The sequence below is a fragment of the Schistocerca piceifrons genome, chromosome 3 (genome assembly GCF_021461385.2).
Source record: "Schistocerca piceifrons isolate TAMUIC-IGC-003096 chromosome 3, iqSchPice1.1, whole genome shotgun sequence".
Lineage (NCBI taxonomy): Eukaryota > Metazoa > Arthropoda > Insecta > Orthoptera > Acrididae > Schistocerca > Schistocerca piceifrons.
Genome location: NC_060140.1, coordinates 470,313,209 through 470,385,297, shown reverse-complemented (window position 1 = coordinate 470,385,297; position 72,089 = coordinate 470,313,209).

Sequence of the window (72,089 nt, the reverse complement as noted above, 5' to 3'; positions counted from 1 at the left end):
AGGGCAGCTGGTACGTGCGCCCTTGCCCGGCCCTCACTTGGCCCCAGCGGTGACAAGCCGGGTAGCCGGCGTGCTAACTAGTTCATGCCAAGGCTGCCCGACCTTCCATAACCATCTACTGTAGTCGGTGGACGACGACGTTCATCGTCTGCTGCCGTATATCATTTGAAAAGTTGCTGGTTTACGAGAACAATGATCACGTGCATGTGGCTACAGGTTTTTCCCCTTATTAGGACAGGCAACAGCGCTACTTATTTTAAAATGGTGAGAGGTTAAAAGCTGTAATTCGGTTCGGTGCGCATCGTAAGCCGAATACTGTATAGGAAGTAATAAATCAGCCCATCATGAGATTTTCAGTAAGATCCAACTTCTGTGTAGGTGAATGGATAAATTGTACAAACGCACAACGAAAATTTTCAAAGCTGTGACGCGCAGTTCTGTTTGAGAAAAGTGAAGCTGGACAGCGTACTTCCGAGAAATGAATGGTATCCAAACAGCACTCAACACACAGGATATCGCACGTATCACCAGTATATACAAAGATTAGATATTTAAACCAAATTTCCTACAATTTACACTATTCAGAAGAGCGATCATCATATTCGGCTGTCTTTTCGAAAATTTTATGTGTGATGGTTAACAATAGTACTGTAACTATTCTCATTTTCAATACCTCTTTTCATCCTGAAAAAATATAGGGTACATACAAACGTTACGAGTAAACATCCCTCTTTGTACACTAAAATTTATCCAATTTTTTTCATTGTGTTTACCCGTTTATGAAACAACAATGGACATCCACATTAAACCTGCCACATGGCAAAGCAATTAAATATAATCTTAGGTACATAAATGCCAAGACAATGACTAATTAATGGAAGTCTATAGTCAATAAGACATTCCGAGTGGATTAACTGCGCCGCCTCGTAGGAGACTGTAAGTAAATTTTTATTGCCTTGTTAATTATTTTCCTGTTACGGTTATGTTTAATGTCACTTTACGTTTTATTTTCAGGCGCGCCTTTTGCCTTATGAAATAATTTTAATTAATGACTACGTAGAATGCATTTTGATTATTGAATTCATGAACTGATTTCTCTTTTATCCTAACATCAATGCTCTCATCTAGCCTCAATCATTTGTATGAATACATATATAACGCTGATAGTTTTCTTACAATATTTTAATGGTATGTGTAGCTTGTATGAGATGAGCTTTAATCGTGTGATTATCTTTTTATTTCTGATTTTTTTATGTATTCCTCGACCTTGTGTTGATTTAGCTATAGCCTGCTGAACTCAGTTTTTCGCATATCTGAAGATGGCAACAGCCGGCACCGGTAACTTTGAATTGGGTGACTTATGTGATCAAGATGGACCTCCACAAAGAAAAGAATCATATGATGATTGATTTTGGGGGGGGGGGGGGGGGGGGGGACCAAACGGCGAGGTCACCGGTCCCGTCGGATTAAGGAAGGAAGTCGGCCGTGCCCTTTCAAAGGAACCATCCCGGCATTTGCCTGAATCGATTTAGGGAAATCACGGAAAATATAAAACACAATGGCCGGACGGGAGGTTGAACCGTCGTCCTCCAGAATACAAGTCCAGTGTGCTAACCACTGCGGCACCTCACTCGGTGAATCATACGACTGCTTTCCGCACGGCATAATCACCGCTACGAAGTTTAAACATTAATTCTTAAAATGCTGAGTTCGCACGACGAAGTAAGAATGACTTTTTCCCACATAAAACTTGTACAATGAGCAAGATGGAATGTTTGAAAAATAGGTCTTACGCCGAAGCATTCTGAGAATGGTTCTTTTCTCATTTTATCCGTGTATGTAACAAAAACGGGGTCCACCGACGTAAGTATTGTTCTCCACGTACTGCTATGTTGCTTGCACAATTGAGACTTAAACGTAGACATTATTTAGGGGTTGACATTTACAAAAAGTGCGTAGTTCAGCGCACTATGTGTTTTCAAATCTTCAAATTCATTGTCACGATCTAGGTGATAACGCATCATTATTGATTTGACACCGTCAGTGTCGGCGCAAATATGCAATCGTGAATCGAGAACCACAACTTCCGTTAAGTCCGAAGAGGAAATGTCCGTCTGCAACAAACTGTGATGTTCCAGTATAACAACGTAGATGTAGGCTGAATACAAACAAAGAACTGAACGAAGTCCGTGAATATGCAGTCGTTGGTTTGTGAAAGCATTTGATGGCGCCGTTTCATCACATCATACGACTGCAGCTGTGTAAGTATATTTGCACAGCGGGTTTGTGTGTTTCGGTTTGCCTATATTTATCCCAGCTGTTTGCTATGAATCATATGCCCGTATTGGCTTCACGCGTCCAACAAAATCAGGTTTTGCTTCTCAGGAAACGAAACGTATTGCTCTGCTCACTTACTGTTTACTGCAATTCCGGAGACAGACGGAGCAAGTACATGCGAGAACACGCGCACCACAAGCTAATCAGCTCAGGCGTCCAAGTTCCTGGCAAGAATAATAACCACGCAGAAGAATGGAGAACAATACTGAAAAGCCGATAGATGATAACCAGTTTGCCTTTAGGAAGTTCGAAAGTGGCTGTTCTGACACTGCGCTTAATAATGGCGGAAAGATTTTAGAAAAATGAAGACTTTCGAAAGATTTACAGAGTTAGAAAAAGTAAAACGTTTCAAATTCTCAGAAAAAATGATACACACTATATGTGAAGACAAGTAAAACACAGTACTTACAAGAGCCAAGAGGAAACCGGGAGGACGACGGTTCAAACCCGCGGCCGGCCATCCTCATTTAGGTTTTCCGTGATTTCTCGAAATCTCTTCAGGAAAATTCCGGGATGATTATTTTGAAAGGGCACGGCCTACTTCCTCCCCAATCCATCGCTAATCTGAAGGGGCTGATGACCTCGCTGTTTCGGCCCCTCCCACAAATCAACCAACCATGACGAAACTATAGTCTAAGAACAGAAGAACAATAAACAGACTGATTAAATAGGCAGAGATGCATTCTTTCTCAGTTATAGCTGAAGCTGTACACTGAAGAGGCAATGGCGGATATAAAAGGAAAGTACAGGAATGAAGTTTCAATTAAGGATGAATGGTAATCATAGCTGATGACGGCCGCATGCTTCTGAATCACGTATTCGTGTGGCCTGCGGTTCTCAGCCGTATTTTATAACAACATGCATCAAGAAACTAACAGCCGAACCCAAAAACGTCAAATAACGTAAAGAGCTACTTAAAAGTATATTTTTCTTGATCAATAACAACCAAAAACACTTACAGAAAGAGTAATTTTATGAAGTGGTTCATTTTTACTTGTCCTTGGATAATCCGGCCATCAAGTGAGTAAAGTTTGCCTTTTACGTCAGGGGCAGAGTGGTGTATATAGCAACCACAGGAGGGTCAATAGAAATTGCTGGGTTAATAGAAGTTACAGGGGGAAAGTTCTATGGTGTAACTTTCAATGCTGACAACTCATGAGCGTGCACATCTAGCACTCATCAGCAGCTATGGTATAAATGTCAAACCGAAGTAACATGGAATCGTGAATGCGCATTACAGAGACGATTGTCTTCATGTGTGATACATATTTGTAGCAAATAATGTGCAGTTAAATTAAGGCTCTTGTAATACAATACAATGAGCAAAAGAAAAATTAATCAAAACATTTAGTAAACATCCGTAGCCACAATACTCGTAAGGTGGCCAAGGTGCTCACCGGAATAATTAGTTACTTCCAAAAATGATGCATAATGCAAGAGATAAAACTAACTTCTAAACCCTTTTACATACAAAACTGTCATCCGTCATTCCATACCTTCGTGATAATTTTGAATTAATGAAGTTCTATTATTTAAAACTGTCTCTTTTCTGTTAGAGTTCGACTGCAAACGGTCTGCCGCAGCCGCTTGGTATTCACTCAGATAGGAGGCCACGAAGGCACCTAGAAAATGCATACGGAAACCAGAAAAACAAAGAAGGAACACTGTTGCAGTGGCACTGTCCTCATTACCCGCATACCTACGGAAAATTGGTCATTATAGCCGTTACAAAAAAAGCATGTAGTTAAAGGCAAGTTGAAAAAATGAGTGAGAGGGAGACAGAGGGATATTCATATATACCCATCAAAAAAACTTTTGCATAAACCCAGTTCCCAGAACTCCTGAAGATAGACGTTGTCTGTGGATATTGTACCACAGACACAGTCCCTTTGACTACTGTTCAGAAATGTCGCTAAACCCGCCCAAAGGTGTAAACAACCATGCATGAGCAGCGCCTATTAGACGGAGGGGGTCCAACAACCGATCTGTTCCAGTCATTCCACCAGGAAAGAGGTACACGGCTCGTGTTGTCTGTAATTCAACCATGCCTAGACGGTCAACACACCGGTTTGATCGCGTCCGCATTGTTACTTTGTGCCAGGAAGGGCTATCAACAAGGGAAGTGTCCAGACGTCTCGGAGTGAACCAAAGCGATTTTGTTCGGACATGGAAAAGATACAGAGAGACAGGAACTGTCGCTGACATGACTCGCTCAGGCCGCCCAAGAGCTACTACTGCAGTGGATGACCGCTACCTACGGATTATGGCTCGGAGGAACCCCGACAGCAACGCCAACGTATTGAATAATGCTTTTCGTACAGACAGAGGACGTCGTGTTACGACTCAAACTGTGCACAATAGGTTGCATGATGCGCAACTTCACTCGGACGTCTATGGCGAGGTCCATCTTTGCAACCACGACACCATGCAGTGCGGTGCGGATGGTCCCAACAACATGCCGAATGGTCTGCTCAGGGTTGGCATCACGTTCTCTTCACCTATGAGTGTCGCAACCAGACAATCGTCGGAGACGTGGTTGGAGGCAACTCGGTCAGGCTGAACGCCTTAGACACATTGTGAGCGGGTGCAGCAAGGTGGAAGTTTCCTGCTGTTTTGGGGTGACATTATGTGGGGTCGACGAACGCCATTGGTGGTCATGGAAGGCGCCCGTAACAGCTGTACGACTCGTGAATGCCATCCTCCGACCGATAGTGCAAGCATATTGGCGAGGCATTCGTCTTCATGGACGACAATTTGCGCCCCCATCGTGCACATCTTGCATCTTATGGATGACTTCCTTCAGGATAACGACAACGCTCGACTGGAGTGGCTAGCATGTTCTCCAGACATGAACCCTATCGAATATTCCTGGGATAGACTGAAAAGGGCTGTTTATGGACGACATGGCCCACCAACCTCTCTGAGGGATCCACGCTGAATCGCCGTTGAGGAGTGAGACAATATGGACCAACAGTGCCTTGATGAACTTGTGGCTAGTATGCCACGATGAATACAGGAATGCATCAATGCAACAGGACGTGCTACTGGGTACTATAGGTACCGGTGTGTACAACAATCTGGACCACCACCTCTGAAGGTCTCGCTGTATGGTGGTATAACATGCCATGTATGGTTTTCACGAACAATAAAAAGAGCGGAAATGATGTTTATATTGATCTCTATTCCAATTTTCTGTACAGGTTTCGGAACCGACGTTTTTTGGTGTGTGTACGTGTGATAAACCCCTTTCTTTCGAAAATTTCTCCCCTTCATACCTCCTCTGTGTTACCACGGATGACGTATCACTGATCACAGTTGTACTAAGATTGCAGTACACGTGAGGTACCTGTTTGCTTCCAGCGCCCTGAGTGGAATGCGTAAGTTCTAATAAATGTTCACCCTGCAGTCTTCTCTAGTTGTTGTCCCCTCCGTCGTGATTCCTTATCAAAATGCGTGTGAATTCCTAAGGGACCGAACTGCTGAAGTCATCGGTCCCTAGACTTACACGCTACCGTAAACTATGCTAAGAACACACACACCCATGCCCGTGGGCTCGAACCTGCGGCGGGAGGGGCCCCTCAATTCGTGACATGACGCATCAAACCGCGCGGCGATTCCTTATCTTAAGGGTGTAAGTAAGTCTTAGCGAGGAACTGATATTATGTGAAAAATTAATTTTCCAATTAGTTTGTTTATATGGGATGCCACTAGCTTTTTACTGACGAAGCACGAGACACTGCACAATTACATTACATTTTAGTGTCACAAATAATTTCCATTCTTCAACAAAATAATGAGCTGCGTATTTCCGTAATTGTAGCTCTCACATTTACAAACTAGACATTACCAAATTAAGTCTTCTTTGATACCGCGGCAGACAACATGTCTGTCGTCCGACACTGCCGAACCAGGTCTGATCTTACAGCCGAACCACTTCTCCCGCCATCCAAGTTAGGAACGATCTGAAGATCACCAAAGTGGTTTGCCTGTTTTCGTTTAGCAGTTGTTTATTATTCTAAAACTAAACTCCGCCCGCACAGGCCACGAAGGCCCAACGCCGTGTCATCCTCACCCAAAGGCGTCACTGGATGCGGATATGGACGGGCATGTGGTCAGCACACCGCTCTCCCGGCCGTATGTCAGTTTACGAGACCGGAGCCGCTACTTCTCAATCAAGTAGCTCCTCAGTTTGCATCAGAAGGGCTGAGTTCACCCCCCTTGCCAGCAGCGCTCGGCAGACCGTATGGTTACCCATCCAAGTGCTGGCCCAGCCCGACAGCGCTTAACTTCGGTGATCTGACGGGACCCGGTGTTACCACTACGGCAAGACCGTTGGCTTGTTTATTATTCTGCTTGTTATTAATACTTGTGAAGTAATTAGTTTGTCTAATATTAATAACAGGAATTATCATTTTGGCGCGCAACTTTCGAACGCTGCAGCCAGTCTGTGAGGAGGACCGGAATGTAGGCGGTCTTTCTCACGATACCCTTACCGAATAAACCATCTGTCATCGGTATCTCACATAACATTACGTCATCTTGCCACTGCTGCTTTCTCAACTGCTCTAAAAGAGCCTGTAGCGCAATATGATGGCTGCAAAGCCAGAAATATTATAAGTTCTAGTATAGTATCTCTTTTTCACTTTAAAATATTTGGTGCTAAACCTAGATTCAAAATATGTTGAGTAGTAAGCAGTCAATAACCACGGTCTGATGAAATGAAATTTGAAGTGATCTTTTGGTGGCCACTTCCCTTCCCCTCATCGTCCCTCCCAGCACCACTACCACTTTCTATGCGGCATGAAATGCCGGCTTACAAAGTCAGTATTGACTCTTATGCAGAAAAGTTCGACGATCAATGGTCTAATGAGAACATAGAATGAGAATAAACCAAAGAAAGACGAAAGTAATGAGGAGTTGCAGAAATGAGATCCGCGACAATCAGAAATTGGTATCAAGAAGTAGAAGAATTGAAAGAATTCTCCTGTCTTGAAAGGCAAAAGAATTCTACTAGTATCAAACACAGGAATTAACCCGAGGAAGAAATATCTCATCTGATTCATGACCGGTGGGGAAACCTGAAGAGAAAAAGTAGCTGAGGTGTGCGGCAATAGAATGATATTAAAAATTATGTGGACTGGTAAGAACTGCGGAGGCTCTCCAAATTATCATCGTGGAAAACATCGACTACACGAATGGACAGGATGGAAGAACCTGTATTGAAGACACGAATATCTTCCACGGCACTAACTACACTGAGGTGACAAAAATAATGGGATAGGAATTTGCACATGCATAGCGGTAGTATCGCGTACACAAGGTATAATAGGGCAGTGCATTGATGGAGCTGTCATTTTTGCTCAGGTAAGTTGTGTGAAAGGTTTCCCCACATGATTATGGCCGCACGACAGGAATTAACAGACTTTGAACGCGGAATGGTTGTTGGAGCTAGACGCACGGGACATCATATTCCGGTAATCGTTAAGGAATCCTATATTCCGAAATCAGCAGTGTCAGGAGTGTGCCGAGAACACCAAATTTCAGGCATTATCTCTCACCACGCATAAGACAGAGCCCGACGGCCTTCGCTTAATGATCGAGAGCGCTTGCGTAGACGTAGAGTTGTCAGTGATAATAGACAAAAAACATTGCTTGAGATAATCGCAGAAATCAGTGTGGGACGTACGACCAATGTATCCCTTATGACAGTGCAGCAAAATTTGGTGTTAAGGGGCTATGGCAACAGACGACCGACGCGAGTGCCTTTGTTAATAGCACGACATGCCTGCATCGCCTCTCCTGGGTTCGTGACCATATCGGTTGTGCCGTAGACGATTGGAAAACCGTGATCTGGTCAGATGAGTCCCGATTTCAATTGGTAAGACCTGATGGTAAGGTCCGAGTGTGGCAAGACCCACGAAGTCGTGGACCCAAGTTGTCAACAAGGTACTGTGGGATCTGTTGGCTGTGGGCAGTGTTTTTACATATATTGGACTGGGTGTTCCGGTCCAACTGAACCGATCATTGACTGGAAACAGTTATGTTCGGCTACTTGGAGACCACTTGCATCCATTCACGGATTTAATTTCCCATGACAATGTGATATGTCATAGGGCTACAATTGTTCGCGACTAATTTGAAGGATATAGTGGACAATTCGAGCAAATGGTCTTGCGATCCACATCGCCAGATATGTATCCCGTCGAACATTTATGGAACAAATCGAGACGTCAGTTGATGCGCAAAATCCTGCGCCGGCAACTCTTTCGCAATTATGGGCAGCAGGGGACTTCCAATGATTTGTCGAGTCCATGACACGTCGAGCTGATGCACTACGCTAGGAAAAAGGAAGTTGGACAAGATATTAGGAGGTATCCCATAACTTTTGTCATGTCAATGTAATAAATCCTACAAATAACTGATGCATTTTTAGTGTCACCTATAAAATTTATTTCTTATGACATCACGTGTCTCGAAACTGAACAACTCATTTGTGTCAAAAACGGGAATTATAGAGTCTAGCCCCCGCCCTGGAAAAATTTCTATGCACGCCCACTGCTCTGAGATGATGAGGTAGGCACAAGAGAAGAAACCGTAGCGCGCCGCATCAAACCAGACTGAAGACTGGTGACCCAAACAGTTCTGGTTTTTTTTTTTACTTATTGTTATTACTACAATGATTATATCTCGTGTTCTCCTTAGCTCACAGATTTACATTAAACACATGATCCTGCTCTGCACTGCATTGCAGGAGCGCAACGGGCGGCGGACCATGACGTCAGCTGGCGAACACATCAGCAGCGGGCGCAGAGCAGGGGCCGAGTGATCGGAATTGCAAGCGGCAGCCTCTGGCCCACGGCTGACTTCCTATTTCAGCGGGTCCGCGTCGACGTGAGATAAGCTCGCCCTAATTGCTACCTTGGTCGTGTAGCCGCTGGGAAAAGCCACGCAGAACTCTGCTGCACGGCTTCATTAGCTCAGAGTCCACCCACCGCCTTTGCCGTCCTCCGGTACACGCGGGACCCGGCACTCTGTTTACATTATGAACATGCTTGAGTCTCATTAACTCGTTCCGGGAGCTAGAATTGCCCTCCTCGTAAGCCTACAGCCGTTGGTGCAATTCTAATTAAAATCTTAAGTCCCAATTACTCCTCTCACAGGCTATTTCGGGAACAACCTGAAGTAATTCTCAATATGGTGCGATATTAAAGTGTAAACGAAATTAAAGATCTGGAAGAAAAACGTGCGGTGTCTGCGTCACATTCAGACGTCTGCAGAAGTAACTTTATACTCATTATCGTCATCTAAAGTCGTAACTGGAATAATTTACGATCTGCAAGTGCTAACAGACAACGAACTTATTCACTATGAATAACATCTCTAAAATAGCTGTCAGTTCAGGGCAGATAGTAATTAACATTAACTTCCAGCTTCTCTGGAGTACACAGCACGGTCACTGACCAAACTTGTAGCTAACCAAATACGTACTGAATACAAAACCACTCAATCGCTGGCCAACGGAAACAGCAGCATCAAATAACCTCAATGGAATTCTGAGCAGTTACTAAAACGACCGGCATAAATATGTCCGGAACACAGTCATCCCGACAAATTCCACACGAAAAGCGTGATATTGTTATGACAAAGAAAGAAGGAGTTAGCTGAAGATACTGTTCGTCCTGAATGGTAATACTTTACAGTTACAAAAGCATATCTACGTCAGGAATGGGCAAACATTGTCTAGATGAAGCCGGACTGTCGTTGATTACAATGCATCTACATCCAACGATCATCATGTCGCGGGCGCAGACGCTGCTCTGAGAAATTACGCATATATTAATACGTAGCTCTTTATAGTTTTGTTTCACTTTTTCTCGTAGTTATTCATGAAACAGACCGGCGTCCATATCTACCTCAATAATAATAATAATAATAACAATAATAATAATAATAATAATAATAATAAGCTATGTTCACTGTCCCATCTATATCACGGAAGATTCAGAACACAACTGCAGGAGGCTACGATTCTTAATTTCTGAATACCGGAAACACAGTAAGGCTATACAAAGCAAACAGTAGTTCTTGCAAATTTTGCAGGAAATTATACGAGCAAGCTACAAAGTTACCGTCAGTAGTTTGGCAGACGTTTTCTGGAACTGTAAATGCATTGGAATTTTATCTACAAAGAGAAAAAAGGTGTAGGTGTCAAAAATCTGAAAGTTGGTTTAAACATGCAGGTGCTTTGCACGGGATGGGTCCTATTGGAAGTAGCACGGCCATCCCTTCCTCCGATCTCTACGCTAACTTACAGAGCCACTGACAAACAGTTCAATGTGGACCTCGAACCACGGTGTAACTTAGAATTTTGTTATAATGTTTCATTTATTTAAAAATTAAAGGGAAAAACAAAACATACTGAAGAACGTGGATCAGTTATTTCCAAAGATTCTCGGGCTCTGCAGAACTGTGAAACTAACCTTGTTGCATTATGGTGTTCTAACTAGCTATGGTTTCGGAAAGTAATCACTTGACTTAAATTCAGACATATAATACGCATGTACTGAAATGATCGTATGGCTTTATTGGCCGTAGCTTTGCGTGAACACTCTGCTCTGTGACACTACGAAATATGCTAAGTTTTTTTTGCGATCTACGGATAAATTATAGTTTCATGACTAAGTCATTATCTGAATGTTAGGAATAAACTACGCCGCATGTGTTCTTGGTCCTTATCCCCTTTATCCCTTAATTTTCTCGACCTGTGCTACTCGAACAAAAAAATATTCTCGTTTTAGGACACTTTGGTTCCAATGGCTCTGAGCACTATGGGACTCAACTTCTGAGGTCATCAGTCCCCTAGAAAAGGGAACCTCCCCATCGCACCCCCCTCAGATTTAGTTATAAGTTGGCACAGTGGATAGGCCTTGAAAAACTGAACACAGATCAATCGAGAAAACACGAAGAAATTGTGTGGAACTATGAAAAAATAAGCAAAATATACAAACTGAGTAGTCCATGCTGAGCATATGTAACATTAAGGATAGTACTACATCAGTATCGCCGTGGTCCTGTGGTTAGCGTGAGCAGCTGTGGAACCTGAGGTCCTTGGTTCGAATCTTCCCCCGAGTGAAAATTTTAATTTTTTATTTTCAGACAATTATCAAAGTTCAGGTACACACACACACACACACACACACACACACACACACACACACACACACAAAATCAACTTCGTTCTCCAAAATTCCAGGACATGTTCAGATTTGCTTGGACATATGCAGGATTTGACGGTCTACACACGGAAAAATTTGAAAACGTTAAAAACATATGTTTTGACAGAGCACAGGGAAACCTGTGCGACTGTTGCATTCATTTGTTGCAGTTTATGTGACAAACTCTTATGTTTTCATCACTTTTTTGGGAGTGATTATCACATCCACAAGAAAACCTAAATCGGGCAAGGTAGAAGAATCTTTTTACCTATTCGCCAAGTGTACAAGTTAGGTGGGTCGACAACATATTCCTGTCATGTGACGCACATGCCGTCACCAGTGTCGTATAGAATATATCAGACGTGTTTTCCCGTGGAGGAATCGTTTGACCTATGACCTTACGATCAAATGTTTTCGGTTCCCATTGGAGAGGCACATCCTTTCGTCTACTAATCGCACGGTTTTGCGGTGCGGTCGCAAAACACAGACACTAAACTTATTACAGTGAACAAAGACGTCAATGAACGAACGGACAGATCATAACTGCGAAAATAAAGAAATTAAATTTTTCACTCGAGCGAGGACTTGAACCAAGGACCTCTCGTTCCACTGCTGCTCACGCTAACCACGGGACCAAGGCGCTCCTGGTCTCACACTCTCCTTGATGTTGCATATGTTGCACATAAACTACTCAGTTTGTATATTTTGCTTATTTTTTCATAGTTCCACACAACTTCTTCCTGTTTTCTCGATTGATCTGCGTTCAGTTTTTCAAGGCCTATCCACTGTGCCAACTTATAACTAAATCTGAGGGGGGTGCGATGGGGAGGTTCCCTTGTTAGAACTACTTAAACCTAACTAACCTAAGGACTTCACACACATCCATGCCCGAGGCAGGATTCGAACCTGCGACCGCAGCAGTCGCGCGGTTCCGGACTGAGCGCCTAGAACCGCTAGACCACCGCGGCCGGCAACGACGAACAGATCCAGGTGAAAACGATTTCTGCTTTCTACGAAAAATATCAACATTACGAGTAACAATGTAACAAATTTCTCATTGGCACTCAATAGTAAGTGAAATGGCTCATAGATGAAGACGAAACATCCTGCACCATCCTCTGGAACAAGACTTTGACATTTCAAAGCACTTTAAGTATTCTGAAACAGTGAAGTGTGTATTTGGAAACAGCTCATTGATCACAATATTTCATTCCGTAATTTACTTCTTCGCTGCAAAATTATCTGTAGTTATCTATTTAGAGCACGGTAAAGAGATAATGTGAGATAAGCCTCCTGTAAATTACTGATACCCTCTTTGTAATGTAGCTCACGCAAACAAATACACAAGTCTATTGACGTTCTGCTTATGTAAATCGGTATGCTGATGTATCTTTCGGTAAAATTTCTTGGGCAGAATATACTAGAAGATTTGTTAAACACAAGTTATCCGCACTGAAATTATCTCATGCGTCAGAACATAGGTTAAATCCAAGTATCAAAACGGTAAAACAGTTCCTGTAAATTAACGCAAGCAGTCTCTCTCTCAGTGTGCAACTTGTCCTACTTCCCCCCTCCCCAGACATCTCTCACTGGGACACAGTTCCACGGCATATCTCGTTTTCGTTGGCTTTGCACAGATGCTTTATTACCTTTTCCCTATCAAACTAAACACTGGTAATAGCTTAACTGTAGTCACAACCCATCGTCTTTAAAAATTTGTCAGAAAATGACAGTGAGTCAAGAACAGTTAAAATAATGACTAGATAAAGATGCTGACAAGTGCTAGCACATATGGCGTATATTTTGATTTCTTTAAGGAAATGTACCCATACCCGTATGGGTTGACACTTGGATTGTAATGGTCTGGATTACCTTCTACATATGACGTTTAATTTATGTTAACCTATGGTTACCGCCGGATATACCTTTGTCTAGATGGAAGGCAAGTAGCGAAAGAATAAGCTCGTAAGAAGATTTATTATTGAGTGTGATAATGAGAAGCTCTCCTTCCTACTGTCCTTTCACAGTTTTAAGAAAAACCTGTACTTCCCTTGTGCATCCAACAGTGATCTTTCAAAGAGCGAAAGCTATGAACAGTCAGAGAAAACAGTTTTTTAAATATAAATAGTAACGTTGAAAATGTCCGGACAGATAAGGAAAGGATTATCCCTTACCAGTGACTCAGATTCTACAGAAATGACCACACTACAGGTTTTTATAGCATTACTCGACATGTCTCACGCTTTTCCTTACACATCCATGCGGCCGAAGTGCCGAGCCCGTCCCTAAAAACATTTCTAACGTTAAAGAGACTATTCTAGTTGCAACTAGAGCGGTTAACATCGTTTCTGGGATAGGAGCAATCATGGATTCCTTTAAGCCAATGGCCTATGAGGTGGCCCGGTGTCTCACGGGAACCGCGTGTGTCGGGGGGGAATCCCGTCACGCCCGCAGCGATGAATCATCGCAGCGATGACCTTGTTCCGTTCCCACTGCGGCGCGGGTGCGTGCCTTGTTTACACCCGGTCTCCGATAACAAGCTGGCGCTCCCAGCCTCCACTTCCGTTCATGCTTCTTGTCGCATCGAAACTAACTACTACTTCCGGTGCCAGCGCTGGTTTCAAAGTCACTTATTCACGAACGGGAAATATATGCATGACGGTTTCCACAAGATAAAGGAAATATTTAGTAGAATCAGCATTGGCAATACGACTTCTAGCGAAACATAAGAAAGGTGGGAAACAGTGATCATTTATAACTTTCGTTCTCTTCGTCTGGCATGTCTTAAACAGCCCTTGATAGAACGGTGAAGATAATTGTGCTAGGTGACTTATCGCAGTATGACGCCGACCGGTACAATGATGGGAAGGTACTGACATCGAATATCTACAGTGGGTGGACAAAAATAGGGAAAGGCGGAAAATACAACACATTAACATGCCTCCCTTGGCATTTAAAACAGGTTCCAGTCGTCTCAGAATAGATAATACAGGTCTTGTATGGTTTCATTAGAATCTCATAGCATTTTTCTCGCAAGCAGCGTGAAGTTCAGATAACGATGATGTGACTGTGGCAGCCAGGGGAAATGCGAAAATTCATCCCCGCGCTCATAAAACCAGTCCTGGACGATGAGATCTATGTAAACAGGTACCCTGTCCTCTTGGAACACAGCACTGATCAAGCAAATGGTCACATAATCCTTGCCAGTAACGCGAACTTGCAAATAACCGCAGGGTCTTTGGAATACCACGATGTAGTTGCCCAACTCATCACCGAACCTCCGTCATTTTTCACTCTCGGGACGTAAACTTGACTAGTAGTTGGAAACAGTGCGGAACAAGATTCATCCGACCTTTGCTCAATAGCCCGGGGTTTACGGTTTCGGCACCAAGTTTTCACGTTATGAGCATTTGCATCACGATGCGTAGGTTTGGAATTCCAGCTCGCCCTGTAATTGCCTGCTTCCGGAGCTCCCTTTCTGTTGTTTCGGTGCTGACAGGGTTTGTGAGAACGACGTTCACTTTTGCAATGACTTTTATAGCTATCTTCATCTTATTTTTCCTCAGAATCCTCTTCAATAATAGTCTGTCACGATCGCTCAAGACACGCTTTCGTCCGCGTTGTGATGATCAAGATGATGATGATTTATGGCGGAGGACGCTAAACAGCTAGGTCATCAGCGCCCTTGCATTAACGTTATACCGAAGATGATTTTCATACTCTATGGCAGCAGATCAATAAACTGGAAAACTACGTTTGGTCCCACCACAGGAAATGTAAAGCAACCCTAAGAAGGTGAGGTTCAGAAAAGCCCGTAATAAAACCCCAGCGAGACACAGCAGGATAACTAAATGAAATCATGGAGAAAATACCTATAAAGATGCTGTTAAAAAGGGACAAATAAGCGTGGCCGGATGACGACTTAGAAATAATACGTCACCCAGCCACTCTGTGACACATTAAGATCGCACACCAAGTATTTTGGGAAGAACTCCGGACACCACACAAAATTTTAAGACACGAACAACTCTCGCCTTGTTATCAGTTAAAATAGAGAGAAGATCCTGTGGGAGACCCAGTTCAACCCTCAGATCGTCATATAAAACACACTCGCCGGCCTTGTGGGCGTGCCGTTCTAGGCGCTTCAGTCTGGAACCTGTGACCGCGGCCGCTACGGTCGCAGGTTCGAATCCTGCCTCGGGCATGGATGTGTGTAATGTCCTTAGGTTAGTTAGGTTTAAGCAGTTCTAAGTTCTAAGGGACTGATGACCACAGGTGTTAAGTCCCGTAGTGCTCAGAGCCATTTTAAAAAACACTCAGTTAAAAAAATGTCGTACTGACAGCTATGTCCCGCATCTCTGACATACCGGGTGCTGCTCTCGACGTAAGTGGAAGCTATGTGTCAATTACAATGTCCCACTCTAAGCCGAGTAAGGGCTACTTCTTCACACCGTCGCAAGCGGAAAGAGGTGATCCATGATCGCACTGAAGTCCTGATAGAATGTAGTTTATTGTTCCTCACTTCCAGCCACTGGGACTCCTACCAACATATGGCCTTCCTGGCCACAAATGAAGTGACAGCCCACAGACGGACTGAACAGCGGACAGGAGGAGGACGGTAGCAAGCCCCCTTAGCAGCAGCGAGTTCGTTTCCCTGGATGCCTATGTGCCCTGGAACCCAGCGAAAATGACTTCCTTGTTTTGCCTGTGTAAGAGGAGGAGAGCGTCCTGTACCTGTTGCACCATCCGATCTGCTGGGTACATCTGTCCAACAGCGAGAAGGGCACTTTGAGAATCAGAGCAGATGATAAATTTGTCACGACGCCTTCTCATCTGCTCCATTGCCCTCGGCATAGCATACAGTTCTGCGTAATAAACTGAAAACTGCTCTGGCAGCCCTATCCTGAGGACAATGCGGGGAACACGGCAGAACAACCGAAAACATCTCTCCGCGTTGTAACTTCGCGGATGATGTTCTTCCGTTTTCCCTGCTTGCAATAGAAATCTTCGATACGGTGCCTGTTGAACACCAAACACTTCGGCTACGTTGGTTACAGAAGCACTCACCACATGAGCAGCAACAATTTGTCCAATTTCGAATACAGTTAGCTCCGCCATAACGCACTCAACTTCTGACGACGACTGAGCCTTGCAACACTGAGGATATTGCACAGGTGCAGTTCATGATGAAATACACAGCGCAGCCTGTAGGACTGGCTAGTATCTTCAATTATGTTCAAGCATGCGTTTCTCGGGGTGTTTACATATATTTATGCAACTCCTGGAAGTTACAATGTGGGCGGAAACTTTACTGCTCTGTTATAACTCAAGGCAGATAGCTGCACGTTTTTCATCCCCAGAAGACACGGCGGTTTCGTTATTAATTAGCTACAGCAACAAGACGGAAAAAAACAATGCCTTTCGCTAGACCAGTGATAACTTTCCTTATTTCGGAGCATATTTGTTCGATATCTCCCAAGTCATTGCATTCAGTCCGATTTTTATTCGTGGATATGAATGAAGGGTCTCGAATTTTAGTAAGCTTTCAATTACTCTTTGACTATTATTATTATTATTATTATTATTATACAAATCAAACTAAGGAATACATTTGTGTTCAATGTAAAGGAGGCAATTAGTAACAGATTAAAAGCAGTACGAGTTTTTGACTCGAACAATGGTCACGTCGAATTTCACTTGCCTAAGTAGAAGGCAAGTCTTCCAACGATCACTGCTTTGGGAACTGAAAACAGCAGCACATGTTCGTAAAAGTTTAGTCCGCCACATGGTTTTGAAACGTAACTCCCAACCACACATCGAAGTCTTTTGAGTAACTTTTATGTGCACCAACCATATCTGTATTCGGAGCGTTTCTGATGAAGGGATCTAATTATGTATTGCGATATATTATCCTCCTTTCCAGTCTGGATGAAGCTTAACTAATTAGCGTGTCCGTTGGGAACTGTACTAGCCAGCCAATGTTTTCACTCCAGAAGGATAAATATTGCTTTCGATGAAATTAGTAAATATGGCATCAATACAATGACAATCAACACTTTATCAACAGTTGGTGGCAATGGTAACAGGGAACGGGGAGGGTGGGAGAGGAGCGGCGGCGCCGGTGACGAAAACGACACGTAAGGCAAGCAGCCAGCCTAGTTTCGTTTCACTAATGCGTCTGCGCTTTCCTGCTGCTGCTGTTGTTGTTGTTGTTTCGGCCTATTACGTAGCTCTGTTGAGTTTTATTTGGGTAGCCGACTCCTGTCGGAATTACAAAACATTGCCAATGCTAAAAAATTTAAATAAACAAAGGAAGACGCACTTTTGCTCTAAAGAAGAAAATCGATGTAGTAAGTTAGACAAGTTCTACGGCTGTTTTGACTGTGATACCTTTAATTATACATGAAACAGCGACAGCTTTCAGTGGCTGCCGATTTCTGGAACTCGTAACACTCAACTACTCATAAGTAAAGAGTTTTGAGTGACCTTTAGTTTAATTTTTTTCCTACTAACTTCGGCCGTCATTTTGCCTTAGAGTAATGTGTGTATGTGTTTCATTAGTATAAGCATTAAGTAAACGTTCCCTCCGCCCTGCTACTTTAGATAAAAAACAAGAAATAATTAATCTACGAATATTACTTGTTTCTTCTCAGGAAGGGAAACTAGTAACACGAAAGTAAAGTTTCGTTATAGTCATACGTCCTCAACACTGCATTTAGAAGAAGAATAGACGAGTTTGGGTCCCTTCCAAACAATATGCACATTTCTCTGATTAATTTCTGTACCGTCTAAATCATTGAACTATTTTAACCACCGCAGAGTGTCAGCTTACTCCTTCAGTGGACCGTGCATATAAATTACATTGCTGGACAGTTTCGGCCTTAAGCCATTATCAAATGTCTGCAGTGTAATACCAAAAGTAGGTAAGACTTGAAAGTGGATAACGTTACGCTTGAGTTGTTCATACTTCTTACATGATATTAGTAATGTGTCCGTCACATTTAAAAAATGTCTGTTGCTGCATATTATGTGGACACACACACACACACACACACACACACACACACACACACACACACACACACACACAAGTCGAATGTTACAGTCTTGTTCATACCAATCAGCTTACAACAACAACTTTCACAACACGTCATGTAGGCAAAAATCTTACTAACAGGTAGATCACTGGCCCTTGCACAATCGTTTAGGAACATACCGTGTACTTTCCCGCACTCACACATGCACAAAACTTTTACAAATCGTGGGAAACATGTATCAACCAAAGAGAATGCTGACAGCTGTCATTTTGCAGAGACGAAGTTATCGCCAGATCGAACTGCAGTCACGTGATCAGTCTTACCTACATGTCGTTAATTTGTAGTAAGCTTCTTACTCGATGGCCTTTGACAATTATAATCATAACAGGCACAATTAAACGTTCGTTACTGCTGCAATGACGTTACTTGGTCTTATTACATCTTTTAAAAATGGCCTCAGTTTTATGTACCATTGCTTAAATTGCCTGTATGCTTGTCATTACACAAATAAACTGACAGTGGTTACATGGTTTCATCATTTAGACGATGCACTGAGGCTGTGGACCCGTACATGAAGAAATTAATTTCCGTACGTTCGGTAAAGAGAGGAAGGGAGAGAGAGGTAGAAGAGGGTTGGGGGGGGGGGGGGTTGGAGCAGGTACTGAATCAAAGAAAATTTCAGTAAGGGCTGAAATGCGAGCGGCAGACAGCTGTACTCACATAGTCGTCCGAAGCTGTGGCTCAGCCTCTTCTTCAGCTTCTGGACGCGACTCAGTGCGCCGCCCTTCTTTTCTCTCATCGTAACTCCTGAAACAGATGACCTCGCTTTTAGTATCACTTACACAAAGAAAACAAAAAGAGTAAAAAAGCTGTGCGCCCTGGTCAGGATATTCTGCGGCGCGTACTGCGCCCTAGAGGGGTTTCCATTCAGCAGAATCTACAGATGTTTTCGATGGTACGCCTCGGCTATTATTAAGTCATAGCAGTATACCGCGCAGCTTTATGATCCCATATAATAAAAAATAAATAAAAAAATCGACCCCCTGGTAAAACTCCAAGTTTTGATTTCCTTGGAATGAAATTTTTTTTAACATAAAACAGAAGGAAGAACATGATTTAACAGCTGTTAGGCTCAGTGCTGGTAATAATTTTCAGAAGATTATGACCATTCGAAAAGCTAATTTGTTTTCACGGGTACTGCCTAGGGAAAGGCTGTAAGAAACGGGTTCGAAAGATACTTTATCATGTGTCAAATCTGAATAACTCTCACAAAAGGTGTATAATATATTTTTTTAACAGCAGTCACTCTCTGATATAATCAATTTGCAATTGGTGTAGCATATCCCATAATGACATTACAATCTCACAAATTTGCATACCTTGGAAAGTTCTCACAGGACTGAGATTAAGACGTAACAAGTGAAAAATTAAAAAAGGCTCACTCAACATTAAATGTACTTATTTCTATTAGCAGCAATTAACATTGAGGCTAAACAGGTATTCGTAACAATAGCGTGAGGTACAAAATCGCAATCTGACATTTCAGTTACTTAGGATATTTTCCACTCACAATGAACTCCTTGAGTGCGAGGTCGCAAGTTCGATCTTTAGTAAGGCCCATTTGAAAGAGAGATGTTTCAATTATTACAGGATAAATGACTCGCCATGTGCATCAGAAGGGCGACAGAAAATAAATGTCCGGGACATGCCGAGATCAATCTTCTATGGGATATATACGTATTATACTTCACAAAATGGAAATCATCGACATTCAAGAAATGTTCAAACAAACGATTAACTCATGGACGCCGAATGAAAAATGGCGCGCCTCAGTGATCACAAAAGGTTCGCACCATCAAGATCTAAGGCGAACTCCTTAGGAATTGCAAACCGTGGAGGACATATTGCGCGCCACATAGATTACAGTGAGTTCACGGGAAGCAGTATATGGTTGCGTACCTTCGTACAGTGCTACAGAACTGGAAGACGTAGGATTATGAAATTTCAAACAAAGCGTCAACCAGACGATGCACAGCAAACTGCGGAATCGTCGGGAAAATTTATAGATGAAATAAAAAATTGTATTCCATTGTTCAATAAGGAATTTGTTTTTAACTCCGACCAATCTAGATTTAGGAGGAATGCATATGAAAAAAATCCTGGAAATTTCAGATACCAAAAGAGTTGTACCAATATCAACTACCGTCAATGCCTTAACGCATTCGTATTCAATTATGACGATTGTTAATCTGGATGGTAAATAAGATATTTATTGTGCTGCGAGATGTTGGCGTGCTCTGACCCCTACGATTCTTTCCCGTGTGTGAGATCTTGCAAGGGCAGTAGGGAATATATACGTCACACGAAGCAAGAGTGGGAAAATTGGCGTAAAAGAACAACTGTGGTATGATCACTCCTTTTGACCAATAGCTAATCAAAATAGCTCGCTTTTGCTTGATTCCTTTAGTACAACCTGGAGCCAATGGGCAAATTCAGCCTCTGAATGTTTTTTCTGTGCTTATAAAACAAATTGGTCAGTAACGTTGGGCCTTCTTGGCCTGTACGGGCGGAGTTTGGTTTAGTATAAATCATTTTATTGCACTATCTATAGCTACGCCTTGAAGGACAGAAAGTTTCACCGTAAGTTCCACGACAGACTGCTTCGCATTCGGTTGCCTGTCATCACATTCCATTAGTTCTCATCAGCCCGTCACACCGATAAGATTCCATATGCATTCTTAGGAGTGGATACATGGCTGAATGTCCTACACCGTTTGTAACCTCAATGAATTCGCTTTCGATCTTGATGGTGCGAAACTTTGTGATCACTGTGGCGCGTCATGTTTCATTCGGTGCTCATTGTGCAGGTTAATTGTTTTGAACAGTTTTTGAATGTCAATGATGTCCATTTTTGGAAGTGTAACTTCTACATCCCATAGGAGATTGATCTCTGCACGTCCCGGACACTCACTTTCTGCCGCCCTCTCGATGCACATTGTGAGCCATTAGCAGCTAATATTTTTTCCTGTCATAACTGTTAATAAAACACTTTCAAATGAGTATTACTAAAGACTGAACTTGCGATCTCGCACTCAAGGGGTTTCTTGTCTGCATAATATTCAGAGAACCACGTAATTGAAGCGAAAGTATCACATAACTTATTAGAATAAAAGGGAGGAGTGATTAACATCTTTCTGACAAAAAGAATTTTATGCAGTAATAGTTAGGTCCTGGATGAAGGTAGGAAACAGTCCCTTCTATTCAGACATTCGCCTGCAACGGGTCCACTAGCGCAACTTCTGCGCCACGGAACTTTATTTCTTTTTCTTGTGAGAAGAGTACCAACGTACACAATACATGCTATAATGATCTAATCCGTATCATGATCTCTCACGGCCGTTTCTTTAGCACCATTTGGCTGTTCGCTTTCCAAACTAGTGAAATATTACCGCGTGGCACCATCTCTGATGACACTAGGCATCTAACGAACTCCCCGTTACAACTGTAGTATTATGAACCGTACATATAAATTACGCGAAATGAGATCCACGAGGATTCCGTTTTCAGTGATGCTTTTCTAAATGCTTCCGTTTTGCTCGGGCACTTGCCTGAATGCGCGTGAGAAGATTACCCTGAATCTCAATACGACAAGAGCAGCCTTTCTTTTGAAGTGGACTGAAAATTATTCAGTCTCTTTCTGATGATTCTTTAGTTTATCTTTACATAGGATATCGAAGGTGTTTCCCTCTTTTTTTTACGCTACAGCTGAGAGAGAGAAGAGGGAAGGCAATAACGGTGCTTGTTTGATACACAATCTGTTCAAACGAAACGAAATCGAAAGGAAACATCAGAAAGAGTGAAACGAATAACCGTAAGAGCACTAGGGCAGACACTTAATCGCTACTGCTGATGCTCCTCCGAGAGCTCCAGTCGATGAAATGGCACCACACAAGCGCGGCGAGAAAGGCTGTGGCTGAGGCAACTTGCCGACTGCAGCCAATCCATTACGTCACCTGCACTCCCTTGGGCTGCTGCTTTCGTCCCGCCCACAATACGGGCGGCATCTTCTTGCGGACACTTTTCCCACTTTCCTCATCCCACGAAATCGTCGTCGCAATTTCCTGACGACGGCACGGCTACAAAATAACGTCCACGAGAAGGCAGTTGCAGTTACTCAAAGCAACTGTGACTTATTGTCACATCGCCTGTGGTTTCTACTCCCTTTCTCCACCTACCACATCGTTTATAAAGGCATCAAAAATAATCCCTTGCTTAAGATCTTCCGGTTTAGTCGACTGACGGGGATATTGCGTCTCTTGTTTCTCCCACCTTTCTGCATACACTGAACTGTGCTGCGTGGCGCTTGGTAACTGCTAACTGGAACTTACAAGTTCCCAGATCTATTACCTGCGATTACTTCACATCTTCCTCGAGCACACTTCATCCGACCTCATTAATCCAACCACAGCGTCTTTCTAAGAGTAACCCAGTTACCATATGGCAAATTTACATATTAGATCACTTGCATTAACACGTGTCGGGTGAAGTTCTCGAATGTGCAAAATCAAAACATTTGTACAATTTGTTGCGATACTGCGACGGTACATAATGACGCACTGAAAACGGTTACAGTGTTTGGAAATTTATTTTCAATAATCACGCCACAATAAACTAAGAAAATAGTAATAGTGGGTGATGACTTTATTATTCACAATAAATTTGGAACCATAGTCAAGGGCACTTCTCGCATGCCGCGCGGGATTAGCCGAGCGGTCTGCGGCGCTGCAGTCATGGACTGTGCGGCTGGTCCCGGCGGAGGTTCGAGTCCTCCCTCAGGCATGGGCGTGTGTGTGTTTGTCCTTCGGATAATTTAGTTTAATTAGTGTGTAAGCTTAGGGACTGATGACCTTAGCAGTTATGTCCCATAAGATTTCACACACTTTTCACTTCTCGCATGGATGACCGAAATTTTACCAACCAATTCCTTAAAACGAGAGAGACAGGAACTTTGAACATAAATGATTTCATCTATATCTACATCATACTTGCGGAAGCCACCTAATGGTGCGTGGCAGAGGGTACTTCTAGTACCAGTAACTGATTCCCCTTAACCTTTTCCACTGGGACGAATAACTGTCGGTTAACCCCTGTAATGGCTCTAATTTCTCGAATTTTATCGTCGTGGTCATTACGTGGTATGCATGTGGAAGGAAGTAATATGTCGCCGACTCTTCCTGGAAAGTGCGGTTACCGAATTTCAATAATAAACCTCTCCGTGCTGCACAACGCCTCCTGCCAATGGAGTTTCTAGAGCATCTCGATAACGGTCTCGCGCCGACTAAACGATCCCGTGACGAAACGTGCCGCTCTTTGTTGGATGCTCTCTACCTCTTCTCTAAGTCCTAACTGGTAAGGATTTCAGAGTGATGAACAAAACTCATGTTTTATAGTCCCGAGGCAAATTGGGACGATGTTGGGAGTTGTGCTCGTAAGTACTATCTTTCTTCTGTGACTGCAAAACAATAGCCAATATTACTCATGTTGAATAAAGCCTCGTAACCCACATAATAGTAAAATATTAGTAACAAATTAAAATTTGGCACCGAGAGATCCGCCTTTCGTGTCCATTGCCTTCCACTTTGATCCACTATTCATCGCCGAATGATTGGAAGTTTAGAGCTCCATCTGTAACTTTTCATTTCTTATCAAACTCCTCAAAAGTTTCTCGTCGGGCCATCCAAGTACTGTCCAAACAAGAAAGGATAGGAGTGAATTTTACTTCTTCACAGCCGCAGGGCTGTTTCAAACACGGAATTTCTCAATCTTACGCTCTTACACACTTATTATCAAACATAAGCCAGGGGTATAATAAAAAGCGATAAACATTTGTGGCGAGCTGATGCTATGTGGCTGGCCGGGATTCAAACCCAGATCTGATGCACTGCAGCTAAGTCATCAGATTAAGCCTCACAGACTTCAGCATGGCGACCGCAAATTCTTGTGCAGTTTGGAAATCGAGAGTATCATTGGCATGCAGAACCGCTGAATTTGTTTGCTTTGGGTTATTTCATTACGACGAAAATTTTTGAAGAAGTTTTACCACTCCAAAGAATTGCCGTTTTTTCACATGGAGACAAAGAAGAGAATGGAGCTATGTGGGTCGCCCATAAAGTAATGTAGACTACCACATTTCTGTCTCCACCAACAACAATGGTACGAATGGGAAACATTGAGTATGCATTATTTGAAGTTTCCCGAGCGCACGCCCAAATTTTCCGTTTCCTCCGACAGATAAAGTGTCTGCATTAATGTTCCAGAATAGCGTCGGTAACTGATGTAAGCCGAGGGCCACGAGCAAGACAGGCCGCGGCGCGTACGTCACAGCACGTGACACTGCAGGTCTTTTACGAGTGCCAGCAGTCGTCTCCGGCGCGGAGCGATTAACTATTTCAGACGAGTTTAATAATTCTTGACTGCGCGTTTAAGTGTATAAGCTCTCGATAGCACACGACAGAGTTAAGACCTTTAGTGGATGCCTTTTCAATTGCATATTGATTTCCCTTGAGCCCTGTAAGGACCCGAGCGTTCGCGAAGTGTGGCGGACAAGACGACTAGTGTGACGTCACAAGTTCGTTCCAGGACCCGTATTTCTCGTGGGCCCCAGTTGCAAGCAGCGTGCCGTCATTGAATTTCTCATTGCGGAGTAAGAAACTGCTCGGAACACTCAAAAACGTATGTTTGCAGTTTATGGAGCACCTGCCATCGACAGAGGTACTGTTAGTTGCTGGGCGAAGAGGGTGAGGCCATTACGAGAAGGCGATTCGGCAGAGCAAGATTTGCAGCGTTCGAGGAGGCCATCCACGGCCGTCACAAGTGACATGTAGCTTGCTGAAGTGCTCAGTCGCGAGAACCGATGTTTACCGACTCGACAGTTGGCGCTGAAGCTGTCAGTCAGCAAAGGAAGTGTGGATGCTTCGTGACCAGAACAAGGAGTGTTACTACAGGACATATTCGCCCTTGTGTCTCGCTGGAGGAAGGCCATAGAACGGGAAGGAGATTACGTGGGAAAAGACGGAGTGTACCAGAAACACCATTCTTTCTTGTGTGTACGTTTCACTTTGTTAAATAAATAATTGCTGAGCAAAAAAACGAAGTGGTGCACACATTCGGGTTGACAAACGACAATGCGATCATGCAGGATAGTGTGCATCATAGTTTGGTCCTACGCTAAGTGAAAATATAATTTTGTTATAGGACAGAGAGACACGGACGGGTCACAGTAATCGCTTACAGTAAAATGCATAAAAAATGTCAGCAAAAAAAAAAAAACTCCAGTTATGCGAAAAGTGGCGTTGGCACGTACGAGAGTGTCCAACACAGCTGGAAGCTGTAGGCGATTCTTTCGGTAAGTTCCCGTAAGCCAAGAAGCCGGCGGGCGGAAGTGCAGGTGCAGTATGACGCAGTCGGTGGCAGCAACCTGTTACTCGCCGCAGGGGCAGCCTAACATGGAGGCCACAGCGCCCACCACTTTCTCCGTCACATCGTGAGGTAAACCGCCGACCGCCGCCGCGCAGACCGGCTCCACCTCCCACCCACGGAGCCCTGCCCATTGTGACCGTAAGCATTACAATCGCCTCTTTCAAGCAGTTGTCGTAGCCACACGTTCGAATTTTTTTTATTCGGACTACCTGTTAAGTATTTTCTAGTTTTATTGAAAAAAAAAAAACAACTAGCGACAATCACACTTTTCACAGCAGTGAAAATGTTTGCACTGCTCCCCCCTCCTCCCGCTTTGAAATGGGCCAAACACTGCTGACGTTAACCTCCACGTTTACTAGTTTGTATCCAGGTCAATGTTGTCATTTTATACGGCATTTCATGTCTATAATATCCATCCGCACAGTCATATTCGCTTTTAATGACGTTCACTGATGACTGATCCACTCCAGTGAGCACTAGTGGAAATACTATCCCGGTCTAAAACAAGTTAATGGTTCAAATGGCTCTGAGCACTAAGCGACTTAACTGCTGAGGTCATCAGTCGCCTAGAACTTAGAACTAATTAAACCTAACTAACCTAAGGACATCACACACATCCATGCCCGAGGCAGGATTCGAACCTGCGACCGTAGCGGTCGCTCGGCTCCAGATCTGTAGCGCCTAGAACCGCACGGCCACTCCGGCCGGCTAAAACAAGTTACCTGTAGACTTATGGGTCCCACTTACATCCAATTATTATTGTCAAACAGTAAATACACTGGTCGGCCGTGGTGGCCGACCGGTTCTAGGCGCTTCTGTCTGGAACCGCGCGACCGCTCCGGTCGCAGGTTCGAATCCTGTCTCGGGCATGGATGTGTGTGATGTCCTTAGGTTAGTTAGGTTTAAGCAGTTCTAAGTTGTAGGGGACTGATGACCTCAGATGTTAAGTCCCATAGTGCTCAGAGCCAGCCAGTCAATACACTGACGGTCTGATAGCGCGTACTGACATACCTTCAATACTAGAAATACTGGAGAGCATTATTGGTGGCTCCAAAAATATTCTCCGTATTTTCAATAAGTACTGAGCGTGTAAGGTAGAGCATTAGCGGTTTTACAATATTTCCCACTCAGATGTTGATTGAGCTTCACGAACGACTCGGAGTTAGTGTGCACTGTTTACGTTTTCAGTTCGCTTTGTGCATAACATCCCTCAGCTCTATTTTTCAAGTAGCCTTTTAGCACAAGATAGTTTTACTAGGATCATGCAATGATAGTCTTAGAAAATGGTAGTAGTAGCGAATACGGTCTTAAACCCATAAATCAGATATCAGCAATAGTCGTTATATTTACCACTTCAGTGTGTTCAGTGAAAGACTTATTACGGCATTGCTTTCTTTATCAATCTGAAAACATAGAACGTCTTGCCATATACCGGTTGTCTCTCCTATGCATTGTCAAGCGCGTGTTCTTCGGTGTTCCGCCAGATAGTTGCAGTTTCGTTTTTGTAACGTGTAGCCATGGTCAGCTCAGACAAATACTCGTACTGCTCATCATGTTTTTCATACGACGCCCAGCGTCGACGAAGAGCATCGGTTTGTTTCTCATCACAAACAAAATGATTTTTAAAGTGGAATTTTACGTGTCCATCGATAGAGCGGTTTCATATTAGTCTAGTGCGTTATTTGTTTCATCGGCATGTATTAACAGAAACAGTAACATATGGAGAATATTCAGCACTCCAGCAGTGATTTACCAGCGCTTCTGCAGGGCTGTAGGAGTCAGCGCGGACCACGGCGGTGCTGTCGCTGCTGCAGTAGAGGTTATTCTTCGTGTTTTACTGTCCCTGTTAACACATAACGATAAAACGAATATTGTAATAGACTAATATGGAACCGCTCTGTCGAATGCGCACGTAAAATTCCACTTTAAAAGTTGTTTTGTCTGTAAGTGGTAACAAAACGACGCTTTCCACCACGCTGGGCGTTGCGTGAAAGCCGTAACGAGCAGCAGTTGTTTGGGCTGATTACAGCTACAAGTTGCAAAAACGAAATTGCCGAAATATCAAAGAAACTGCGGCTGACGACTCTTAGGGGAGAGACCCTGTACATGCAATAACTGCAAGGTATGAGTCAGTCTCACCACGTTCTCACAAAAAAGTGATTACAGGCAACCAGACTATCCATAGGATCTCCTGGCAATGACACATCAAACTAAATAGCAGAGACAGTTCTTTTTGGAGTCGATTAACAAGAAACACTGGACTGTCAACTATCAGACTCCTTCAACTGAATATCGAAAGCATTAAGGACTGGATATTCAGTTGTAAAGACAAACTTAAGTTTCTTGTGTGTCAATAACTACATATGTAATTTATGATGTGTCTGTATTAGCCATACGCTAAATAATAAATTACGTTAATTACCTGAATATATCGTTGCAGAGCAGATATAATTACTTAACATGCTTCAATAACATTTCTACTAATTACGTTTGCTGATATTACGGCACTAAACCTCAACCATGGAATGATCTGCCTGTTTCCAAAAATATGGAAGTTATACCTAATCTCTCGAAGACTGCGATTGCCTCTTACATTAACGTATTATGCTTCTCTACCGTACATAGCATCAAGATTAATAATTTGTCGTCAGATGCAGGACTCATCCGAAAATAGTTTATGAATTTTTTCAGGTCCGTGGTGGTTTTAGTCAAAAAATCGCTCTTTTTTCATCCATTCTCGGACTCATTTGCTGTTTTTCGTTGTTTCCTGCTGGTTATTAGTTCTAGGTATTTAATAATTGCGGCACACACTGTAAGCAGGCTGTTTAGGTTTTTATGTTGGGAACGCCACGTAACGCTCTGTATGAAAATCACTGACTGTGCTGTGTGCAGTCTGTGGCTGGTTGGCATTGTTGGAATATTCGCTATTGTAGTGTTGCGCAATTGGATGTGAACAGCGAGTAACGCGGTCCGCCCCCGGTAGCTGAGTGGTCAGCGCGACGGACTGTCAATCCTAAGGGCCGGGTTCGATTCCCGGCTAGGTCGGAGATTTTCTCCGCTCAGGGACTGGGTGTTGTGTTGTCCTAATCATCACCATTTCATCCCCATCGACGCGCAAGTCGCCGAAGTGGCGTCAAATCGAAAGACTTGCACCAGGCGAACGGTCTATCCGACGGGAGGCCCTAGCCACACGACACTTCACTTCAGCGAGTAACGCTGGGCAGTTGGAGGTGAGCCGCCAGCAGTGGTGGATGTGGAGAGAGAGATGACAGAGTTTTAAACATTATTAACGTAAATACATTGTTCTACATCAATATCTTTCATTTGCTAACTATACCTATCAGTAGTTAGTGCCTTCAGTATTAGAATCTTTTATTTCGCTGGCAGTATTGGCGCTCGCTGTATTGCAGTAGTTCCAGTAAAGAAGATTTTTGTGAGGTAAGTGATTCATGAAAGGTATAGGTTATTATTAGTCAAGGCCATTCTTTTGTAGGGATTTTTGATAGATTGCGTTGCGCTAAAAAAATATTGTGTGTCACTTTAGTGATGATCAGATTAAGTAAAGGGAGAACTGTCTTGAGTACGTTCAGTTTTACTCAGCTGTTTGAAAATCAAATAATGTAAGAGGTTTTCCAGCACTGTCATTTTTAATTTTTTCTAAGGGGACGTTTCAACCCATTCTTTTGGGGGCTGTTCGACATCTTAAACTAGAAATATCGCGTTGTAAACTAAGGCTGTTATTTATAGTGTGAGGGTCGCTTCAGTATACTGAGGGATTGAAAAACTAGTATTGTCAATAAATACTGAACGTGTGCAGGCCCCTTTATCGATGCAGCTACCCCACTAACGGTTTGCTGACGCCTACTTAAAATTAAAAATATGTTGGTATGTGGCGAGAATAGCATTCAAGTGTGATCATAGAACACTCGAAATGGGTATACTGTAAGTAGCAGATAAATAACTTGAAAACATAGTCGCTGTTCTCTCTCTGCTATGAATGACGAGACAATTGTGGCTATTTTATCACCGCTCCAAGACCACTAAAATGAAATTATTATGAACCTTTAGCAGTGATCGTTTGTGACGACGTTCTCACTGGATGTTTCACACGCAGTTCGTTATTCTGCGTAGGGTGCATAGCTGTTTAGACATATGGCGAATGACTAGTTGGGTCGTCGGGAGAGTTGATTCGCAGGAGGGTGAAAGTTGTACGATATCGTTTCACACGGACCTGTTATGCCCGACCATCTGCTTGGCAGGACACCATACTCAAAGAATAGGAGAGAACGGCTGCCAAGTCCGTGGAAGTTCAACGAATGGAATGCAAGTGAGGTGGCAATACTTAAACGCCTATAAGAGCTTTACAGTGCAATGAGCGACAACACGAAACAGGCTGGTCCTCGTCCTTGCAAATCGCAGGAAGACGCTGTTAGTCTGACGACTCTATACAACATCTAGACAGTAACCTCTTGAGCTATTTACGTACCGAGCACAGACAGCATTTTACTGAAGAACATTAAAGTACTGTGAGGATGGCTCCTTACGTGAAAGTTTTACTGCTTTACGCTTTTGCGCTCACGTGTTTCGGTTGTGTTTCCCGCTTAACGCGAGCGGTCGCCTTAAACCACTTTGGTTATCCGTGCACGACTCACGGCCAGATCCTATCTCCCACATGTCGTTCCTGTGCTCGTACACACATTATGTACTTCTCGTACAGGAAAGACATTTTAATTGGAAGTCGTTGCCTGGCATCCGCGGATAAATACGACATTGCAGTGTGTGTGTTAATAAGAACGATGGATTGCTCTTTCGGAGCTGTAAGCATGTCCGAAGGAACATTGCATCATACTTCTTAACAAAAAAGCCACTGCAATATCGTATTTATCCGCCGACATCGGGCAAGCAACTTTCAATTAAAATGCCTCTACTGCAGGTTATAGACACATGGTTGATGACATATGGCAGTTTGGGTGTGGCCGCAAGTACCTGATAACGGCTGCATTCGCCGCAGTGCCTATTTCTTCGTACATATCCGAAGGCTGGTTCAAATGGCTCTGAGCACTATGGGACTCAACTGCTGAGGTCATTAGTCCCCTAGAACTTAGAACTAGTTAAACCTAACTAACCTAAGGACATCACAAACATCCATGCCCGAGGCAGGATTCGAACCTGCGACCGTAGCGGTCTTGCGGTTCCAGGCTGCAGCGCCTTTAACCGTACGGCCACTTCGGCCGGCATATCCGAAGGAACATGCACTATTCTTAACAAGGCACTGTTCTTGACAACACAGGCACTACTATACCGAGAAGCAAACGAGGTTTGCTTCAGTTGAAGATTTGTGTGAGTAATCACAAGCTGCCAGTACTATAAAGAACACGTCGTTTGAAAGTACTGCAGTACTGTGATGAACGTACCCGTATTGTAAATAAGACACCGATACTGTAGTTGCTCTTCTCTACATTTGCAGTCTCCGTAGCTGAGTAGCATTTCTATTTCTCTTCGCTCGTGTACTATGTACTCAACAAATCTTCAACTGAAGACGGCTGACTGAGTGATCGGCGTGCATTTTACTGTCAACTTCAGCAAGTGGACGACTTGCGTTATCCTGGGTACCTACACTGCGTGCTATTACAGATAGGGCCGCTTCTACCAGAAGGCAAGACAGAGCGGCCGCCTTTTGCGGCAAAATTTTAGGAGCAGCAATGAGCGGAAAAAATTAATTTAAAATCAAACAGCGAAAAATTGAGCAAATGAGGAGAAGAATGAAAAACAGGAAAAAATTAAAACACCGAAATGTTTGTTTTCAAAAGCATACGAAACAGTTACTTAATAAGTCTTTCGTTACTTTGACGAAAGCACAACACACTGCTCTCCCTACCTGAAAACTAAAGCAGCCGCTACTGAGTAAGAAACGGAAATCGATTAGACCACTGCGCCACCTGGGCGGCTAAGAACTCTCAATAGAAAAGGGATACATGGCGTCATTTACTTATTTAATCGCGACATAGAGGATGCTGAAAAGATGAGATTTATTCCTAATTCTAAAAATATTGCAAATAAATCAGGAACGAAATAACACGATCATCTTGTGTCTTTCATCAGTATAGCATAATTTCTAAATTAAAGGAAAAAAAATATTCACACCAGAAAATAGTTCCATACCTTTATTAGTCCATTTTATTGTAATTATATGAACTAACTAATATATTGATGTCAAACTTGGTTGCACTGGTGTGTTCGGTTGTGTTCTAGTTTAAAATGTTCAGCTCATTCTTCCTACTTCAGCTATTTTGAGAAATTTCATAAACTGAAGAAAAAAGTACGAAATTGAGGACACTTGTCCCCTAAAAACAAATATAGATCACGGTCGCACACAAATACAAACATAATAGACTACAAGCAATGCAATCATGAACTTTACAGCTATTAATTAAGGGGTGATAGGAGCAGTTTTAAAGATGTAAAGCAGTACAGAGAAATCGTGGTTGGCCAATCGCTGGACTAATAAAGGTTGAACCAGCCGCTCAGGAAAACATTAAAACTTCCACACTAAAAATTTAGTGTGGATCCGGACAATATGACAAAATTTTAAATCGCACACCACACTCGCCTCGTCGTCCACTGAAATTGAGGGCACGGCCTCACTTAAAGTCTGTTGCTGCTGTCTCGTCAGAATATTACACGCACTCCGTTAAAGTATGTACCGAAACGTCGTATCGAGCCGTGACCCCCTCCGCAACACGACAAGTCACATCCTTGTGCCCCGAGCCCACACGCTCGCTTTTGGCTATCTGTGACGAGACTGGAGCTATCGTTAATACGGGAAGGACACTGGAGTTACTCGTACTTCTCTCGGAGCAGACGCTGCAGCGGTGCCGCCTTGGTGGTATTTTAAAAGGCGAGCCACGTGGCGGCGCGCCGCCCACACTCGACTGACATTCCGAGCTGCGTGGGGCGACCGGCACGGCCCGTTACACACGCACAAAACCGGTGGGGGAGGGGAGCAGGCACCAAGCGCCGAACACAGACCATGCATGCATGCTGTCGCATCCTCGCCGCTGTTCCTCTTGACAGTTCTGTCAGCAAATAAACGAGCAGGCATTGGACCCGTACCTACAGCGTGTACAAGTTGACGTGCCCAAACAACTGCCGAAGTGTCTGCAGTTTCCCTGCAATCGAACATTGCAGTAAATGCGGCAATTAACGTAAACGGGCCCGGCAACCGGAGCGTTTTCAATTGCGTCAATTACCTGCAAACAACACCAGATGAGTCAGGTCGATGAAAACTGCCGCGCTACAGTTCTGTGCCGAAAAGCTAGAGAACGTCACCTGACTTCCGTAGTGTCTGCCCATAACATTCTGTGGTCCTGCAACTTATTTTTAAAAAACTCTGTAAAACTTAGAGGCATTCATTATTATTCTTTATTCAGATAACACAAAGTATCATTTGTGGAATACTAATTGCTTTCTACTCCGAGGGTGTAGAGTTCCAAAATAAACATTTCGCTCAGCTGTGGAGTAGCGATCCCAGCGACAGACAACGACAGTGTCAGTGTCTGTCACGTACAAACCAATCTCGGTACTGAGGAATCAGTGATCAATACTTATCTCGTAGTACTACATGGCATTATTATTTCAAGCAATGATCACTTTGTGGTTTGCGAATAAACCGTTTGCGAGAGAGCTCTGATACTCAGCTGTTTTACAAATTCTAGATGTGCAGACATCTGAACATTTAACTTACTGACTCTAGCTGCATGCTTCGTTCTGCATGACCGGTTATTTAGTAGCATGTAGCACGAAGTTGATGTCTATTATCCTGAGTCTGTGTAGTGTTCAACTGCTGGATGTCGGAGACTGTTTTGATTTGAATCTTCGTCGTTTTAGGTTGCCATTTAATTGTTTTTAGTCGATGGCCGTGTTCTTCAGTAGATCAAATCCTTTAGTACCTTCATTGATATCCATAAAATAAATTTACTTTTGCAGTTGTTTTCTTGTATCAGTTTTCACTTTTATCTACAACTGTAAGGAAATTGATCTAGGTGCATCAAGGAATTTTTTTTTCTCAATTCCAAAAGATGGAAAAGGGTGGAAAGACTACCTAACGAATGGTGGTAGATGACACCACGAAACCTGCTGGAGCAACATGGATGCGTGCAACGGAAGACAGTAATGAGTGGAAAAGTCGGGAGGAGTCCGACAGGGGACGTCAAATGGTTGATGATTACGTCTATAGACCAGGGAGGATCTGATGGAAAAGCGTAAAGCATTCGTGCGTTTTCTGTCGTACTAGAGAGAACAACTGTGTGCACGATCTGAGCGATGGCGCGAATAGCTTTTCTCGCATTTATCTCTGTCTACCTTTACATTTACATACAGACTCCGCAAGGCAAAATACGACGCATGGCTGAGAGTACTCTGTACCACTGCTAGTCATTCCTGTTCCTGTTCCACTCGCAAATGGAGTCATGGAAAAACGACTATCTATACGATTCCGTAGGAGCTCCGATTTGTTAGCTTACCTTCGCGAGATGTACGCTGGTGGCAACAGAATCGTTCTGTAATCAATCGCAAACGTTGTTGTTGTTGTGGTCTTCAGTCCTGAGACTGGTTTGATGCAGCTCTCCATGCTACTCTATCCTGTGCAAGCTTTTTCATCTCCCAGTACCTACTGCAACCTACATCCTTCTGAATCTGCTTAGTGTATTCATCTCTTGGTCTCCCTCTACGATTTTTACCCTCCACGCTGCCCTCCAATACTAAATTGGTGATCCCTTGATGCCTCAGAACATGTCCTACCAACCGATCCCTTCTTCTGGTTAAGTTGTGCCACAAACTTCTCTTCTCCCCAATCCTATTCAATACTTCCTCATTAGTTATGTGATCTACCCATCTAATCTTCAGCATTCTTCTGTAGCACCACATTTCGAAAGCTTCTATTCTCTTCTTGTCCAAACTATTTATCGTCCATGTTTCACTTCCATACATGGCTACACTCCATACGAATACTTTCAGAAATGACTTCCTGACACTTAAATCAATACAGGATGTTAACAAATTTCTCTTCTTCAGAAACGCTTTCCTTGCCATTGCCAGCCTACATTTTATATCCTCTCTACTTCGACCATCATCAGTTATTTTGCTCCCCAAATAGCAAAACTCCTTTACTACTTTAAGTGCCTCATTTCCTAATCTAATTCCCTCCGCATCACCCGACTTAATTAGACTACATTCCATTATCCTTGTTTTGCTTTTGTTGATGTTCATCTTATATCCTCCTTTCAAGACACTGTCCATTCCATTCAACTGCTCTTCCAAGTCCTTTGCTGTCTCTGACAGAATTACAATGTCATCAGCGAACCTCAAAGTTTTTATTTCTTCTCCATGGATTTTAATACCTACTCCGAATTTTTCTTTTGTTTCCTTTACTGCTTGCTCAATATACAGATTGAACAACATAGGGGACAGGCTACAACCCTGTCTTACTCCCTTTCCAACCACTGCTTCCCTTTCATGTCCCTCGACTCTTATAACTGCCATCTGGTTTCTGTACAAATTGTAAATAGCCTTTCGCTCCCTGTATTTTACCCCTGCCACCTTTAGAATTTGAAAGAGAGTATTCCAGTCAACATTGTCAAAAGCTTTCTCTAAGTCTACAAATGCTAGAAACGTAGGTTTGCCTTTCCTTAATCTTTCTTCTAAGACACAATCGCAAATACCGGTACGCTAAACTTTGTCCATAGTGTTTCGAGTCACGGATTCCAATTTGAGTGCGCGGAGCATTTCCGCAGTTCTCGCTTGTTAATCGAATATAACAACAAATCTACCAGGACGTCTCTGAATTGCTTCGATGTGTTCCTTTAATCCGATCTGGTGGGGATCTCAAACGATCAAGCGGTGCTCAAGAATGGAACGCGCTAGTGTTCTATACGCTGTCTACTTGAGCTACACTTTCCTTGAATTATCCCCATAATCCATAGTCGACCATTCGCCTTTCCTGCAGCCGAAATTATGTGCTCGTTCCAATCAAGCCGACTTGCAACTTTACCCCTAGACGCGGTGTTTTCAGCACGGCACCGTATTCGGCATGACTCCGTATCCCTGTCGGTACCCTTCAGAGCACCACTAACATTGTATTCGAACATATAGGATTCTTTTTCCTACTCCTCTGCATTAACTCACTTTTTTCACATTTTCACCAAGCTGCCATTCATCATATCTAACAGAAATTACATCCAAGTCATCCTGTATCCTACAATAACTTAACGAAGAGAGCAGTCGTGCGTTGCTGCTCACCCTATCCGACAGATTGGTTAAGTATATAGGGAACAGGAGCGGGCTTGTAACATGTTCCTGTATCCCACCTGACTGTACCTTTTTCTCTGATAAACACTCGACTTACAGTACAACGTACTGGATTCTATTACTTAAAAAGTCTCTGAGCTACTCACATAGGCTCGGGGGGATATCGTGCGTGAGAAGAACAAGCCGAGTTTTGTATAAGCCACGAGCGATGCTTTCTAAATCCGTGCTGATTTGTGGGCAGAAGCTTTTCTGTCTGACGGAAATTTATTATATTCTAACTTCGAATATGCTCAAGAATTCTGCTGCAAATCGACGTTGCGGATACTGGTCTTTAATTTTTCGAGTCCGTCCTTTTATCCTTCTTATATACACCTCCGCTTTTTTCAAGACTTTGCTCTGTGTGAGAGATTCGCAATAAATTCAAGTTAATTAAGAGGCTAATGACTTCGAGTACCCTCTGTAAAAAACGAACATTAACACCAGAAGGAAAGATCACCTTAACAGTATTTCACATTTCCGTGCTCAGTACTATTTAAAATGCAGACCTCTCGTCCTATAGAGGAAACAGCTAGGAATTCCATTATATATTCGTTTTAAAACAGCTTTTCCCCTTGAGGAACACTGTACAACTCATACGAATGGACTTTTCTACTGACATCTGCATTTAGCTCTTGCGTTAGTTGGAAGACAATTGAAGTCGTTTGTAAGACCAAAGTTTGTGCTGTTCATTCTGGTCGGAAACTTTCAAGGTAACTGCAATCTGATCCTTAGTTTATGTTGTAGAATATTAATTTTTAAGGAAATGCTGCTGCATGTCTTTACGTATCGTCCTCACAGTCCACCACAAATTGATAATTGTTGATTTTTTTGTAAGTTTTATGCAATCCATTAACGATATCTACAAGAACTTAATTTCAACTGTACAGAAAATTCTAAAACTGAATTCTTTAAAACCAAAGAAGAGTAAGTACATGGTTTTGTTGAACGATTGAAAAGAAAATCAGAGGAAGCTAAACCAAACAACGACTTAAAGAACGCCACTGGAGTAAACAATGATATAGTGTATAATAAACGCGACGACATCCGTAATGAAATTCTGGTAATCGCATCTCAGTTTAAGAAACTTAAGTACTGTAGGGGAACGGAATTTATTTGCAGAAAGTTAATCCGTGATGGGAAACATTTATTTTGATTTTCTTCCTAACAGTTCCTTAAGACCAATGGCGGTTGCCATCGACGAGGGCGGTAAAGAAATGGGGTGACGAAAATCAAGTCCCTCGCCGCAATGGGAGAAAGCTTGACGCGTATTGAGCTGCAAGCTTTGAATGCCAATGGCAGAAAAAGAAAGAAGTCTAACGGCCCGTCGCAGTGGAGGTTAAATAGGCATATAATTTGCGTACAGAGACAGCATCAACGCTGTCTCAGAAGAGCCCTTAAGGTAAAACAGCAGGATCGCCATACTAAAATCAGCGTACTCGACGAAGCAGCGTCGAGGCGACAATAATAAAACATTAGCTTCGATTAACAGGTCACGTGGTCCTTAGGCCAGAGACTTGTTTTCCTTAGCAAATCGTGTATTTTCAATTTATGGAGACGCAACGCTTTAGTAGAGCACAGCGTAAAGGATGCACTGAAATGCAAGATGCAGAAATGCTTTATTATTGTTGAACACTGGAACACTACAGCATCTGAAACTATCGCATCGACTTGTTTATGAAGGCCAACGACACTTCCAATAGCCACGTCGAAATCATGAAGTGGATAAGCGACATGCAACAAAGAAGCGAGCAACCTCAGCAAGCAGTGGTTGATGTACAAGTTAGTCAACATTGTGGATGACTTAGCGGCACGAGAAAAGGCGTACATAGCCCCAGAGAACCGACAAACAACGTGCTCCTGTGGTTCGCAAGAGAAAACAACATACTCGTTAACGAGTGGTAGAACAGGGCAGAGTAGCCTGAAGAGTTCCAACAAAATCCATCTGCGGACTGAAAACAAGAACAGCAGCAGCCGCCCATGATGGTGGTGGTGGTGATGATGACGATGAATTACTGGGGCGCTATTTTAGATTCGATAAGAAATTATTCAGATTGTGAAGGGAGACGAAAATTTAATAGTCATGGGTGACTGGAATTCGAGTGTAGGAAAAGGGAGAGAAGGAAACATAGTCGGTGAATATGGATTGGGGGACAGAAATGAAAGAGGAAGCCGCCTGGTAGAATTTTGCACAGAGCACAACATAATCATAACTAACAGTTGGTTTAAGAATCATGAAAGAAGGTTGTATACATGGAAGAACCCTGGAGATACTAAAAGGTATCAGATAGATTATATAATGGTAAGACAGAGATTTAGGAACCAGGTTTTAAATTGTAAGACATTTCCAGGGGCAGATGTGGACTCTGACCACTATCTATTGGTTATGACCTGTAGATTAAAACTGAAGAAACTGCAAAAAGGTGGGAATTTAAGGAGATGGGACCTGGATAAACTAAAAGAACCAGAGGTTGTACAGAGATTCAGGGAGAGCATAAGGGAGCAATTGACAGGAATGGGGGAAATAAATACAGTAGAAGAAGAATGGGTAGCTTTGAGGGATGAAGTAGTGAAGGCAGCAGAGGATCAAGTAGGTAAAAAGACGAGGGCTAGTAGAAATCCTTGGGTAACAGAAGAAATATTGAATTTAATTGATGAAAGGAGAAAATATAAAAATGCAGTAAGTGAAACAGGCAAAAAGGAATACAAACGTCTCAAAAATGAGATCGACAGGAAGTGCAAAATGGCTAAGCAGGGATGGCTAGAGGACAAATGTAAGGATGTAGAGGCTTATCTCACTAGGGGTAAGATAGATACCGCCTACAGGAAAATTAAAGAGACCTTTGGAGAGAAGAGAACGACTTGTATGAATATCAAGAGCTCAGATGGAAACCCAGTTCTAAGCAAAGAAGGGAAAGCAGAAAGGTGGAAGGAGTATATAGAGGGTCTATACAAGGGCGATGTACTTGAGAACAATATTATGGAAATGGAAGAGGATGTAGATGAAGATGAAATGGGAGATACGATACTGCGTGAAGAGTTTGACAGAGCACTGAAAGACCTGAGTCGAAACAAGGCCCCCGGAGTAGACAATATTCCATTGGAACTACTGACGGCCGTGGGAGAGCCAGTCCTGACAAAACTCTACCATCTGGTGAGCAAGATGTATGAAACAGGCGAAATACCCTCAGACTTCAAGAAGAATATAATAATTCCAATCCCAAAGAAAGCAGGTGTTGACAGATGTGAAAATTACCGAACTATCAGCTTAATAAGTCACAGCTGCAAAATACTAACACGAATTCTTTACAGACGAATGGAAAAACTAGTAGAAGCCAACCTCGGGGAAGATCAGTTTGGATTCCGTAGAAACACTGGAACATGTGAGGCAATACTGACCTTACGACTTATCTTAGAAGAAAGATTAAGGAAAGGCAAACCTACGTTTCTAGCATTTGTAGACTTAGAGAAAGCTTTTGACAATGTTGACTGGAATACTCTCTTTCAAATTCTAAAGGTGGCAGGGGTAAAATACAGGGAGCGAAAGGCTATTTACAATTTGTACAGAAACCAGATGGCAGTTATAAGAGTCGAGGGACATGAAAGGGAAGCAGTGGTTGGAAAGGGAGTAAGACAGGGTTGTAGCCTCTCCCCGATGTTGTTCAATCTGTATATTGAGCAAGCAGTAAAGGAAACAAAAGAAAAATTCGGAGTAGGTATTAAAATTCATGGAGAAGAAATAAAAACTTTGAGGTTCGCCGATGATGTAATTCTGTCGGAGACAGCAAAGGACTTGGAAGAGCAGTTGAATGGAATGGACAGTGTCTTGAAAGGAGGATATAAGATGAACATCAACAAAAGCAAAACGAGGATAATGGAATGTAGTCTAATTAAGTCGGGTGATGCAGAGGGAATTAGATTAGGAAATGAGGCACTTAAAGTAGTAAAGGAGTTTTGCTATTTGGGGAGCAAAATAACTGATGATGGTCGAAGTAGAGAGGATATAAAATGTAGGCTGGCAATGGCAAGGAAAGCGTTTCTGAAGAAGAGAAATTTGTTAACATCCAGTATTGATTTAAGTGTCAGGAAGTCATTTCTGAAAGTATTCGTATGGAGTGTAGCCATGTATGGAAGTGAAACATGGACGATAAATAGTTTGGAAAAGAAGAGAATAGAAGCTTTCGAAATGTGGTGCTACAGAAGAATGCTGAAGATTAGATGGGTAGATCACATAACTAATGAGGAAGTATTGAATAGGATTGGGGAGAAGAGAAGTTTGTGGCACAACTTGACCAGAAGAAGGGATCGGTTGGTAGGACATGTTCTGAGGCATCAAGGGATCACCAATTTAGTATTGGAGGGCAGCGTGGAGGGTAAAAATCGTAGGGGGAGACCAAGAGATGAATACACTAAGCAGATTCAGAAGGATGTAGGTTGCAGTAGGTACTGGGAGATGAAGAAGCTTGCACAGGATAGAGTAGCATGGAGAGCTGCATCAAACCAGTCTCAGGACTGAAGACCACAACAACAACAAGGAAGTGGAAGGAAAATGTGCTGGTTACGTGAGAAAATGAATACAGTATTTGTGTGAAGTAACATGGGAGTCTGTGGCCCAAGTCCGTGAACGGGCTACTGGGTTGATTGCAGATAGATTGCAGCCTTTCTTCGCGGCATTAGGAGGGGGAGGGAGGCGGACCCATCACCCCACCCGCCGTTTACCTCCTTGAAAGATCCCCGGTACTTATTTGATAATAAAGGGCTGAATGGTCCTAGGGCCGTCCTTTAGGAACTGGAAAATATTTCCGCTCCACATCCGGCACGAACCCGGTACCTCCAGGACCGGAAAGTAGAGCTCTACCTTCTAGACGACCATGGCCATAGACTTGGCAGTATCAGAGAATAATAAATTCAGTAAGACTGGACTGGACCTCAAACCTTGCTTTGCCCGATATACAAGCTACCAAAGAAGTTTCAACAACTGACGTTCATGGGCGCATGAAAAATTCGAGACACAAAATGGAATTCACAGTAATGAGAAAGTGCAAATAGACGAACTGAATATCATTTGAAGTATTGTGTAAAGTGAGAAACCGATATGCCACAGGGAACATAACTGCAAGTGGGTCGGCGTCTTGGTTTAGTCCCATACTGTCTTTAACGAAAGGGACGATGCTGCATAAGAACACGGCACATTGCGACGCTCTCTGTAGTTTGTAAACTCCCTAAACGCTTGAAAAGTGTAGCTCACGCTACAATTTGACTCTCAGAACTCCTTACTAACAGAGCACCTACCCACCAGGTAATCCGCAATCCTTCATAGTTACACAAGACACGCAATCACGAGCAAGGACCTGTAAGCGTCACTTCGTTGCAAGGCAAGGCTTGATTATACACGGTTAGCGGATCGCAAGCTAAACTAGGAGCTCCTCGCTCATCAAGCACACAACCCTGACTTTTCGTCTTGTTAACAATGGTTCAAATGGCTCTGAGTACTATGGGACTTAACTTCTGAGGTCATCAGTGCCCTAGGACTTTAGAACTACTTAAACCTAACTAACCTAAGAACATCACACACATCCATGCCCGAGGCAGGATTCGAACCTGCGACCGTAGCGGCCGCGCGGTTCCAGACTGAAGAGCCTAGAACCGCTCGGCCACTCCGGCCGGCTCGTCTTGTTATTTCCAGGTTTTAGGGAAACTGAGAATTATTTGGGAGAGTGGTATGGAGTGATGGAGATATGAAAGTGGCAATAAAGCACTGGTGAGTCATAAAGCCAAATCCAATTGTTTAACGAAGTATAAAATCCTGATCATCAGACATGATAGATTATGATAATTATTAAAAAGTTGAACTCCTCCGCTTAGTATTAAAATATTTTACGTCATAGTTCGGCCGACCCCGTTTAAGTCGACGAACGAAACGAGGATGACACGATATGATTACAGCATTATGTGCAATGAACCAGAAAGACTCAGCCTTAGCCTTATCGGACCATCTATCTTATCGAAAAGAAACGCAGGTAGTTGCTTTTTAATCTGGATGTCTGAGTCACAGAGCGCATAAGATGAAAGGAAGCCATACTGTTGCCAAACAGTTAAGCTGACCAGAAGGTGTGCTGAAGCAACAATTAGTAAAAAATTATACTTACTGAAGATCACATGTACTCTCCCTGCTTATCCTATCTGAGACACGGAGAGTCGCAATATTATAAAGGAGCTCGAGTACATATTAACGTGTTTTTTATTGCTAAAGTAATTCCATTGCCAATTACGTCGACTACATGACTTGGATGTTGAGAAGACATATCACAACGATTAATCGTCGAAGAGAAAAGGAACATGCCAATATTTCTGGAGATAGCGAGTTAGCGATAGTATCGCGATTCAGCTAAGATACACCTAGGACTTCAGCAATGTTACACGTGAAATAAAATCACTCATAGGCATTATTCAATGCATCGACCACAATGATAAACTACAAAGAACGGATTCGACATTCCTGAAAACTGTTGGCTGTTTTAGGACTAGACGAGTTATCACTGTAAAATGCAGAGAGAAAAACGTTTCACGAAGTTAGAAATACGTACAATATATTTTTAATGCGAATGAAGGGTGCAAAGAAAAGGGTGATTTCTATCATCCATTCTGGTGTCCAGTAGTTCGCTTCTCTCACGGGTTGTTAACTTTTTATACCTTTTGAGTGTTAAGAAAGTGATATTTTCTAGTACCTAAGCTTATCACTAGTATTCGCTGCCTTTTCTGCTGCTTCGAAGATGACGGGAAAGTATACAACAAGGAAGTAATTGTGCAACGTGACATTGGGACAAAATACATAAAATGACTTCGTATTACCGTATGAAAATATGCAATTCGTATAGCAAAAGTAGCTGGTGATTATGCTGTAAAATTAAATTTGACACTGGTCACTAATTGGCACCTTTCCTATCAAAATACGAATTAGGCTGACTATTAATTTTCTTTTGCAGTAAATAACAGTAATGAAAGAATGTAGTCTGCTGTAACTGCAGTGTTAATAGTGGTGGAGACGGGAGATGATATGGAAGACCCTCTGACATCTGAAGACGGCCTTTTTTATGACGAAAAATGCAAACAAAGCCAGGTTTAATTTCCCACAACCAACGATGGATTAAAGTCACAATACGTTTTACTTTCGTTTCACGTGGCAGTGCCAAGATATGTGGAGCTTGAATGAAAAAAAAAAAAATGTTCAAGTGGCTCTGAGCACTATGGGACTTAACATCTGAGGTCATCAGTCCATAGAACTTGGGAGAACTACTTAAACCTAAGTAATCTAAGGACATCACACACATCCATGCCCGAGGCAGGATTCAAACCTGCTACCGTAGCGGTCGTGCGGTTCCAGACTGAAGCGCCTAGACCCGCTCGGCCACACCGGCCGGCAGCTTGAATACAAGTGGGTGCGAATTGGGTATGAACAAAGCGCATGCTGTCGGACCTACTCGTTACCAATTCATTTCCAAGGACGTGAATTCTTAACATTGTCGGGATTCGAACGGAATACTTTCGGATAGAATGCCAGTCAGTAACGAATACTTGGTGACTACAGCCACGAAGCCGAGCGTTGTAATTAGCTCCGGTCCCCTTGTCCTACTTTCCTACGATAAAGACCTGCGTCATTCCTTTGCATGGGAAGAATTACACATTTTTTATGGGACGAAGGGGAGGGGATTGGGGCTGTGATGTACAGTTAACAACAAAGTCAAGTTCTGCTGTTGTCCACAAACGCTAGAAATTAAATGCAATAGCTCACTTTCTTGTCCCATCGTCAGTTGAAGACTGATGTAGGAAGCGCATTCTGAAGTTAGTCACTGACCTCTCGTTTCAGAGAATCGTTACGGTAAAGGAAAGAAAATTGTTTCACTTTGAAAAGTTGCTGATGATACCCGGTAACTCTCTGCTTACTCTAAACTAACAAGCAAAAATGATGTAATACAGGAAGCCGAATAACAGCGGAATTCAAGGCATAGAGAGCTTAATTAACATGCGTGTGGCAACACTGTACGGAAGAGAACTGTAATGCGACAGGCACGCGAGACGACTTCGAACAGTAGACTCAATCGAAATGGTTCAGAGAGGGCAATACTCAGAAACATACTTTAAATCTTAGCAACTTCCGTCTCGCCTCTGGCACCAAAGAGATAGCATGCTCTAATCTGTCTCTGGAAAATACTTTCAAACGGATGTTTCACATTACGCTTGCTTTTACGATGTTTCCTCCTCGTACAACTGCGAACATCGAAGTCGCAACTGCGTCACAGAGTCGTTTCTCACATCCTATGGACAATGCGATGAAGGAAGAATGACAACGTAGAATACAGAAACCCACTCTGAACTATACAGAAATCAACATGTGCACTTCTAATAACTTTTCTGTCTTCTTGTGTAGTTGTGTAAATCGTAATTAATACGGAATTGCTTTTTACTTATGGCGACAAATACCAGTACGGAATTAATATATCCAAGAGAATAAATTATTTATTGGCATTAATGTAGTACCCCATAAAATCTTTCGGTGGGATTAATAGGAGGGGAAGTCTGCAGAACACGCTACCACTTTTGTCTTCTGATAAAGATGAGACGAGACCCTTTAAAGTTTCATTTTACCAATGTGCGACTCAATTTTAATCTGTTCCCCCTTCTGATAAACATCGAGATTTAGGAATGTCACACACTGTGTTTCATTAAGTTAAGATTTAATAATTTACTCCAGTTACAAGAATGTGCAGGTATTTGCATACACTGATCAGGCAGAACACTATGACCATCTACCATGCAGCCGGTACACCCACATTTGGCACGGGTAACAGCCGCGACGCTTCGTGGCATGGAAGCAATGAGGACTTGGTAGGTCGCTGGAGGGAGTTGGCACCACATCTGCACACAGAAGTCATCTAATTCCCGTAAATCCAGAGGAGGGGGCAATGAGCTCTGACGCCAGGTTCAATCACATCCCAGATATGTTCGATAAGGTTTAGATCTGGCAAGTTGCGTGGCCAGCACATCAATTGGAACTCGCCACTGTGTTCCTCGAAACACTCCATCACGCTTCTGACCTTCTGACATGGTGCATTATCTTGTTGAAAAATGCCAATGAAATCAGGAAACACTTCGTCATGAAGGGGTGTACGTGGTCTGCAACCAGTGTGCGGTACTCTTTGCACGAGCTCCAATGGACCCACCGTTAGGAGTGTTCGGTGCACTGTGTGTTCAGACACACTTGTGCTCTGGCCAGCATTCAAGGCTGACGTTAGTACCCCCATACTTCGACCCCATTCCTGTTTTACCAGTCTGTCTAATCTACGACGTCAGACACCTGTAATCATGGGTGGCCGCCCAACCCCACGTCGTCTGGACGCGGTTTCACCTTCGTTTCCCTCGAGTTGAAGACACCACACCACTCCTCGTACACCCGACAAGGCGTACAGCTTCCGAAGTACTCATACCGAGCCTCTAGGTCATCACAATCTGCCCTCGGTCAAACTCAGGTAGTTCGCCAGCCTTCCCCATTCTACACACGGACAGCACGCTCACTGATACTATATTCACCGTACCTGTGTCTGACTAGCAGTCATTCCTCGCCAGATGACGCTGCTGTCGCCTTGGTGGTTTTATATCGATAGTACGTCGGTGGTCATCTAGTCCTGGCTGATCAGTGAGTAAGTATCGGTTACGATTTAGTTTGAGACACTGATTACAGTGCTTTCCGCGTAGTAAAACCTACATCGTTTGATAACTCCTTTAACGTCAATGGTTGATCGTCTATACCGGTACACAAAATTTCGCTAACTGCTGAGTCTCGCAGGTTCCATATCGCTTTAGTTCGCTGCGCAGAAATGTGTGGTTTGATCTTCTCAACTGGTAGAACGCTTGTGAAGCAGGGTATAGGGAGGTGAGCGAGGCCTGGATCACGTCTACATCCTGCATTAAAGGTCACTGGACTGGCAAACAGGCCGGTGCAGGTCTGGCTCATACGTAATTTCGAGTCGGTTTTTCACACTTGTCTAAGCAAATCCACGGCCAGTACAGCATTCTCTACCCTCCCCACCGCTAACTACCAATCACCGCAGAAAGTTAAAATACAAATACCTAGTGAAACAAGTTTAAACGATTCATAGAAAGAATATGCACTCAGAATTTAAACCAAAAGAACTTTAAATGGGCGACTGTTCATCGTTAGCGCAACACGCCACAAGCGGGATGATGGTGACGATTATGGTGGATATGTCCTGAGGCATCAAGGGATCACAAATTTAGCATTGGACGGCAGCGCGGAGGGTAAAAATCGTAGAGGGAGACCAAGAGATCAATACACTAAGCAGATTCAGAAGGATGTAGGTTGCAGTAGGTACTGGGAGATGAAGGAGCTTGCACAGGATAGATTAGCATGGAGAGCTGCATCATCAAATCAGTCTCAGGACTGAAGACCACAACAACAACAACAACAGGATGATAATGGCGATAAATAAAAAGAAGAAGTAGATGAAAAACCTCAAGGTAAGGTGAGTGTGTTTTCAATATGTCAGACAAAATATCATAACAGAAGTATTTACGAGATGTAGTCATAAAGCAGAGTGCTAGAGGGAGCAAAACAAATGGTGAACATCAGTAATGAAGTGGAGTATCGTGCGGTACTGCGTTTTCTTCATCTGAATTGCCTCAACGCTGCAACAGCCCATGCTGAGTTGGTGTAAGTGTAGGCAGCCCTGTACCATAATATAGCACTGTGACAGAATGGTGCTTGCGACTGGATGGTGCAGGCACTTCCTGTGTGATCGAACAAAAGAAGAAGAACAGAGTGGAGGAAATTCCCTTCAGTGAAGAACCTGAAATCGCTGGAGAAGTGGAGATCCCTGGCAAGGGTGCCCATACGATAGTTTGTAGCGGGGGACGAGGTGGGTCAAACGTGGGGGTATGGAGTATTTTTAATATTTTGGAAGAAGGATGCCGATAAAAAAGTTAGGGTAGGCAGCGCAGCGCGGCCCCCTTGCCCCCGGGCATGGGCGCCATTAACCCCTGGTGCTCCAAGAGAGGTAGGTCACAATCGAGGCGATAGCTTACAAATGAAAATTAGTTATAGATCAGCTTTCAACATCGTCACGAGATTTTGAACTTGACAAAGGTCGTCGCAGGCTGGGTCTCGCAACTGCTCACGAAGACTTAAAAAGCCCGCTCAACCATGGCAGCAGCGGAAATGCTGCAGGTATGATAGTTAGGCCTATATATACTTCTTTAGCCGCTTAGTCACCATGAATGAGTGATGGGTGTAGAGGAGCAACGTAAGCAGTGAAAACATGTGGATTCGCCACTGTCGAAAAAGGCGAAAACCTTATCATCATCGGGTAAGGTGATGCTGCGTGCTTTTTTGATTGCCGTGGTGATGTGGCAAAAGACAATGCTGGTAAGAAGCAAAATTAGCAAATCATCACAGAACATACTGCCGAAGTCTACTGAGGCGACTGCAGGAAGATGTCAAGATGAAGTGTAGCGGGAAGCTGTCCATGAACGTATTTTCGCTCCAGGTCAACGTCCCGGTTCATTCCACAGAGTATACTGACACTCGTGGTGTGCGTTCTGGCTACCACACTTTACCTTAGCGCCCCATCCCCTGCGAACGTTTTCTCTCGAAAACATTGCGCTGCAGGCATTTGCAGATTAGTGAAGAGACAATCTGTGAAGTGGAACGTTTCGTTAGTGGCCAAGACGCAGACTTCTACAACCAAGGTCTCTGCCACAACATCCACAGATGGGAAAAATGTGTCGCATTGAATGGGTAGAGACGGTCTAGCACTATCACCACGTTTCCTGGTTGCAGTTTGATTGTTTCGAGGGGACAACTGAACCCTTGTGACTCGCCAGGGTAGTCTGTGGTACGCTGCTAAACTGCCGACTGAAGCACACGCGCGCGAGGGAGCGGGATCAGTGGCCTCGGCGGCGGCTGGTTGACGCCTCGGCGGGCATTCGGGGCCTGCTTCTCTGTCCCTCTATTAGCGCCGCGACATTCTCTGGCGGCTCGCCGGACGTCTCTGAGCGGGCAGGGCAGCTCATTAAACACGCGCTGCCGGCTGCCGCACGTGTCGCCCGCGCCTCTGGCTTCCTAATCCACACCGAAAGGATCGCTACGCATCAGTGGCACAGCGTCCACAGGCAGGTCATTTGTGCCCTCTTTTTCATTCGCCCACGAGAAGAACACGGCAAGTACCATAACCCGATATCCCAGAAACTTTTCTCAGTGGAAGAGTAACCAAAATAAGCGAACACGAGTTTCGGCTTATCACAGGTACTCGACCGTTTCTAAGAAAATGACGTTTAACGTTTTCGAGGTGCTCCATGTGCATTTTAGCGAGTACAGCCCAACCGAAGCGGTGGCACAGTGGCTGTCGTCGCGGCTTCACAGTTATGCATTCCGTGTTCGAAAAGCGATTATTATTGTTATTTTGGTTTTTTATTTATGTATCCTGTGTGCACAGAGCTTTACTATTCGAATAATGTTTCCTTTGCGTCCACTAGCTGTATGTCTGATGAATAAATTACAAAAAATAAATGAATGAGAAAATTACTTGAATTTTTTTCGGCGAATTTCCAATACTGTATTTTGATTTGTATCAATTGCAAGCGCTCTTTTTCTGTAAAGTGATCTGTTATGGGTGATGTGCCCGATATCATTGACAACGCGTGAAATCTTCGCAATGTGAAAGACATAGTTTTCGCAATGAGATTCATATGACGACATATCACTGTAGTGAACCTGCTTTCACGTGATGTTCGTGGTTTTCGAAATTTCTATGTTTCAAACGATTTTATGATCAGTATAATCCAACAGAATGCACGAAATCTTCCTGAAGAATAGACAAAATAAAATACAAGACTTAACATAAAATTGATATACGAATGAAATATAATAATATGGGAATTTAAAAAAATGGAAACCTTGACAAACACCACACAGGCAAACGCAGTCGTAATTTTACAATTAATGTACCGCCCTTGTATCCCCTAACCTTATAAACATTCGTGTAATAACCTTCTACAGTCACCTCTATACGTAAGAGGCAATGTCCTAACTGACTCCTAATCGCCCAGTTCAAACCGCTAAAGAGGGAAACCTAAAATTTGGAAAAGGTGTAGATCTTATACTGTAGGCGTTGTTTAAGAAAGGATTTTTCGAAATTTTAACCCTAAGGGGGGTGAAATATGGGATGAAAGGCTTTTTGAAAGTATGTCGTTATTACGAGAATTCTTAAGTTGGAACTACGAAAACTGGTATTTGACTTCTCTGTCAGAAAATAAAAAATAAGTGTTCCAGCATTTTTGGAAATTCAATCACTAAGGGGATAAAATAGTAGGAGAAAGTCTTTTTGAACATAAATAATTACTAAAGAACTATTAAAAGTTTTTAAGGCTACATCTATGACGATTGGTGTTTGACCTCTCGGTTACGTGTTTTAGTGTTTCTGGAACTTGAACCCCTTAGGGAGCGCATTAGGGGATGACACTTTTTAAGAAAATATTTCTTTACATTCGAAAAACTTTAAAGCTAAATTTATGAATGAAAATATCTCCAAAACAACGCAAAAGATATGATTACCAAAAAACTTGGACTCTAGCTATCAAATTCGTTTTTTTTGGACGAACATTCGGAAAATACCATGCTTATATAACTCAATTAGCTTGACAAGCTTAGCAGTTGTTGCAATTAGTGAACAACATAAAAATCGATTAAATAAAAACAAAATAAAAGAATCTCTGCAGGCCGTACATTCTACGCGAGCGAAGCGCGGGCACTAAGCTACATGCTAGATAAATGAAGAACAAAATAAAATGTAATAAATAAAAACAATAATCACGTTTTGAACACGGGATGCAAATGCGAAATGACGCAAAGCTAGCCACTGCGTCATCATTTCGTACTGACATTACAGCGCGCTGTTAAGTCCTGTAAATGAAGTCAAAAATTCTGTCGTTTCTTTTTCAGAAACGGGCGATTATCTATGGGTAAGGAGACATACGTGTTCGTTTATTTTGACTGCTGTTCCATTGAGCGAGATTTCTGAGAAATAGGCTTATGACACTTGCCGTGTTCTCCTCGTCAGCTTCAAATGAGTCTAACCAGAAAGAAGGAATAATCGGTTTTCTGCCTCTGCCAGTAATATTTTTCCATTTATTGATTTATTCAATCCATTCCTACGCGTTTAGATCACGTTTTTCCCATGACCAGTAATTTTTGTTGCATGTTTATGAAAACAAAAAGTTACGAAAATAATCTAAAATTACAACTAGAAAATGTAGAAACCGTGTTTAGCTTAATTTTAACGCCGTCGCTTTTAGTGAGAAAATGGGATAGGAGTGGTGGGGGGCACAAGAGACAGCGACATCCATTGTTGTTGTTATCGCTCTGTCCTTTTTGGCTGCATTTGTTAATTATGGAAATGGCAGTTTTGTATGCATGACGAAGAAGCGCTCGAAGCTAAATTTTCCCGTATTTCCAGGTGGAGTCGCCACATTATTTTGCAATTTGTATCTTAACATCACGAGGACTGAGCACTAAGCAGCTTGCTGCAATATTTTCTTAAATTCGGTACAGAATTGTGTTTCTAACTGTTCATTCTGCAATATGGTGAACCGGTAGTTGCGACGAGATGTGGATTATCGATTCTGTCAACATCGATCTTTACGGTAATGTGTCGCTCTAAATGTAAAATTACTACCGTGCTATTTTTACCGCAAAGACCGAAGTTGACAGAAATGGTGTACTGACACGAACTTCATATCCGATACATTGGAATAATGCTGTGAATGTTCACCCACAACTTCTAAACGAGTTCTGAAGTGAATTTTAGAAAATACTGCACCGCGCTGCTTTGTGTCCAATGCCTATAACGCTGTGATGCAGTTTCCAATTTTATACAGTGGTTCCATCAAAAAATAAAACTTGAACGCACAAATCGTAAGTAATACCTCTGAAATGCGGAGATAATATTAAATAATTAACGCAACATGCCAAATGACGCCAAAATATTGTGATGTGCCCAACATAAGAAAAGCCACAATTAAGAGATGCAGCTCTACTTAACGACGACGACGAAGACGACGACGACAACAGCTGACGCTAGTATCTCCCGTTCCATTACCAAACCCCTTTTTGTGACAAGAACCAACCTTAGACGTAGTTTGTATGTTATCAGTGAGTTAATTTGAGGTCATTTCAGTAACTTTTGTGTTCACATGTATGCAATAAAAAACGCCTGGATATGAGCAAACACGCTACAAAAGCGAGCAAACACGCTACAAAAGCGTAGCGAACTGTTAACTGAATAATATGAAGTAGCAGTATAAAACAACAAATTTATTCACGACAATCGTAGAAATAGTCCTCTGGAGCTCGAGGTCATCGGAGACGGAGCACAGCTTCACACTAGGGAAGGAAATCGGCAGTGTTCTTATCAAAGCTACAATCCCAGCATTCGCCTTCGAGCCCATTTAGAGGCTTACTGGGGCGGGGGGGGGGGGGGGGGGGGGGGAGACAGCAATCCCACTGCTGAGGCAAGAGACAGGGTTTACAAACTACGTCGTGTCGTCCATTAGGAAAGCACCTCCATAATAAAAAATTATGTAAACATGATTCAATGCGGCGTTTTAAGGCATTAACTTATTTCTGGTCGCCTGGCTCTACGTTATTCTCGTGTTTCGTACTAATTTAAGATTCTGATGAAGTGATAACGAGAAATGTCCTTCAGGTAGCACAGGTACGACTAAAACACTATGGAACATCTTAACTAATGATTCATACAATGATAGCTCCTTCCGTCTAAAGTTGACTTGAAATTAAACAATTCATTTGCAAGGATCTAATATCAGTAACTTTGCTCAGAGGAATCTATCAAATTAAACGTGAATACTCCTAATCGATGTTTTCTGACACAGACGTAATTTTAATTTTCTACAAATTTCGAGACTTATTTTATTCCTCGCGTAGCGCAGTAACTACGGTCGCAGCGTGAACAAATAACCGTACGTAACAGTTGTGCATTCCGCCAGTCAGTTGTGGCCAGCCCGTGTTAAGTAGTGGACGAGCGGCTGCACTGTGTCAACGTTCTTGTGTCACAAATAGCAATCGAACAGCATCTCTAAATCATGTGTTAAAGACATTCTCCAGAATGTTTTGAAAAAAAGAAAGGTGTGTGCAAAAATTTGTCCCCCACACCCCGGCTCCTAACCAAAACAACGGCACGTGGTCGCTTGGCGCGATTTGATGCAAATGCAAAAGCGCACAATTCTCTAAAAAAAAAATCTTCACATGTGACGAGGTTTGGTGTTAGCAATACGAACCTACCACTAAACGACAAAGTGCAGAAATCCACATGAAGGGTGAACGCTCTGGTGGCAGGACCGACATTCAAGCCAAAGTGAGGCGCGTATTGAACAACATCCCATAGGGGGACTTTTTTGACAGTTTGATATAGTTGTTTTAACGTTATGTACGTTGTATTCGCGTGGAAAGAGACTATCTAGTACACCTGAAGCATTAAAACCACCATCTTAACATTTTTCTATTTATGACTCCAGCGTTGAAGCTTTTGGACTGACGGGGGTATTCATGCAGTTCCCAAAGCTCAAACTGCCGGTTTTATCATTTACTTGCACATCTCTCATTCGTTTTCAAGGTAAAAACAGTGCTAGCTCACTGTACAACCCTCGTTGTATTGTAGTTCACACAAGAATTGTATTCATGACTCAGCCCCATTAGAATTAAGTAACATGCAAAGTCTGCATGTTCCAGTCAAGGCCTATTCAGGGGATCGATACAGTTCTTGGCACAAGGCTGCTTTTTATAAGTTTCTGTGCCGGTACCGCCACCATGTTTAAATACTTATCTGCACACGAAATGGCACGCAAGGTCGCTATGAGCCACTTGTGAACGCTAGTGAGTCAGCGATAAAGAATAGCGATGGGGCAGGGGAGGGGCGGAAGAGGGAGGGACGGGGGGGGGGAGAGGGGGGGGGAGAGGGGGGGGGGAGAGAGAGAGAGAGAGAGAGAGAGAGAGAGAGAGAGAGAGAAGGGATAACTGAATATGGTGTAACTATAATAATGATGCTTCATCTTTATGAAAGTACAGATATATTTTCGACAAATGCTGCCTTGTCACTTACAATTGTCCCACTTGTATCTGTTTAGTCACCAGCAAATAATTTTTTTTTATTTATACACTGATCACCAGCAATATAAACATGTCCATGAAAGTATAAACACCTGAGGATGGGCGCAAGCCCGAAACCGGTCGTGTGACAAGTAAATAACCTTTTATTGTGACTGGAAGCGGAAATTTTTCTACACCCTATAAAGGAACAGTCACGGAGTTCAACAGCATCCATATGGATAAAATTCAAATAACTGAATAGATTTAATGAACTACATACGATGTTTGTATGTGCAACCATTCTTACTCAATTGCTACTTCGATTTTGCTTACCACGTAGTTAGATTAAAAACAAAATAAACATTCAGTTGCAAAAGACGAATAATGTTCGTTTCTGTCTACAAGATAAAAAAAATAATTCTGATGTATTATTAGCAGCTCTGATAAAAAATTCTCTAATTAGAGTATAGGGAAGACACACCTTAAAATACTGTTGCCATTCCTCTGTATTCATATAAAGTAGTAATAACAGAAGAGGAACTGTGAAAGGCAGCAAAATGCAATATCCACCCAGACATTGTTCATAAGGCATTTTGATGTTGGAAAAATATTTGGTAAGCCGGAAGATAAAACCAAAATTCCGGTAAACAACTTGGCCTCCTCCTACGAAGTATCACACGACTTCTACGAGTGTACAAAAAATAACTATAAGGAACTGAAGTTAGGGTTTCATCATTTGGAAAACTGAAAAACTGATGTATTGTCTACTTCAGTACGAAATATGTGTTAACGGCATAAATGTACTTTATTCTTCCTGTTTTAGCATGTCTTTTCTTTTTTGTTACAATCGTGAAAACATATGGGGAAAGTCACTTTAATGACAACGAAGGTATCAACGTTTAGTCACCTTTTGTTGTTGGACCTTGCGTACGGGATGGGAAAGTACTCCACCATTAACACAATCGGACGACGACTCTGAGGTTGATGAATTATGAAGTATTGAGTACATTTGTCTCTATTAAACGATATTACATTTCAGGTGACTGACGAGCGGGTCTAGGGCCAGAAATGAAGGTGTGTGTTCACTCGGTATAATAACTGCTAAAGTATCGGTTTAAATTTTCGAAGCGCCACAGTAATATTTAGAGTACGTAAAGTCATTCATGTAGAATACTGGACAGGTTTCAGTGGGGAAAACAGAAGTATACAAAATCCAAGAACGAACTGTATTAATTGCTGTACATCACCTGAGGACTGCACATAGAATGCAAACATGTACTGATTAGTTTTAAAAAGCAAAAACATTTACACTTACAGTTTCTTCTTCTCCTTCATTAACAAGCAAAATTAGCTTCCACAGATACGACGTAAAGACAACATGATTATATTTGAAAATGACCAATACTCTCCTGGTGAACGTAGTGTTAACGTATATTATGTTAGAGAGTTATACAATTCTACATCAAAAACTGTCTAAAATTTCCAACAGAAGCCCTCGGCTGTTTTCGATCAGCCTCATTGGTCTGTACCAACGCTTCTCACCACCACTCCTAGTCGCCAACGACTCTGCGAGCCACGCTTATTTACTTCACTTCCAGGGCTCCTCTTGCCGGCTCCATCTATGAAGAATACAGGCAAGCAGCGTTTCTGGTGGGCGCTATGCGTCATTATTTCTACTGAACTACACCGCCAAGAAATACTTTCTAAGCAATTATTTTCCTGTTGGGATACAATGCGTGATCCACTCTCCCCCCTCCCCTTCTATTTTTAAGCGCCATCCTCACTTTCCAAAACTTTTTCAACACGAGGCCCCATTAGTGAAGTTATCTAAGTACGGCTGGACGACTATACCTTGGGCTGTGTAGCAGCAGCGCACCCACAGGTACAAGTAGTATCGCCCTCCTTTTGCCTTACGTAAGAAAACAGTGCCAGGACATGATTCAGAGGCGCCTACTTTAAAACGTTTAAAATCTATAATTGAAACAGAACAAATCAAAAGAGACGGTGTGGTCTCCCTCTTCTTTCTGTTCATAACGTTATTCCATCTGATCCATATGAAGCAGTGGATCGCTTTTATGAAGTGCTGCGACGGTTAGGAAAGTTCAGGTGTCCATACAGTACGCCAGCAACGAAAATTCTACAAGGGGAGGCTGCGACGTTGGACTCACGGATTTACTTCAAACTTTGTACACCTTTAGTAGGCCATTAAAACAACGTAATGTTAAAGTAGTACGGTGCACTACTCTGGCAATTCCGAGAAAATCGCAAGAGAAGTTATACGCCTGTATTATGTAACCTATGTATCTGTGCAAAGTGGCCGTTGGTACGAATCCATTGTCGCCATGTGGTTGGCGTTCGCGCATTGCAAGAGAATCGTGGACGAGGCGGCGGTTCGAATTCTGGCAACACTTATTTTTTGATCTATATTTTTTTCATCACTGGTCTCACTATTTTATTTATATGACATTTGAGAGGTAACATAATGATAAAACCCGCATGCAGGTTCATGAAGTAGTGAATTTCATAGGTTATTTGAATATTTACTACTTGTAATTAAATTTTCGAGGAAGAGGGACAAACTTGGAATGTCCAAGTCAAACCTCGATAAATAATAATGCGAATGACGTTGTTCACAATCAGTAATATAGCAACTCACAGTGTGACAGACGAAAGAGTAATGCAGAATTACTTGTCGGATGTGCTCTCGACATCACACGTAGCAGGATGTTATTTGTCATAAAGACATGGAAAACATAAATTGAAACTTCATGCGCATACACGTGTTCTTTTTTTTCTTATACTACCTCTCAAATATCATTCAAGTTAAACAATGAGACCAGTGATGAAAAAAATGGATTAAAAAATAAGTGTGAGCGGGATCCAAACAGTCACCTAGACCACGAGCTTTTTGCCATGCACAAACGCTAATCACATGACTACAATAAATTCTTACGGCCGGTCACTTTGCACAGACACAGGATTTACATAACAAACGCGTAGAACTTCTCTTGCGATTTTCTCCGAATTGCCACAGTAGTGCACCTTACCACTTTCATATTGCGTTGTTTTAATGGCCTGCTAAGGGTGTACAAAGTTTGAAGTAAATCCGTGGTCCCAACGTCGTGGACTCGCCTTGTTAAATTTCGATTTTTTAAGAGGAAAAAAAGAACTGTCTAGATTTTTACCGGAAACTCGATTAAGACAGTGTTACAATCTTGACTCAGCATCTGCATGAAACCACTAAGATTTTTAGTACACTACTGGCCATTAAAAGTGCTACACCAGGAAGAAATGCAGATGATAAACGGGTATTCATTGGACAAATATATTATACTATAATTGACATGTGATTACATTTTCACGCAATTTGCGTGCATAGATCCTGGGAAATCAGTACCCAGAACAACCACCTCTGGCCATAATAACGGTCCTGATACGCCTGGGCATTGAGTCAAACAGAGCTTGGATGGCGTGTACAGGTACAGCTGCCCATGCAGCTTCAACACGATACCACAGTTCATCAAGAGTAGTGACTGGCGTATTGCGACGAGCCAGTTGCTCGGCCACCATTGACTAGACGTTTTCATTTGGTGAGAGATCTGGAGACTGTGCTGGCCAGGGCAGCAGTCGAACATTTTCTGTGTCCAGAAAGGCCGTCCAGGACCTGCAATATGCGATCGTGTATTATCCTGCTGAAATGTAGGGTTCCGCAGGGATCGAATGAAGGGTAGAGCCACGGGTCGTAACACATCTGAAATGTAACGTCCACTGTTCAAAGTGCCGTCAGTGCGAACAAGAGGTGACCGAGATGTGTAACCAATGACACCCCAAACGTTCACCGCGATGTCGTCAAACACGGATGCGACCATCATGATGCTGTAAACAGAACCTGGATTCACACGAAAAAAATGACGTTTTGCCATTCGTGCACCCAGGTTCGTCGTTGAGTACACCATCGCTGGCGCTCCTGTCTGTGATGCAGCGTCAAAGGTAACCGCAGCCATGGTCTCCGAGCTGATAGTCCACGCTGCTGCAAATGTCGTCGAACTGTTCGTGCAGATGGTTGTCGTCTTGCAAGCGTCCCCAACTGTTGACTCAGGGATCGAGACGTGGCTGCACGATCCGTTACAGCCATGCGGATAAGATGCCTGTCATCTCGACTGCTAGTAATACGTGCCCATGGGATCCAGCACGGCGTTCCGTATTACCCTCCTGAACCCACCGATTCTATATTCTGCAAACAGCCATTGGATCTCGACCAACGCGGGCGGCAATGTCGAGATACGATAAACAGCAATCGCGATAGGCTATAATCCGACCTTTATCAAAGTCGGAAACGTGATGGTACGCATTTCTCCTCCTTACACGAGTCATCAGAACAACGTTTCACCAGGCAACGCCCGTCATGTGTATGAGAAACCGGTTGGAACTTTCCTCATGTCAGCACGTTGTAGGTGTTGCCACCGGCGCCAACCTTGTGTGAATGCTCTGAAAATCTAATCATTTGCATATCACAGCATCTTCTTCCTGTCGGTTAAATTTCGCGTCTGTAGCACGTCACCTTCGTGGTGTAGCAATTTTAATGGCCAGCAGTGTATTTTTGAATAAGAACCTATATCTTAACACCAGTCGACTCATTTCAAACTGTTTATCCATCTCCCCCCCACCGTTTCTCTTAGGAAAAACTGAATGCTGCATGACGCATCTTCACCACATGACTTACCTTCGTCATCGATGGACACCGACAGTTTTTTTCATACTTTGCGTCGCTTGAAGATTATCATACTGGTTTTCGTTTTGGGAGGTTTTGTTTATGTTCCATGCGATATTTACCTTTAAACGATGATTTGTTTTTTTGGACTTTGATTGGGATTGTTTCTTCTGTTGCTCTTCCGAGAAGGCTCTTGGACTGATAACGTGAGTTGGAGCTATAACATTCTGATTGCCATCATTACCTCCGTTGCCATGTATATCTGGCTATCCAAAGTGTTGACCTATGAAATCACGTTTTTGAAACATATCTGAATCAAAAGGATGAATTAGTTTTCTTAAGCCCACTGACGATAGTTTCACAAATAGTAGCATGAAGGCATGCTTGACAATATAAAATGGTTTGTCTCAGTTTCTTCGAAATTCTATCTGAATTGGAGACCAACCACTGCCCTACACTCCTTGAGTATGGAGTTTTATTAATTAGCATTAATTTTATTTTGAAGAATAAGATAAGTGTGAGAGACATTACATACAGGAGGTCGAAAGATCACACATCGATCTAGACAAGACTGAGCGCCCAGGAAAAAATAAAATGTATCACAAAAAATTACATTATGATCGTTTTAAATTCGAGGATGTCAAAGGGATCGAGGTCTTTTGTTGCAATAAACGTTGCGATTTCTCCTGATAAAAATAAATGTGTGACTCGGGCCCCCCATCGGGTAGACCGTTATCCGGCTGCACGTCTTTCGAGTTGACGCCACTTCGGCAACTTGCACGTCGATGGGGATGAAATGATAATGATTAGGACAACACAATACCCAGTCCCGGAGCGGAGGAAATCTCCAACCCAGCCGGTAATCGAACCCGGGCCCTTAGGATTGACATTCTGTCGCGCTGATTGCTCCGCTACCGGGGCGGACATTTCTCCTGATGTGACATACAGAATGCAGAATTCAAATAATAATCTACAGTTATGAGTTGCTAAATGACTAAAATGTCTATATTCCTCTTAAGAGTTGACCACTCACAGAATCAAGTTACCACAATTACTATTATTAAGGCGTAAATGACCAAAACAAACCAGTTATGCTAACGCCAACAGTCAGCTGAATGACTTTAGAGATATCAATATCCCTCCCTACTCTCCTGAAATAAAATACTGAAAACGTCCACGGTGGAGACACTGCTAAGACGTACGACACAGGGGAATAACGAGAATATAAAAGAAAAAGACAGACATGTCGTAATATACGTAAACTTCTGATCTGGTTAAACAAGAGTATTCCGTGATCTTTGTAATTCATCAGTCGCGAATGATGAATGACATGTGAATTAAACGTTTCCTCGGACGTTTCGGAGTCTGGATGAACACATCGTGTGCAAATGTTAATCTACCAAAGTTGAACACTTATACATACAAAATAAAACAAACTTGGAATAACGGGCGCATGGAGTATCTCCCATTCGCCCTATCAAAGACCGTGAGGCGAGGACTCCGAGGTGAATGTGTGAGTGGCTACGCCACGTGTCTTTCAGTGAACGAGCCCTTAAGCAAGAGACAGGAAGAAATGCAGGCTTCCGCCGAGCCAAGCTGGAGAGCAAATGAGCTGTTGGTCAGTGGCGCAATGGCTGGTACTACACGCGCCATGAATAACTGCACTCAGAACTGCGCTTTAGCAACAGCTAAGAATTTACTAACGAAAAAGACGTGAAAATAACGCCGTCAAGTCATTAGTGATGATCTCGGAACGGTAAAGGCTATTTTTTTTTTAATAAACTGCATCAGAAAGTCACACATTACAGGCTCTCAAAATCGAAACTTACTTCAGTTAAAACTTAAGAGCGGAGAGGTCGACGCCGCCTTTTGCCCACTAGAATGACAATCGATTACTGTCAATTGACGCCGATGACGCCAGCTAGAGATGATAACATACTCGGCTTCACTTGGCGAGGCCGTGTCCTCGATATTTCTACAAAATTCGAGGGTCCCTCATTCTTTTGATGCTGTTGCCGTTTTACCTCCGAAGATTTCTCCCGCAGTCGAAGACGAAACGTCAGGAAGTAGTTTTATATATCGACCATGGCCTCCCACCCAGGAATCTGCAGTCTACTTTTAGGGTTAGCGAATGACAAGTATCTAAAAAACCGAAAACTTATACAGGAATAAATCAAAAAGGGTCTGCTTGCTGATTACTCGATGCATGCTACTCTCTACACTCACGTTTCTTCCCCTCGGTGAGTTTCGCGTAGTTGAGGCCACGCACCCACAAGCTGGAGCCGTATTTCATAATGAAGGTCAGTTAGCCAGTATGACAAGACGTTACTGTCTTCAGTCCGAAGAGTGTTTGGATGGAGCTCTCCATGGTAGCCTCTCTTGTAAAAGCCTCTTTCTCTCTGCATAACTACTGCAATCTACAGCCGGCCGCGGTGGCCGAGCGGTTCTAGGCGCTTGATTCCGGAACCTCGTGACTGCTACTGTCGCAGGTTCGAATCCTGCCTCGGGCATGGATGTGTGTGATGTCCTTAGGTTAGTTAGGTTTAAGTAGTTCTAAGTTCTAGGGGACTAATGGCCTCAGATGTTAAGTCCCATAGCCCTCAGAGCCATTTGAGTTTTTTCAATCTACAGCCGCTTAAAATATTTTTTTTTAATTAAGTCTTCGTCTCCCTATTCAATTCTCTTCCTCCACCCCATGCGCCCAAACACTTCCCTCCAGTACCAAGCCAACAATTTTTAATGCCTCAAGATGTGTCCAATCAGCCGAACCCTTCATTTGGTCACGTCCTGTAATAAATTTATCGTTTCTGAAACTCGATTCAGTACCATCCCATGTAATCTTCAGCTTTCTTCAGTAGAACCACATTCCAGAAACTTCTGTGCTCTTCTTGTGATTGTTTATCCCCTACGTTTCACTTCCATACAACGTTCTGATACGTACAAACACAATCAGAAATCGACTTCTTAGCACTTCAATTTATATTCCATGTTAAATTTATCTTTACAGAAATAGTTTTCTTGCTATTGACAGTCTGCATTTTATGCCCTCGCTACTTCCGACAACCAAACTGCGAAAGTTATCTACTACACTTAATGTCCGATTTCCTAATCTAACTTCCTCGGCATAGCTCGACTGAATTCGACTACATTCCAATTCCCTTATTTAACTTTTGTTGAAATTCACCTTATATACTTCTTTCAAGACACTGTCCATTCCGTTCAGCTGTTCTTTCAAGTCCTTTGCTGCCTCTGACAGAATTACAGCGTCACCAACAAACCGCAAAGTTTTTATTTTTTCCCCCTGAAATTCAATTTCATTTCCCAATTTTTTTCTCGATTTGTTGCTCAATGTGCACATTGAATAACATGGGAGGCAGGTTACAGACCTGACTCACTCACTCCCTTGTCGACTACTGCTTCCATGATACCACCTGGTCAACTAAGATGAAAAGTAAAATCTATGTTGTATTGCTGTCTGCTTGCCTAAGAATTTTACTGTGCGGGCGACCACTTCTCCGATGTGTACTGCGAAGCTCTACGGTTCACCGAGATGTGTGCCCAAATACCACGCATGTTTTTCCCTAGTCATCAATGCTTCGTCTTGTTTGGAAAGGCGCTCCTCGCGTTATAACGTGTCGAGTGCGGCCTGCTGAGACGCTGGGCGGCAGTGAAAGTGCACTTGCGGGTTCCGCTCCGTTACCCAACGCCTCAGACTGAGCCGTGCTGCACGTAGCGGTACCTTCAGCCCTCTGTCAGCGTTCCCTCCTCCACAGGTACTGCAGGCATCATCATCTTGAGCTGACGGGTTCCCGCATGAATGCGCAGTCCTCCGACTTCTTTTTCTTTCTCTGAACATTGAACACATGTCCATCTTACTGGCAAATGTTGCGGATAACTGTTAATAAACAATGATGCGATTTATCAGAAACGCAAACATTTTCAGCGCAACACGTTCAGTGCGTCACTGACGTATGCCGATAAGGAAACGGTATTACTCTGATCGGAATGGAAGTAGTTCGTTTACTATAGGCGTAACGTTAATTTGCACTTCGTGTGCGAAACGCTGCGTCCGAATGAAAGCGATTCGTCTCCCATTACGGTCGCTTTAGCATCTATATTACTATACGGCTAAAACGGTGCAAGGGTCTCAGTGGCAGTTGCCTATCTAAAGGCTTCCATGGGACACACAAAATTGCTCTTCAGTATTTTACATCATTACTGACCGAATTTAAAAATTTAAAATGCTGTCAGGAAGTAGTCACTAAGAGGTACAATCTTCCATGAAGGATTTAACACATTATGTCAAGTATCAAAGTTAGAATTTATACATACAGGATGTTCCAGAAATGTTGCGACGAACTTCGAGCGGTTGTGGGTGGCCTCTTGAGGAACGAATCGGGGATAGGAGCCCGTGTCCGGAAACGTCATCCAACAACGCTACATCGGAACATCTACTGACTACAATAAGTTGCGCAGCAATGTGACGTGTTCCCCGTTTCGATGCGCAACTTGAGACTTGCGACTTCTCTATCGTGGCAGCCGCGCAACAGACCTGAGACACCCTGCGATTCGTGTTCCGCTACTTTGTCGCTAGGTGTGTATGCGGCTTTTACAGACGCAAAAAGAGGCACCTCTAGGCAACAGACTACACAATAGCATACTGCAGGGAGCAGTATATTCTAGAGTACGATAAAAACAAGCGCGGCTGGGGTCAGCGGGCAGGCGCTGCAAACATGCTGGGGTGCAGGTGAGATGAGGTGTTGTCTGAAGGAAATTAGTAATTTGGGAGGGCGGCGGCGGAGGCGCGACCCGCACTAAGCCGGTGGCGTGACCCGGGCCGACCGTGGGGGCGGTAAACACGCCCCACCGCCGCAGTTTACCCACCGCTTATCGTGGGACTCGCGTCGCAACCGCCGCCGACCCGGAACTGTTTGTCCGCGCCTATCGCCACAGCTCCTACCAAGATTTCCCAGTAAGCCCGGAAACAAACCGTTCAGATAAGTGTCGCCTATCTGCCGCCAGCGAGATTCGTTTTGTACCTGCACATTCCTCGGAGAACCGTTCCACGAAAACGCCTTCAGATTAATCCAAAAAGATACTAAGTTTTCCCCTCAATGCTGCTACATCAGTTCCCAGCCCACCACTCTGCCATTTCGTGACGGTGGTGTACTTTTCCGTGCTATTTTTTCCGTCTTCTTATACCTGCATGCATTATCCTTTAAGAGTACGAAGTTTACTGGCTCTGACAGGATGAAATTGGGGGAAGAATGTTATCGGTACGATGTATCTAAGAACCCGTACTCCTAGTTGAAACACTATATTGCCTTACATTCATATAAACGCTATATATTGTAATGGAACTGGTCAGCGCACCTCTTTTTTTCATAACTTATTGTACAATCCGATACAAATTAGTTCACAACGCGATCCAATGAGATCGAAATTGTAATTTTCGTTTACTTTAATTTTGTTGTTACAACCACAACTCTCATGTTTTATAAACAGAAACCAAGTATGACGCTCACAGGAGATTACTTTATGAGAAACACGTTGATTTTTATTTTCGTTGTATTTTAGTCACAACTGTATTTGAAGTCGCAAATATTTCAAGTTAGATTTATAATTATTACGAAAGATAGATTAGTAGATTTATATTTTTCTCCACGAAATATTAACACAAAGTATCTCTTTCGTTAATCGAAATTCTTGTACTGCTATCCTTGGTCCGCAGCTCGTGGTCGTGCGGTAGCGTTCTCGCTTCCCATGCCCGGGTTCCCGGGTTCGATTCCCGGCGGGGTCAGGGATTTTCTCTGCCTCGTGATGACTGGGTGCTGTGTGATGTTCTTAGGTTAGTTAGGTTTAAGTAGTTCTAAGTTCTAGGGGACTGATGACCATAGATGTTAAGTCCCATAGTGCTCAGAGCCATTTGAACCATTTGCTATCCTTGTGAATTTGTGTAACAAGTATTCGTGAGACGTGTGGCGAGAGCAGTATTTGATCTGTTTTTTGGAGTCAATTGTTGTCTGAAATCCTCCTTGTACTCTAATTTGGGACTGCTATGAATTGCTATATGAGAGATGGAAACAATAATCAGACAGAAGTATACGATTTCATCACACAGCTGTGTCCTTATCTTACAATGAAGCCCGATACTTCTGCCTAGACTTAAGAACGCAAATTTCTGTGAACCATATCACAACGAGCCGCAAAGTCATTGAGGAGCAACGAGATGCAGATGCTGAGCGACTTCCCTTATCGCCTACTTATTAGCTGCACATACCTAGCGATAAAAGCTAGAAAAGTGCACTTTGTAACGTGCCCGGTAGATACTTACACATGCACACACACTCCCTGAACACAAGAACGGAGGCTGGATATTGAACGACAGCGTCCCTAAAATTCACGTACCCGGTTATCCCGCGGCGGTTGCTCTTCTCTCCTTGCACTGCCTGCTTCGATGTGCTCTGTAATAATTATTACCTAACAGGGCGCAGACTTGCTCACTCGTAAACTGCCTACTTAGTCTGGTGGTATTTAGTATATTCCGTTAAACACGTACACATAGGATTGATCTGCACTGTTCACAATTAACATTATTCCACAATTGACATCGTAGGTATGGCTCTGAGCACTATGGGACTCAACTGCTGAGGTTATTAGTCCCCTAGAACTTAGAACTAGTTAAACCTAACTAACCTAAGGACATCACAAACATCCATGCCCGAGGCAGGATTCGAACCTGCGACCGTAGCGGTCTTGCGGTTCCAGACTGCAGCGCCTTTAACCGCACGGCCACTTCGCCCGGCGACATCGTAGGTATTTGCACTCCAAACTCATAGTCCGTTGTGACTTATTAAAGCTGTTGATGAAATAATAATATTCAACTCACATCACGTGCAACACAGAACACACATGAAATTCACTGTTCAGGAGGTGGGGCTTTGTAAGTCGACGAAAACAGCAGTTCTTCCGGTCAGTACTCAGAGGGCCATAGACACGGGTTCACAGGTAGATGCCGTGTTTCTTGACTTCCGCAAGGCGTTCGATACAGTTCCCCACAGTCGTTTAATGAACAAAGTAAGAGCATATGGACTGTCAGACCAATTGTGTGATTGGATTGATGAGTTCCTAGATAACAGAACGCAGCATGTCATTCAATGGAGAGAAGTCTTCCGAAGTAAGAGCGATTTCGGGTGTGCCGCAGGGGAGTGTCGTAGGAACGTTGCTATTCACAATATACATAAATGACCTTGTGGATGACATCGGAAGTTCACTGAGGCTTTTGCGGATGATGCTGTAGTATATCGTGAGGTTGTAACAATGGAAAATTGTACTGAAATGCAGGAGGATCAGCAGCGAATTGACGCATGGTGCAGGGAATGGCAATTGAATCTCAATGTAGACAAGTGTAATGTGCTGCGAATACATAGAAAGAAAGATCCCTTATCATTTAGCTACAAAATAGCAGGTCAGCAACTGGAAGCAGTTAATTTCATAAATTATCTGGGAGTACGCATTAGGAGTGATTTAAAATGGAATGATCATATAAAGTTGATCATTGGTAAAGCAGATGCCAGACTGAGATTCATTGGAAGAATCCTAAGGAAATGCAATCCGAAAACAAAGGAAGTAGGTTACAGTACGCTTGTTCGCCCACTGCTTGAATACTGCTCAGCAGTGTGGGATCCATACCAGATAGGGTTGATGGAAGAGATAGAGAAGATCCAACGAAGAGCAGCGCGCTTCGTTACAGGATCATTAAGTAATCGCGAAAGCGTTGCGGAGATGATAGATAAACTCCAGTGGAAGACTCTGCAGGAGCGACGCTCAGTAGCTCGGTACGGGCTTTTGTTGAAGTTTCGAGAACATACCTTCACCGAAGAGTCAAGCAGTATATTGCTCCCTCCTATGTATATCTCGCGAGGAGACCATGAGGATAAAATCAGAGAGATTAGAGTCCACACAGAAGCATACCGACAATCCTTCTTTCCACGAACAATACGAGACTGGAATAGAAGGAAGAACCGATAGAGGTACTCAGGGTACCCTCCGCCACACACCGTCAGGTGAATTGCGGAGTATGGATGTAGATGTAGAACAGTTCCTTCGTTCATTACATGAGCGCGCGCGTGACCGAATCGCGACACGGGCGTTTCAAAAAGTCGGTATGCAATATCTGAAACGATAATTACTCGCGCTGGGAATATTCAGACAGTACAACCATAAATGTTTCTTTCATTTGGAACCTGTAAATAGAGTCAATCCGGAATGAAATTTTCCCTCTGCACGGAATGAAATTTTCCCTCTGCAACGGAGTGTGTGCTGATATGAAACTTCCTGGCAGATTAAAACTGTGTGCCGGGCCGAGACTCTAATTCGGCTGAGCTATCCAAGTGCTTGGGTAGCTCAGTTGGTAGAGCACTTGCACGCGAAAGGAAAAGGTCTCGAGTTCGAGTCTCGGCCCGGCACACAGTTTTAATCTGCCAGGAAGTTTCACAGTCAATCCAGTCCATGTTATCTTCCCGTAACCGTTTCGACGCGGTTGGTTATTGACCTCCCGACAAGACACACGATATCGAAAATTGTCACCTTTTACATAAACATTAATACTGAGCCATAAACTGTGATATGCAATGTACAGTTTGCGTGGCAAACATTTTTAGTTATATCACAATAACTTGGGAAATGTGTGCTGCACCCACGGCATCAACACTGCACGATGCCTTTACCCCACTGTAACTACGCTACGACTCACTGATGCGATCTGCCGTCGCCAGAGAGGTGACTGTCGATAGGGCAGCGATACAACAGTACTCCCCTCGTCGACAGTTTGCGGCCGGCCAGAGTGGCCGAGCGGTTCTAGGCGCTTCAGTCTGGAACCGCGTGAACGCTACGGTCGGGTTCGAATCCTGCCTCGGGCATGGATGTGTATGATGTCCTTAGGGAAGTTAGGTTTAAGTAGTTCTAAGTTCAAGGGGACTGATGACCTCAGAAGTTAAGTCCCATAGTGCTCAGAGCCATTTTTTTGACATATTGCGGAGTATACCAGGGGGTATGCTACGGATATCGCTAACACTTTCGCGCATTTCTTCATTAGTGTTGTGCCAAAGTTGACCCACATGAGACTTGTTTATTCTCCAAGATAAGCTGAAGATGCTGCTGAACCACTGCAGCGTTCAGTGGCCTCCAAACTATTGACCAACGAACTCACAAATCTGAATAGTGAAGTCTGCTGGTGAGCTCCGTCATGGTGTCACCACACATGAACCGTAATTTCCTCTTCTTCAAGCTGAGGTATTAACCACGTTTTAAACGTGTCCAAATAACAACATCCACTCATGTACCCTTCAAAAACTATGGTCTGAGCACATACAGTGATGACATATCAGAACGTGTCGTAACGTAAGACGTGTTCCTTTCCCGGCACTTGCACGTAATGGGGATTATGCTTGTACATAAAAAAAACACATCCCTTCTGTGCGAATTGCGATACGTCGCGCAGTTATCAGATATAACATCTTTAGAGAAAATCTTGAGCGTTTGGTGTCCCGCACTTTGAGAAATGTATCAAAGCACATCTTCTAAACACAATGGAATGCACTTGAAATAGCCGGCCGCTGTGACCGAGCGGTTCTAGGCGCTTCAGTCCGGAACCGCACTGCTGCTACGGTCGCAGGTTCGAATCCTGCCTCGGGCATGGATGTGTATGATGTCCTTAGGTTGTTACGTTTAAGCAGTACTAAGTCTATGGAACTGATAACCTCAGATGTTAAGTCCCAAAGCGCTCAGAGCCATTCGAACCATTTGCACTTGAAACGTTTATTTGCCAAACCGGTATTCGGGTCTACAGTCTACAGCTCATCGTTAGTGGGTTACTATGTATCTCTCTAGCAATGACATGCGTGAAAGTTAATAAGATAGGATATGAAATCTGTCCTATCAAATAGTACACAGGCTGCCGTGTATGTTATTGCTGTGATATCTTAGGCAGTGACAATTCTTGATCTCGTCCGACATACCGGTCATATACTGTAAACCATAGGACAGATTTAATATCCTATCGTAGTAACTGACACGCATGTCTTTGCTAGAGAGATACTTAATAAGCCACCCACTGACAATGGGTTATACACCCCAATATCGGTTTGGCAAATAAACGTTTCAAGTACAGTCCATAGTGCTTAGAAGATGTCCTTTAATAAACTCTCTAGCGAGACAGGCATTTGGAAATTGTGCCAGCTAGGCACGGCGAGCTTCAACTCGCTGCTACACGTCGTAGTCAGGTAATTCATTCACCAACACGGGTATAGCTCCTTTCATTTTCAAATCCTTTTTAACGTGGTCGTGCACAGGTGATCGCGGTGATTCAGTTTCAGCTGGTCTGTTTATTTTCTCAACTGTACAAAGCGAAGATGGGTACGGGGACTTCTCGGACACCCTGTAGAAATTAACAGACTTCTCGTATCTCTCGTCAGCCTGTACGGAATGGAAACCAGACAACACAATGGTGAAGGAGAGGTCAAGACCATCTTCAGGCAATATGATTCGCACCTGTAACTATTACAACTGCAGATAGAGCACTCAGCAAATGTTTTCACAGTACTTTACTCCGCAGAAATGCTCTCACTGCCGTCATTCCATTTCCTTGTCTTTGTCACTTGAAAGATAAATAAAGCAAATGCCTCACGTTAGGGAGGAACAAATAATGAATGTTAGATGGATAACGAAAGTAGGTGGTAATGTCAACGTGGAACTAATGCAGGCAGTCGTTTAATGTTGAAAAGAGAACCATAGTGTATTTGTGTGTTCCGATACAGACAATACTTGCTATGCTAACTCGGCAATCTTCAATAGCGATGAGAGAGAAGAGACTTCGGGTGGCTGTCTACGAACTTTAGAGTCTTTATTTACGCGATCAGCATACTGAAAGTAAACAGATTCGGCACCCTATCCCCAACCAGTCGTTTTTGTTGTTATATTCCGCTTAGGCCTACAATGACCCACCTCGTTCTTAATTCTGGCGACTTTTCCTTCTGATCCGGCACAGTCTCATCCTGGCGCTGTGTGTGTGTTTTTCCGTTCCTGGGAACATTTCACTGCAGTTCTCGGACGCAACCAGTCATACGATACGTTTTTTTGTAACAGCTGACAAGACTTGCCTTATGTCTGCTTGGATACCACGGAAAACTTTAAGCCTCCCTACAACTGGCTTCCCCACATAACAGAGCACTGAAGCACAAGAACGTCCTGCTGCCAGTAGAAACACATGCATATTATGATGAAAAGAATCCGGGCATCTAATAGTGACAAAGTCATAGGGTGTGTGCATCCTTAGCTTTTACGAAGGTTTCGGAACATTTGTGGAGTAATGGCAGCCAGTCCTATCTCAAGAGGCGAAACCAGAGAAGATAATGCTGAGCGCAGGTAGTCGAAGTTCTAACTCATCTCAAATGTGTTCCCCTGGGCTCAGTTTGGGACTCAGGGGCAGACCAGTCCATTCCAGGAATATTACTGTCCACAAATCAATGTCTTTTAGTTGCTGCACTGTTTCCTCAACTGTATACAATACACAATAGTGTAAAATGCGTTCATATGCAATAACTGAACCACACCCTGACCACGATAATCAGTCTCACACCTCCTCCGCACTTCACTGGCAGATAACTTTCTCCAGGATTCGGGAAACTCAAACCTTTCATCAGGCTGCCACAGGGTATGGCGGGATTCGTTACTCCAAATCACTCGCTTCCAGACATACACTGTTCAGTGGCGTCGACCTTTACTCTACTACAAGCCTCGCTTAGCTTAGACTACAGGAATATATGGCTTACAAGGAGCTGCTCGATAAATTCTTTTTCACTCCCCACGCACACTCACAGTGCTAGTTCAACTAGTGGTAGCATTTCGGAACTCACGAGTGATTCCTTCCGCTGACTTCATGCGGGCTTTTTTACAACCACGCTACGCAACGTTCGACGTTACCTGCCGTCAGTGCCATATATGATGTCTGCCTGGTAATGGTTTATCTTTTTTTCTTCCTTTGCGTTTCCACTTCACGATAACACCGCCAATAGTCGACATAGAAATCTTTAGAATGATAAAATGTCCCTGGTGGATATACCACTCAGCTGACATACAATGACTAGTTTACGTTCGAAGTTACTGAGCTCTCCTGTCCTACCTGTTCTGCCGTTGACAACACAGTGCTCCCCGCTTCCTTTTATACTAACGGGACCGCCTCTCGTGTCATTTAAATGTCAGTACCGCATTACATAGGCCTGTGCGAATACTTACGAGATAGTGGACCCCAAAGCAATAACGTTCTGCAACAAAATTTCGGACCGTAATCTGCTTTAATGCTGTTCTTACGCAAATGAAGGTTTCACGACACTCATTTGACGTAGAACCACTTTACAACTTGTTTGTCACACTAGAAAAACGACAAAATATAAAAATTAACAATCATAAAAATCTATACAGGAATAGTTTTCTGTGAAACTACTTAACCGGAATATTACCTAATAAAGCAATGTGGTGTTCGAATCAAATTTCGGATTTAGGGAAATTTCTCTCTTGAAATACGTAGAAGGAAAGCGAAAATTTAACGCAGTTTTAAGGTACTTGTTCACTAACCTTAGTAAATAGTTATTTATTAGCAACGTAATTTAGTCCACTAATTTATGTCATATTATTGCCAGGAGATTGCCTACTTTGTCGACACTAAGCTCTCAATTAGGTATCATGTTACAAAAATGACTGTTAAACGACAGGTAGAGGTGATTCTTTCCTATTCAATTTATGTTCTTCTAACATGCCTGACAGAGCCTCCAGAAAGTTGATGACTATGTAACAGCCAATGATCACCGCAAATTTTGAAGTTTTTCTTCTTCAAGAAGAATGCCAATCATGGAACAATGGAAGACAGGATATTTCAGTTTCACGTCACGCTAACATGGTGTTCATTAGAAACTGTCGCATGAAATCCGATTGGACAGAGATGACGAATGAAATCTGCTGCGGTAGTCACTGAGAAACCATGGTGCATTCATGTCAAACGATCTAGGAAAACCACAGAAATCACACACCAGATTGTTCGTACGGGGGTCGAACCTTGCCTCTCTTGAAGTGTCTAAAGAACATCGATAGGTACATGGAGATAGTCGTGATACGTACATGAAACTTGGGCCCTTATCAACCACTTGACAATGTTTGACGTTCAGCTGACAAGTTATCATCTTAGCACTTGGACGTGACGCCTCAGTAGCACATAAAAAGCTTCTGAGTGGCTAAACAACGCATCGCTTACCAAGTACTGCATAACTTGAAATGTATACTTTGTACGTTCTGTCACGAATGTACGCCGTGTTTTGGTGTTGTTGTTGTTGTTGGTGGTGGTGGTGGTTAGTGTTTAACGACCCGTCGACAACGAGGTCATTAGAGACGGAGCGCAAGCTCGGGTTAGGGAAGGATTGGGAAGGAAATCGGCCGTGCCCTTTCAAAGGAACCATAACGGCATTTGCCTGAAACGATTTAGGGAAATCACGGAAAACCTAAATCAGGATGGCTGGAGACGTGATTGAACCGTTGTCCTCCCGAATGCGAGTCCAGTGTGCTAACCACTGCGCCAACTCGCTCGGTCCGTGTTTTGGAAGCGCTAGAGTACAGAGTACAGTAATTCCCATAACAAGAACATAGAGAACCAGATTAAAATCTAAGTATCGTAGGGAACTACACCTTACAGGCCTTATCCTGTGTTTCACAGGGTCGGCATGTTAATTTAGATTTGGCAAGAG